Source organism: Cibotium barometz, chromosome 34, assembly GCF_041138505.1.
Source record: "Cibotium barometz isolate CiBa-2024 chromosome 34, ASM4113850v1, whole genome shotgun sequence".
In the NCBI taxonomy this organism is placed as follows: Eukaryota; Viridiplantae; Streptophyta; class Polypodiopsida; order Cyatheales; family Cibotiaceae; genus Cibotium; species Cibotium barometz.
Genome location: NC_141079.1, coordinates 23023132 through 23095220, shown reverse-complemented (window position 1 = coordinate 23095220; position 72089 = coordinate 23023132). Strand labels below are relative to the sequence as shown.

At 42.0% G+C, this 72089-nt stretch overlaps 1 protein-coding gene across 1 annotated transcript; it reads left to right on the top strand.

Moving 5' to 3' along the window:
• The first annotated feature begins 30138 nt into the window (after nt 1-30138).
• Nucleotides 30139-70727, top strand: LOC147618799 (uncharacterized). The gene is made up of 2 exons (XM_086773867.1): nt 30139-30476; nt 69575-70727. Exons 1-2 carry the CDS (start codon nt 30213-30215, stop codon nt 70022-70024), a joined length of 714 nt encoding a protein of 237 aa, XP_086629993.1. The 5' UTR covers nt 30139-30212; the 3' UTR covers nt 70025-70727.
• The last annotated feature ends 1362 nt before the right edge of the window (nt 70728-72089 follow it).

The window sequence follows — 72089 nt, the reverse complement described above, 5'->3', positions numbered from 1 at the left end:
AGAAAATGACAACTTGTCTATCCACTGATAGAGCCAAATCTGCAAGTAGCTTTCTCAACCAAGCTACCTCACATGCTGCCATAGCAGCACCTCTGTACTCGGCCTCTGTACACTGGGGATAGAGGAAGTGTAGGCTGCTTCTTGTTGCAGCTCCAAGTCACAGCAGCACTCCCCAAAGAAAACATGAAGCCACTAGTAGATCTTCTATCTGAGATACTACCAGCCCAATCAGCATCTGTGTACCCATGTACACATATCTCTGTCCCAGTTTCATAAAATAGTTCACAATGCAAAGTAGACCTCACATATCTCAGTATGCATCTCAATGCATCCAAATGCGGCTTCCAAGGAACTTGCATAAACTGACTCACCAACCCAACAGCATAGCTCAAATCTGGCTTGGTGATCGTCATGTAGATCAAGCTTCCTACTATGCGCCTATACATAGTAGGATCCTCCAAAATCTCTCTGAATGTGCACTCAACTTGCCATTCTAATCCAATGGCACTAAGATAGGCTTACAGCCTGTCATACCATACTTGGACAACATGTCCAAGCCATATTGTCTCTGCAGTAATCCAATACCATGTGGTGATCTAATCACCTCAATGCCCAAGAAATATCTGAGCTCCCCCAGATCCTTCATCTCAAACTTCTGTCTAAGCAAGATCTTTACATCAAAGATCTCTGCATCATGGTCCCCAGTATGGATCAGGTCATCTACATAGATGACAACAAGCACAACCCCTCTATCATTGTGTCTCACATACAGCGAGAAATCTGCATTGGCTACATGAAAGCCAATAGTGACAAGATATTCAGAAATCTTGTCAGACCTTGCTCTTCGTGCTTATTTTAAGCCATACAAGGCTTTCTTCAACCTGCAAACATGCTCGGGGTGATTCACATCCTCATAACCAGGTGGCTGTAACATATACACCTCTTCCTGCAAATCCCCATGCAAGAATGCATTCTTTACATCCATCTGATGTAAAGACCATTGCTTTGATACAGCCACTGCTATCACAACTCTCACTGTTGCCATCTTGGCAACTAGGCTGAAAGTTTCCTTATAATCAATGCCATATGTCTGCGCATTTCCTTTGGCTACCAACCTAGCCTTGTACCTGCTTATGCTTCCATCACTGTTATGTTTTACTTTGTACACCCACTTGCATCCAATGGATTTCTTGCCTTCAGGCAATTGCACTAAATCCCAAGTCTCATTTCCATATAGTGCATCCATCTCCTCATCCATAGCTTTCTCCCAACACACATTTCCAATAGCCTCATGAATGCATGTGGGCTCTACAACCTGCACAACTTTTGCCATGTATGCATAGTGATGTGCCACATAACCATCATAGGTAAACCTCTGCACAGGATTCTTCACTCTCCCAGATCTTCGTAGCTTTACATTCATGGCTTCCATAGCCTTCTTTACACCAGGTGTTCTCATAGCTGGTATCCCAAGATCCTCATCAAGACTCATCTCTGAGCCACTAAACTCTCCATCAACATGAGAATGCCCTGCAGAAATGTTAGGCATACTAAGGGGCTCAACCACTTTCTCTTTGCCTTTATGTGATGTACTTATCACATTTGCAGGACTGGTATTATGACGCAGCCTGCCACTCCATGGTCTCTCAACTGAACCACTAGATGAGGACTCTCTTGGTCCACTCAAAGATTGTGATTTGCTAACTTGCATTCTGTGCAACATGACAGAATATTGTATGTAATTGAGTACTTCAATAGTTTGAACTTAGGTGGGGGTTACCGTCCTCACCGCTTGCTTCCAAAGATGAATTCTCCTATCACGGTATTCCGCAATTTGGACCCTTGGCGGGGACTTTGTAATGGTACTTTTGATATGCAAGTAATCTCACTCAAAGGTGATAAAAGCAGAAATTATTACAAGTACAAACATTGGAGATATGGTATTTATTCACAGCCAATGTTATCTATAAAGACGTATTGTAAATGACATCCAGAAGAATGTAAGTGTAATTTAGGCCCAGAAGGTAGAGAACAAGCTATTGATATAGCAGCTTACAAATGCTAGAGACTACATTCATAGATATCTTTGTATAAATCAAGTAAACATTTGGAAGGAGAACGTTTGCAAAGATGTGACACGTGCAATCTATGTTGTCTTTTAGTAAGTGTACATGCTTTCAAGTTGATTGATGTGTCTTTTAAAATGACACTTATTTTCTTGTGATGCGAAGATATGAAGTTAAACAGGAATTGGATGGCAAAATTCCTTCAATTTATCTCCCACATTGGTGCTACCATTGTCGGTAACATGCTTTTAAGTTGATTGATGTGTCTTTTAAAATGACACTTATTTTCTTGTGATGCGAAGATATGAAGTTAAACAGGAATTGGATGGCAAAATTCCTTCAATTTATCTCCCACATTGGTGCTACCATTGTCGGTAATATTGAATTGATATATATAAATATACTTACATTGTGTGGATTAAATGATTGAAATTGAGGCAAAGCCACCATGAAAATCCACAAGTATGGAGTGCCCTAGCTCTTGCTCAAGGGGTGGTTCAAATTCTTGAGATGACGGTACGGGCAAGGGGAGTTCATCTTTGTTTTCATAACATTTGGATAAGCAAATGTTTTTCTTGTGACTTGCTTTCATTTACAGCGGCATTATTAATTTTTCTTGCTCGGTTCGAAATACTTATATATATATATATGTGTGTGTGTGTGTGTGTGTGCGTGTGTGTGTGTGCGTGTGTGTGCGTGTGTGTGTGTGTATGTATGTATGTATGTATACACACACACACACACACACATATATATATGTAGAGAGAGAGAGAGAGAGAGAGAGAGTGACCTTAAAATCTTGCGTAAATGATTAGTGAAGTGTAGCATCGTGCTATCACAGGTAATATTGCTTAGGATTGATGTGGCAAGGAGATCATTTTTATTTATTTATAGTGATGGACAAGATATTGAATGAAAGATCCCTGTCCCCTCCGCGCAATGAATTTGGGGTTGCTAGCAGCGGAAGTAGCACTTCTTGCGTAGGGCAAAGCCTGCGCCAATGAATATCCGGACAAGAGACTAATCCCTCGGTTCTTCCAAAACCGAACTCGGAAGAACTTCCCTCACCCAAAAAGCACGGGTGATTCATCCATGATATTTTTATTCTAACGTAGTCTCAAGAGTCTTAACTAACCAAATTGATCCGACTAAACCCATGTCACATGGCCAGATCAGGGAAGAGACTTGCACTTGGATCATAGAAACCAACGCTTTTTTCCTCATCGAGAGGCACAGCCGTTGATTCTTTTCCATAGAACAAAGACTATCTGGGATTTACTTCATCTATCGTACCATAAAAGAATTGAGTCTCGTTTTAGGGATCCATCAGTCCAGCCTAACCCCATCCAGTCCCATGGGTTAGCTAACTGCCCAACCATTGTGGTAATAGGATCCATTTAGGGATTTGGTTATGTTTTGCCCCGGGTTCCAGGGAAAAGAGTTCCCAAGCCCCCTAGTCGGCGCTTTAAGCAAACTTCAAGATAGTCACACCACTTACACACCCAATATGAAATTTCCTGTTTCACAGATTCGGTTGTCTTTAAAACAATATTTTGATGAAACCATAGTATCACTGATCATAATCCTCCAAAATATCTAACTTCAGTTCTAATTTCCAATCATTCCTTCATCGGTGTACCTATGGCATAATTGGCAACCAGAACGCTCACCACCTGTCCACTTAGGGGCGGTGGACACTGATGACCCACCTCTGGGGATAGGCCCCACACTTACACCAATGGCATGGTTGGTGAGATCATGGGTGATATGCAGCCAGTGGGATGACAGGCTGTGTGATAGCCATTCTAGAGACTCTGGCATAATTATAGTGCCAGCTCATTTAGTTGGGTTCACACTATAGAGAACCCTAGTATATATTTGGTTGAGTACCTTTTCATATTGTGTGTACTCTTATCTTTGTATATGGTGTGTTGAGTGTTGTGTGAAGAAGAAGATTTTTAGCTTCTCACCTTGTGTGTTCTCTTTTAGGGTTTTGTGAGTGTGTGTGTGCTTGAGCGTTGTGTGAAGAAGAAGATTTTTAAATTCTCACCTTGTGTGTTCTCTTTTAGGGTTTTGTGAGTGTGTGTGTGCTTGCAAGAGCTCAAGCTCTCTTCTCCCCTGCATCTTTTCATGGTATCAGAGCCTGGTTCATGCTAAGGGCTCAGCTGCTGCAAGCAAGAGGCACACGAAGCGGTACGAGGGTAAGAGTTTCATCTACTCTTCCCTATTTGTGTTGGTGACTACACCCTTGTCGGGAACTCTGCGGGAGGCACCGACAAACGATCTCTGATTGAGGAGCTTTTTTCGCGTGTGTAATCGAGATTGACTCTTGGCTATAGAATGACAAAGACCAATGTCAGCACATCTTCTCTGCAAGCCATGAAAAAAATCATATGAAAGTTTGGTAAAGAATTTGTTCTAAAGCTATCCAGGAGATATAAGCTCACAAAAAACCAGAATAATGACAAAAAGTTGACGTGTAGTTGGAAACGTGTTTTCTAAAATGCAGCTCCTTGAAGACATATATACCACTCATCACTCTCCAACATTCCTATGGCTTCACATGCAATCTTGAAACAGGGATACAAATGTCCATTCACTGTTTGTACATCCTCAGAAGATTTGCAGTCTTTATAAATTGTGAGTAATATGCATAGATAGTATTTTTCATCTTCACTTGGGCTAACATTATACATATGTTCAATCATATTTTCCCTTTTTCTTTTAGTCCATGATCAAAGAGCTATATTCCCCACCCGCTTGCAAGGGAAATCAACATATACCAAGCTATTTGCATCTGCATGCAATTGATTAGCTCTGAACCATTCAATGAGAGTAATTATTTGGTTTTTATCATGACTAATTACATCACGTAAATCATCAGGATCTACCTCACTACCCATAGGAACTAAGTTTTGCCTTGATATATTGATCGAGCATCAGTGAGATGACCATTCTCAAATCTACATGTGGACTGGATTATAACCTTTCTCTCATTGTATGAAATGCACATGCATATGGATTGTGTTCATATATAATTGTTTGTAACCTTTCAAGCATGCTATGATTTAAAGAAAGCATTCCATGAAGTCTATTCTCCAATTCATGCTTCGTATCATACACATATAATTGGGAAAACTGAGGAGCCATCTTGTGTTCCATCAGGTAGTATTTACAGAGCCAACACAATGATATGTAGTACCATGGATTTGAAAATTAAATACACCTCCCTCCTAGTGAACTAATTATCCAAGTGAGCACCCAATGAAACGAATGCTAAGGCATTGTATTAAGAGCATATATTCTTCATGTGTTTCTTACTTGCATTATCATCACCAAGTAACAAATCAACCAATGTAGAAGAAGGATTTTCCACCAAAGGCAGTAAAGAGATGTTCCCACTTGCACACAATAGTGTTTGTCCACATATTGTCAAAGCTTTCTTAACACCTCACATTTTCAAATTAGTGCACCACAAAAATGGCACTTATAAGCAAGGGTCCCTAAAGAGTGAAGAGTACAATCTTTGGAACATAACACCATGGTTGTTGGGTGCTTAACATTATGAGGAAATGAAAACACATGCCTTATAGAATGACATTCGGATTTAATACCTTTCACATCATCAATATCATAGGAAATAGGTTGAAAATTATCAATATGACCAATCTCATCTATAGGTAGCTCAATTAAATCAAAGGAAATAGGGCCTCTTACCATATCTCTATGTGCTTGAACATTCTGATGTTCATTAATAGTTTCTTAAAGAATCGGAGCAGTAGGAGTTGCTCTGTTACCCAAATCTAAGTGGATTCTAGCATAGGATTCTGTATGCTCCTCCTCATCTTCAACCCTTCCAAATGTTTCAATTTCATTTACATTAAAGCATTCCTTTAATTTAGCATCAATTTCTTTTCAAAGGATCGTAGCAGCAGGAGTTGCTATGTGACTCGAATCTAAGTGGATTCTAGCATAGAATTCTCTATGCTCCTCCTCATCTTCAACACTTCCAAATGTTTCAATTTCATTTACATTAAAGTACTCCTTTAAATTAGCATCAATTTGTTTTCTAATGTAAGCCCTTGTTCACAAATAGTTACGACGAGATACGCGTGTTCCATCTAAAATTTGAAGCCGATAAACTTGGTTCAAACTTACTAACCATCTTCAACCTCCTTCGAAAAACAAAAAAGCAAATACTAATTTGCTTATTTTGCTTTTACAAACATTCTTAACTTCAAACTGACGACAAAATATTATCTTCTCACATTTATTCTACTTCAAGTGCCATTATCCTCACATATGATCTTGGATGCCTATATCGCAACATGTAACCCTACTCTCAAGGATAGACTCCGCATAATAGCAAACATGATGTAATTATTAAAGAAATTTATAATAGAAAAGTGTGTCTAATAAATTCAATCCATTAACATCTTGAATTTCTATGTATGACACTAATAAGTGATAACCTCTCTCCGTCTCTCACCTTTCTTTGCTAAACAAAGGCATTACTCCAAAGACACGCACAGAGAGAGAGAGAGAGAGAGAGAGAGAGAGAGAGAGAGAGAGAGAGAGAGAGAGAGAGAGAGAGAGAACTATAAAACATATTGTGAGAGAGAAAAAGAAAGAGCAAGAGAATATAATAGAAAGAGAGATATAAAGACATTGAGAAAATAGAGAATGCATAAATATCACCATGAAGAAGCCAAAGCCAGAAAGTTGCAATAAGATTTTTTCCTTGAACGAAAACATCAATTCCAAAGCTACCAAGAAAACAACATTACTTTCAGAAAATCTCTAGGCAACTACCTTGGTTTCCAACATACGGCTCATCTTTTTCATAATAGCATTGAGTCGATTAACATATATATTTAGACTCAATACCTCCAAGCCTAATGTATGTACTTGCTCTTTTAAAGAATTGGCTTGTTCTTTACTTTCTCTAGTACATCCGCCTTGACATTCCCCAATTTCAACATGCAAATTTTACATAAAGGAAATCATGTCTAGTTGGTTGGGGGACCACTACTATCAAGAACATGATGAAGATGATGTGACAACTATTAGCATATCTCCCCTTTCGGTGCCACTCCCATGTATCTTATTGTTAAAACCCTAAAATCTCTCTAGATAATTGTTATGCATAAACATGCATAAATCAGGCATAAACTCATCCACCCAACCACCCCCGAGCCCAAGGGATGCAAACATGAATTATAAATGAAATACATCATACCTCTACCTTGATGTCCCATACCATCAAGAGATATAACTCCAATCTAATAGCATGTAGCTATAGTGTGAAATGGTAGGTGAGTAGATATGGACCTTTACACAAGAGACCATTATTAAAAGACTAAGGTCATGTAAAATGGTAGGAGAAGGGTGTGTGTGTGTGAATGGACTTATGGTCCACTAGCTCACCTATTTAAAGGCAAAGCTAGAAGGCATTTGTGTGGGCAAAGGCCAAGTTGTATGCATAAGCAACTTAATAAACAAGATTTGTTCTTGTATTTTTTGGGTCTCTCTCCTTCACTCAACTTGATCTAGCATAAGCACCATGTTTTCTTAACATGGTATCTAGAGCTTGGGTAGATTAGGTCACATTTTGTGTGGTGTAGACTATGTTATCCATAACTCACTACTTGTGGAGATGAACCCCCAACTAGTGGAGGCCTTCCAGCTGCGTGCAACTTGTGGAGGCGATGTCTTGGCTTGCTTCCAACTAGGAAGATGAAGCACATCATTGGGCGCTCAGGAACGTATAGTCAATTGAAGGTTTTCTCCTCTCTCAGCCATGCCATTGTGTTCTGACCAGGGCGGCGCACAGTTCTGCAGCGCTGAAGTTCTTGTCAAGTACAAGATGATGTCCAAAGGTTTTTGGCCATTCATCTCTCCGACACTAAGGTTATTCATCGAACTAAGGCTGAAGATATTGAAGATGATAAGAGGGCACAAGCCATCATCATGCTTCATCTTGATGAGGCTCTAGCTGCAAAGGAGAAATGGGAGGAGCTTGATAAGCTCTATGGAGCTCGTGGTAAAAATTCCAAGATCTCACTTAAAATTGAAATTTTTAGCTTGGAGCTCAAAGAGGGAGACGGCATTGGAGCCTTTATCTCTCATTTGAAGGGCCTTATGGCTCAACTTGCATCAGTGAATGCGAGAATGGATGAAGATGATACAGTGGCTATTTTGTTAAAAGCAGTCAAGAAGGTGTACCACCCCACCTTAGTCACCACCCTGAAGAACATACCTAATCCCACCCTTGAAGGAGTCATTCAATCTTGTCTTTATGAAGAAAAGAGGCCAAAGGGAGGAGCTGAGTCTTCAAATGCATCGACTCCATTGAATATCGAACAAGCTTTATCACATCAAGTGAGAAAATTAAGGTGTGTCCATTGCAAAAAGGTGGGTCATTTGGCAAATAATTGTTGGATCAAATATCCCAACAAGATGAAATGTAACAAGTGTAAACAAACGGGGCATATCACTTCTAAATGTCCTAACAAAGAGTTAGAGGCTAACTTTGCATCAGCCTCTAACTCCACTGAGAAATTGTTTTAAATCTCAAATGTAACAACACTTATATTCCTAACCTTGTACGCCTAATGTTATAAAGGCAACCTATGTCCAATACCACCTATTCTAATTTTTTTCATAGTTGGTATTGAGGGGGGGTATTAAAAGACTAAGGTCATGTAAAAGGGTAGGAGAAGGGTGTGTGTGTGTGTGAATGGACTTACGGTCCACTAGCTCACCTTTTTAAAGGCAACCCTAAAAGGCATTTATGTGGGCAAAGGCCAAGTTGTATACATAAGCAACTTAATAAACAAGATTTGTTCTTGTATTTTTTGGGTCTCTCTCCTCCACTCAACTTGATCTAGCATAAGCACCATGTATTCTTAACAACCATAGCCTAAGTCTCCAAGCCCCCAAGCCTCCCTTGAGTGTGCCCCATGCCCCTATCATATAGGAGGGCCCTCAAGTGACTCTTGACTCTCTATTTTCCATGTGCGACCCTTGGATACCTGACCCTAACCTTAACCCTTAAGGTTAGTCCTAACCCATGCTCCACTAGAGCTTGTTCCCATGCTCCCATGCTCATAAGCCTAATGTGGGTTAGCCTCCTAGTATATGCACACATTATGTGCATATAACATACTTCTCCTCTCTCAAAACATTGCACTCTTGCAATGAAAAGAAGAAGAACTGCACTGAACAATATCAACCGACTCCCAAGTCAAATCCTCTATTTCCCTATCTTTCCACCTAATTTTAACCTCAAGGATTAGTCAACTAGAAAGTTTCCTTTCCCTGAATTCAAGTACCTTATTAGGTTCATGTGGAACATAGGATAAATCTTCAACTTCAACGAGTTCGTGAGGAGTAATTGTGTTATCCTCACCTCCCAGTTTTCCTTTCAATCTATTGATATGAAAGACTAGATGAACTCTAACATGTGGAGGTTGTTTTAACAAAGTCTGAAAATCTTTAGGAACTTTTAAATAATCCAATGCTCCTGATTCAAAAGACCGAGATGAGCATCCTCTATCAGCATAAAACCGTGCCCTATCTTGAGCACTCCTAATAGAATCCCGAGCTTCGGTCAGCATTTCCTGCATATCACGCAAGAAATCCCTCGATGCATCAAGCTCAATGTCCTTAAGACCAACATCGATAGGTGCCCTGGGTTAATACCTGTACGTAAGTATGCACGGACTAAAACCAATAGCCGTATATTTAAAACTGTTATAGGCAAATTCCATCCTTGGAATATATTTTTCCCAATATGATGATTTTATAGAGACATATGCACAAAGCAGATACTCTATAATCTGATCATACACTCTGTTTGCCCATCAGACTGCGAATGATTAGAGAAATTCACATTCAAAGTAACTTCCTCGTTGTAAACCATTCGGAATAAAGTAGGAAAACATGGCATTATAAACAGTAGAAACTAGGGATTCATCGGCGCCCCGACATACCCACATCTACACATGGAATAATAGATGTCCCGAGTTATCTATATCAACATAAAGAGTCATCAACATCTCGATGAGTCACATATGTTCATCCGTAAACAATCAGGTTAACTATATAAATCACCTAAAGTACGGAACTAGAGAAAGAAATGTCAACAAAGGAAGAATCCAAATTTTCTTATCCGAACACAACAAGATAAACTCGTTTGAACTCTAAAGAAAGAGATTTCAACAAGTGAAAATACTGACAAGATTACCCTCATCAAAACATGCAGGCTATAGATAAAAGAAGTTTATCTAAAGAATTTCTACAGTATAACTTCTAGTGAATTTAGAAAATGAGATTGTCTTTGAATGTTGAGGTTAACATGCTAAGTGATGCTTAAAGCAACAATCTTGAGCCCAAATTATCCCATAAGATAATATATGTGAGGGATCACTAGCGTCCCATACCACCATGATACCACCTATACATACCTTAGCAATTTGAAACTCCCTAGTATGCCGTCTAGGAAAATATGAATAAAATCTTGTATAAAAGGAATAAGATGACAACTTTCATATACTAAAACCTGTCTCTATATACCTGAGACTACATCAAGGAATAACTCTTTCTAAGTACATCATTAGAAAGGAAATTGAATTATTGGTGCCTTTCTAATGATAACTACCCAAAACACAATAAAGCTAGGGTAAAAAAATAACTCACCTAGATATATAAGCAACTAGGTATCCAAGTTGGAATATGTACAAGAGTACAGGGAATATAGTCCAAAATTATGTGCCAAAAAATGAAGGCAAACGCTACCTTCAAAGTACATCAAATTATCCAAAAGATCAAAAGATCCTTATAAATCCATGGATAAAAGCATAGAAGCTCCTCGAATCCATGAAAATCATAGTTGATCATAAAAATCAATGCATACCATCTAATGGTCATTAATCATGCCAAAAGAAGCATTAAAATTGGTGGTCAACTCATCAATATAGAGTATATGAATGTGGTGTCATTCAAACAAAACTCCAAAGTAAGTAAGTGAAACACATGTGTGTAGCACTCAATAAGAAACCCCTAGACACAAGTGATCTAGGCAGAACCTGATGAGTCCACATAAAACTTAGAAAACATCTAATAAAATCCACCAAAACAAACAGATCAACTAACCCATGATAGAATTTGTCTTAGGCTTAAGAAATTAAGCACAAACCACACTTAAATAAGTGCAAAATAAATTATCATGAAAAAGTGTCAAAGGTGAAACACACTTTGAACGTAGATTATAGCCATTAAAAGAAATTAAGGAACATGTCCAAAAAGAATGGCTAAATAATGGTAAAAAAATCATACAAACATCGTTTAGAATTAATCCAAACAGAAATATCTACTAATACGAGGTACAATCGTATTAATAATATGTGAATAAACCGCATCTATCTCATGTTAGCACGTGAACACGCACTTCAACACTAAATAACTCTCGAAAATATTAAATTCTTGAGAAAAAGAATTATCACGATTTTTTTCTAATTTTCCCTAATTTTATAGGGCCTCAAAATATGATAATTTTGAATTCCACCAAACCTATCTTATGGCATTCCAAACCTATATTTTCCCAGAAAAATTTTTAGCAATTTAATTTGCCAAAATACCATTGATATTTTAAAAATATCAAATTTTTAGGATTTCTAAAAATAATTTCTAGAATATTCCTAATTTTTCTTGAGAAAGCCATCATTCACGAAATTTTCAATTCTGCCCGACAATTCTCAAATCCAATGAAAATTTTCAATTTTAATGGATTTTTTAAATTTTTGGGTCAAAAAATATATTTTAAAAGAATTTGAATGGTCACGGGCGCCCAAATGGACACACCACATGCCAAACACCAACCCCACATTTTCTCAAAATTTAAAATAACCTGTCTAATTTTCTACTAATTTTCAGAAATTTTTTGTAAATTTTAAATTACCCCGAACGCATTTAGAATACGAACGGTCAAAAAATTTCGGAATTCCAACGGTTTTCCCGGAATACGGAAAGCCAACAGTTTCGAAAAAATGAAAAGACAAAAAAAATTGGAATATGAAAGGTCAAAAGTTTCCAAAATACGAAAGGTCAAAAGATTTCTCGGAATTCGAAAAGCCAAAAGGTTTCGGGAAAGTGGAAAGCCAAGAGGTTTCTCGGAAGATGAAAAGCCAAAAAGCTTGAAGAGAAAATTTTAGAAAAAACCAAAGATTTTTTTCCTTAAATTTTATATTTTCTTCTATTTTTTCCAAGCTTTGAAAAGGTTTTTTTTAATATATTTAAAAAAACCTCTTTTAAAAAAAACTAAAATCTAATTAAAGCTTTTAAGCTTTAATTATAAGCTTTGGATTTTTTTTTTGGGGAGGGGGGAACGTTTTTCGCAGGCGGCTGCTGCGTCCCCCCTCCCCCCGCCTGTGCGCCGAAAATGAGAGAGGAAGAGGAGTCCTCTCTCCTTTGTTAACAGAGAGGAGCCTTAATTAATCATTTGGTTAAGGTTTTTAATTAAATCTTTACTTAATCATAATTAATATTACTTATGATTAATGTTTAATTACAAAAATCCTTTTAAGAGAAATTCACACGAGAAAATCAGAATTGAGAGGCAAAGAGGGGCCCACGGACATGAGAGAGCATTTCATGCATCAACATGCTGTCCCCTACTGCATTTCAGCGCATAAAATTGACAGAAATTTGATCACATACCCGCGGGAAAACCCGTAAAAATGTATTAAAAATATATATTTTAACCATAAAAATACTCAAAAAATTCCTTAAAAATTAGGAAAAATTTCCTAAAATTTTTAGAAATCTAGGGAATCCATTCTACCAAAAATATCCACAATAAAATAACTGGTATTTTCATAAAAATTTTCATTAATGCTTATTTTAAACCACAAAAATAGGAAAAAATAGCATCAAACTCACGGAATTCCCCCGCAACGTCGATTCGTCCATTGAATAGTAGTAACACGCGTTCCAATCGCCATATCGACGATCCACGTGTAAATCATCAACACAAATCAACAAAATAATATTTTTATTAGTAAATATTACAATTTACTTAAAAAAATTAACAAGAATTAACTAGAGATTGCTATGATACCACTGTTAAAACCCTAAGATCTCCCTAGATAATTGTTATGCATAAACATGCATAAATCAGGCATAAACTCATCCACCCAACCACCCCTGAGCCTAAGGGATGTACACATGAATTATAAATGAAATACATCATACCTCTACCTTGATGTCCCATACCATTAAGAGATATAACACCAATCCAATAGCATGTAGCTATAGTGTGAAATGGTAGGTGAGTAGATATGGACCTCTACACAAGAGACCATAGCCTAAGCCTCCAAGCCCCCAAGCCTCCCTTTAATTTGCCCCATGCCCCTTTTATATAGGAGGACCCTCAAGTGACTCTTGACTCTCCGTTTCCCATTTGTGACCCTTGGATGCCTGACCCTAACCTTAACCCTTAAGGTTAGTCCTAACCCATGCTCCACTAGAGCTTGTTCCCATGCTCCCATGCTCACAAGCCTAATGTGGGTTAGCCTCCTAGTATATGCACACATTATGTGCATATACTAGTCCTAACCCATGCTGCACTAGAGCTTGTTCCCATGCTCCCATGCTCACAAGCCTAATGTGGGTTAGCCTCCTAGTATTATATGCACACATTATGTGCATATAATACTCGTCCCAAAGGAAATTTAAGTACTCCTTGCAAAGTAACTTAATTTTCTCATTGTGCTCACATATGTCATAATAGTCTATAGACGTTTAGAGCTTGGCTGTCCTGATGGAGACCTTGCACATACGCAGCCACTAAAATGACAACTAAGCTATTGTTATTATTCTGGATCTCCATTTGTTGAAATCCAAAATGAACATCTTAAGGCTCTCTAAAAATCTTTTTAAATCTTAGTCAACATATAACATAACCCTAATAACCCAACTATATACCAATACTATATACATGTAGATACCTTATAGTTGCAAAGAGGAAACAATATATACTCTTAGCGAGCGATATAATTGTCTCACTAAAAGTCTAGTATTAGCAACCATGAAGAAAGTTCTTTTAAGCATATTTCTCTACTGTTTTAAGGCTAATTATAGTCTAAGTAAAAGTATTGAAATAAATTAATGTATGTATATTCTCTTAAGCCCATATATTCTCTCTCTAGAACTCTCTCTGCACAATCAAACGCAATGGTCTAATAAATGAAGAGCTTCTAGCTTAGCTAGCATTGCATATCACTATAATAAACTCTATTTATGTGCACACACTAAAGTATTGAACACGCAAAAATCATTATTACATTCACATTTTCCATACCAATTATCAATTATAAAACATTCAATGAGACAGAAAGTATTTTAATGTGTGCTCTCTCTCTCTCTCTCTCTCTCTCTCTCTCTCTCTCTCTCTCTCTCAGCCAACCAAACGTATCAACAATCTCTTTATCTATGCATCACATATTAACTGTAAACACACAAATAGATAGAGAGAAAAAGGGTAACAATAAAACTAACCTCAAAATGAAGAGAGAATGATATTCGAAATCACCAACTTTTCTAGCTATGAACCTTGTGCCTTGCCTCTATACAATCACACACACAAACCAAAACAACAAAAAACTTATGGTCTCTCTCTTTCTCTCCCTCTCTGTCTAATTCTCTCTCACACTGTCCCTGCTACGTTTCACACCAAACACACACAAAAGGCAAGAGGAACTATTTGTGTATTAAAAGTGAGTGAGAGAGAGAGAGAGAGAGAGAGAGAGAGAGAGAGAGAGAGAGAGAGCAAGGGAGAATATGTGTGCGTGTATAATAGCTAGAGAGTGTTACACCGAAAAGACGATGAAGGGGAGATAGTGTGTGTGTAATAGCCAAAGGGAAAGCAAACTAACATATTTTCTTATTTGTATGTGTGTGAGAGAGAGAAAAGAACTAAATAGCACGTGTATGTGAGAGACAGAGAGAGGGAGAGGGATCAAGATAGAGAGAGTGACCATGTGTGCCATAAGAGAATGAGAATAATAACTCCTCATTGAAACTTGCATGTATGTTGGATGGGTGACAAACAGTCTCATAAAGAGATGTAGAGAGACAGAGAGAGAAAGAAACCCATTAATAATCTCAAAGATTATTACATCATTATCTTTATCAGCTTCCTTGTCGAAATGCACTTCAGTATTTCTCTAAAAATGTAGCACTTTTCCTTAGAGCTCCTACATCTGCTACCCACAATATAAAATCCATCTAGTAATCCTAATGCCTCTTTGATTAAGAGGAGCTTGAGATTGTCATCTAGCATATAGGGGTTTAACATTATATAAATATATTGTGGATTAGCATCATGCCATCTATAAATATATAAAATCCATCTAGTAATCCTAATGCCTCTTTGATTAAGAGGAGCTTGAGATTGTCATCTAGCATATAGGGGTTTAACATTATATAAATATATTGTGGATTAGCATCATGCCATCTATAAAATCTATGAACTTCCCATTTTGGGCTAGGTTGGTATACATGGTATCCAAGAACACTCAATTGTGGAATCTTGTTAAAAAAGAACGTATCTAACAATTTATTATTTTTGTTGATCACCTTTAAAATGTCTAATGACATATTTCTACATAAAACAACAAACTTAACAATCATGATCTTTTTTTTAAGTGTGTGTGTGTGTGTGTGTGTGAGAGAGAGAGAGAGAGAGAGAGAGAGAGAGAGAGAGTAGAAGAAAAGGAGTGAAAGACAAAGATAGTATATAGAAAAAAACATTAAAATTACAAACAATGTAGATACTTAAAAAACCTTCTAGTACCAATGGTCACAAAGCAAAGACACACCTAGATTTAATTTCTAATCAATTTATGCTTCAGAATACATTTAATAACTTCATCAAATGCCCGTCCACGCAATCCCTATCTCTAAAGACCCTATAATCTATTTCACAAAAATTTATCAAACCTAAATTTTATTTAATATACATGAGGGCTATATTTCCCTCCATTTTTTCTGGCCCCATAAATGTATAATAATTCTAGGACATCTATCATCCCATCCAATAGCTTCAACAACAACCCATTCCTTATCAAAGAAACGGTGCTCAAACTCTCTAATGAAATTCACCCCTTCCTCATAGGAAAGAGTGCTCCTCATGTGCTCAAAGAAAATGTGAGTCACCTCTTCCATTTGTGTCATGCATACATACATGTAATGTAACATGTATGACATATGACACATGTATACAACAACATATAAATAAACACATGTGATTTAAAAAAACATGAAAATTAAAAAGCAATGTATATGTTCAAAAATCTTGAGAGTCCATAATCAAGGCATACACAAATAATTTTTTCAAAGGTCCTCTTCTAACAATGAGGGGTGTAACTTGAAAAGGATAAAATTTCAAATAATCTATAGTAAAATTTTAAATATTTTCTTACCAAGTTACACCCCCCCTCTCTCTCTCTTTCATTTTTTTTGTTACATCACATTAAAATATTTAGGTGAACCATATAAATAAACACACACACATATATTTATCTTTAACGTAGACCTATTGGAAACCTATTTTTACTATGTAATGATACTTTATAGTTTGATTTGATTTTTTTTTGGGAACAATAAAGTATTTATATTAACTATTCAAAGTCAGACCAACAACATATATCACACCCACACTCGACTTTCTAACATCCTCTATTACCCCCACATCCACACTACTCTATTCCTTTTTTATCTCATTTAGAATTTTACAAAGGAAATCCCATATTTCATCTTCACATAAAAAACTAGACTAATCCCATGAAATCTGATATCCTAGCAGTAAACAAGCCTCCATCATAGCCTCAGTAGTATAGCCCCGGGGAGATTGGTTTTCCAACAGCCCTCCGTGTTTCGACCACACCTTAACAGTAGGTCTTGTGCCAAACGGGTTCTCTTTTTTCTCAATCTAGCATCTCACCTGCATCCAGCAAATCCACATTAGGGAACAATCCCTAGTATGCATGAAGCTCTACCAAGATAATGGGGACATAATTATGAAATATTTCTCTGTAAGTTTTGAATCAACACATCCAGCTCCACAGACCAGATTTTATTTACGTTACAAATAGACTAACACATGCAAATACATTTATACATCTAATCAGAATCCTGCAATCCTGTGTGCAAGTAGTCTTCAAAAACACAATTTCATTTATGTTAATCCAAATTTCCCATAAAGTGAAAGCTCTAATAATGTTTAAAACCAATCCACTGAATTCATCATTAATTGCCCATTTCCCAAGTAGCCAGTCCTCCGAAAAGGTTTGCATATTTAAGCCCTTCTGTATCCACCTAGTCATTTTACCCCAGGTGCTCCTTAGGGCAGGACAGTCCCAAAACAGATGCTTACCACTTTCCATATTTAAGTCCTTCTGTATCCACCTAGTCATTTTACCCCAGGTGCTCCTTAGGGCAGGCCAGTCCCAAAACAGATGCTTACCACTTTCCATAGAAGACCTGCATCTAGGGCATACACCACTAGCCATGTTTCTTTTCTGCAGCTTATATCCAATGGGAAGTGCCCACATACAAAGCGTCCACATAAAAACCTAGAATTTCCTGGGCATCTGACAGTTCCATATCACGTGCCACCTCTTTTTCCAACTTGCAACACTCCACTTTACATTCGATATTTTGTTACAATATATAGCATTAGCATCTCCCTTCCTCATGTGAGTACATAAATGTCTTAATACATATTACATTTAGTGCATGATATACTTTACTTCAAACTACTCATATATAAAGCTCTACTTGTGGATCATACCTTATAACTACAAATATCTATTACATTTTCACTATTGATGGAGCATATTTAGTGTACTATATGCTTTAAACCTAATAGCTTCCCTATAATTTACATATCTTAACAATTCTACCTATCCTACCCTTAATCCTTACCATTACAACTCTACTCCTTTGTACACCCTAACTACAAATATATATTACATTTTCACTATTAATGGAGTATATTTAGTGTACTATATGCTTTAAACCTAATAACTTCCCTATGTAACTTACATATCTTAATAATACTACCTATCCTACCCTTTATCCTTACTATTACAAGTATACTCCTTTGTACACCCTACCTTTTATTATATTTTCTTACTAATTAACATCTCCCTTCCCCCCCACCCTCTCTCTCTCTCTCTCTCTCTCTCTCTCTCTCTCTCTCTCTCTCTCTCTCTCTCTCTCATTTTTTTGTCATATTAATAAAAAACTAAGTTAAACCATATAAATACACACACACACATCTTCAAGGTAGGCCTATTGAGAAACTTGTTTTTATATTTAATGATACTTTATAGTTTGATTTGATATTTCTTAATATATATTATATTTTCATGATTGAGTATAACTTCTTTGTAACTTATATATCTTAACAATACTACCTATCCTACCCTTTATCCATACCATTAAAACTATACTCCTTTTTGTATACCCTACCCTTCATTGTATATATACTCCTTTCCATGCCAAAGTTATTGCACATACAAATGTAAAATATATATGCAAATTCAAATCACAACCCCTTATAACCTTATGCAACATTTAACTCCATTATATCTTTTTAAAATATACTCTCTTCAAACTCTTGCTGCAAATTTGCTCCACACACATTCAGAGGAAACAAACATGCACATACATACACATATATATTTATCTTTAAGGTAGGCCTATTGAGAAACCTATTTTTACTATGCAACAATACTTTGTACTTGATTTGATATTGCCTAGCATATATTACATTTTCATGATTGAGTATATTTAGTGTACTATAAAATTTACTTCAAACTACTCATATATAAAACTCTACTTGTGGATCATACCTTATGACTGCAAATATATATTACATAATATATATTATATTTTTAATATTGATGGAGTATATTTGGTGTACTATATACTTTAATTCAAACTACTCGTACTGTGACAATACTACCTTTCCTATCCTTCATTGTATATATACTCCTTGGTTGAAGACTCTCTCTCTAGTCTCTTTTGGTGGCTAGACTAATAGAAATGCTTTCTTATCCCTATGTTTGCGTGTTTAAATTGAAGAGAGGATTAGTTGATGTATTTGTAAGAGTAAAGGCTGTTTTTTTTAAATAGAAATGTTGGTCAAGCAACCAAATTGAACACTAGAGAATAAGCATTTATTTTATTTTACTCAAGCCTTATTCATTTATGCTTAACCGATGATATATTACAATGACATTTAGAAATCATGTAATATATTGTACCATTTTGTGACAATGAAGATCCAACACTGATGAATGATCTCTATGATGCTAAAGTTGCTCACAAACCAAAAAGCTACTCTACTTGAAACATGCCTTCTTCATTCAATAGCCCTCTCAGTAAATCTACTATTCCTTCAACTCACACCTCATTACCAAAGAAACATCAAGAGTATAGCTTCTCCAATTATGAAGGATGCAAAGTAAATGGTTCAAGACTCTCTCTCTCTCTCTCTCTCTCTCTCTCTCTCTCATTTCATGGAATTTATAATATATTACAATATTACAATCCGCAGGTGTTAATATATATAGGATGGAGAGCGAATAATAGCTGTTATCTCTTTCTTTCTCTCTCTCTCTCTCTCTATCTCTCTCTCTATCTCTCTCTCTCTCTCTCTCACACACACACACACACACACATGCACAAGCTCTCTCTCTCTCTCTCTCTCTCTCTCTCTCACACACACACACACACACACACACGCACACACACACACACGCACACACACACATATGCACAAGCTCTCTCTCTCTCTCTCTCTCTCTCTCTCTCTCTCTCTCTCACACACACACACACACACACACACACACACACATTCAGAGTAGTTCTTTTCTTAACCAACTTAGGTTTTTAAGAGATAAACGCCTATGTATTTGGATTTTCACTACTGTACTGAATATATTTGGATTTTCACTACTATATGCGATATTGCAAAAGCGAGTATGTCTTAATGCCTTTGTATATGGTATAGAGTATATTCAATTATTGATGTGAGAAGTATGTTCAATGCCTATATCCAATTGATGTTGTGAGATGTAGGTCATATGAAAATGCATGGGATACATTGATTCACTTCAACACACACATGCATGCATGTGCACGTTTACACACACACACACACACATTCCGAGTAGTTCTTATCTTAACCGACTTAGGTTTTTGAGAGATAAACACCTTATTATTAGATCTCTTTTGGTGGTACCCATACTATGGGGCATAACCACTATGGGTATTGGAGAGACGGAAAACTCTCTCACTTGTAGCAAGAGTAGTATGATCCACACTTAGCTCAATCCAATGGGATTTGCATCCCTTTCGGAGCTAGGGATTCAACCCGTACCGGTGCACAAAAGCTTATCCATTTGATGGAGAGAATGTGAAGAAAACTACTACTATTGACATAGACTCAACACACACTCAAGCTCAATCTTGCTATTACTCACTCAACTCCACATTCCATTCATCCATACATCCAAACAAGAAGAAAGCCTAGCTATTGCATACACAAGCTCAAAGCATCCTTCACTCTCAAACTCTTACTCCCTAGCATGCACACAAACCTTGAAGCTATCATCAAAGAAACATGCATACTAGAGAATAGACTTGAGAAGAGAGACAAACATCACTCATTGCATTGAATTAACAAAAGAATAGAACTTACAACAATGTAGATGGGGAGTGAGAAGAGCTTGCACCTCTATGGAAGAAGAGGGAGAGCTAGTCTCAAGAGAGCTCAAACATGAGTTTGCCCAATGTGTCCATGCTCTCAAATGAGCCACCTTTTATACAAAAATTCTAGAACTCTCAAAAGTTCCCATGTGGGATTATTGTGAAGCCCTCTCCCACATTCATCTACAAAGTGGAACTCTTTACAAGAGCCCTAAGTATCTTTTTTGTTGCTTCCTTGTATTGATCTTCATTTGCATGCAACACTCCCCCCTTCCTATTTTGCGCACGTCCTCGAGCGCGGTAGTAGCAAGAGCTGCAACAAAAAAACACTTGATACATTGAAGTCTTTTATTGAAAAAGAAAAAGAAAAGAAAAGAAAACTCAGCAATGATAATTTTCACACGTGAGCATACAAGTGCAAGGCTGATTAAAGTTTTAATGAGTACTAAAATAGGTGAGTAAAGACTAGATAAAGTGAGACTTAAGTGGTAGATAATGCTATGCAAAGGCAAGTGTGCTTTGTACACCGCCGGTTATGACCGCAGTCTCAATGTCCTACAAGTATGTAAGTTATTCCTAAGTGGCATACCTACTCCTAAATATGAGCAAAGGTGATTGGAACTCTCGTTTTTTTTTTCTTTTTCTTTTTTGATATGTGTGTAGAAGGTGATAAAGATTAAGGTTCTATCCCAAAGAGACCCAAGCAATGGCCAAGAGACCTCCGCCAAGAGAATCTAAAGACCGCTAAGTATCTCAAGGGCGACAGACCCTTTTTCTTTCTATTATGACCTAAGGAGTACCCCTTGAAGATGAAAGCATCGGTCTTGAGGGCCCATAGTGTACCCCCGAGTCCTACCAACATCTATCAAGGCGATAGATTCCTCAAAGTTCTTCTTCTGAAGTTTTTAAACATCAGTGTTCACCCCATGGAAACCAAGGCATCGGCCCCAAGGTGCTTAAGACAACCTCAGGTCCTACCAAGCATTTCACATGGCGGTAGACACTTCCTGTCTCAATTTATTTTGGATATATATTTTTTAGGGCACATTTTCGTAAATTTTTATTACTCCTAGCACCTAGCTCATATCTAAGAGGTAGCTACCACTAAGGATAACTAATATACCTTGAAAACATAAGTACTTGGCATACTCCATTGGTATATATCCTACACTGTCTTTAAATAGAAATATCTTTTACTAAGTCTTCTAAGACTCTAGAACTCACTCACCATATTTTAACAACTAATCAAAAACTCAAACCAGCCAATATTGTGTGAACATGCAAACCATATATTCGAAAGATAAGAGCACAAAAATAAGTAGAGATTAAGATTTGAATACACCTGTTGTAGTGCCCTGTTGATGTTGTTCGTTTGCATTGATGCATTGCTGATTTTGGTGCAGATTGCTCCTCCTTGATCTTTGTAGGCATAGCATGTCTCCCCCCTTCCTAATTTGTGTGCAAGGTAGGTGGACTAGTGGGGCGTGTTTGATGCTCTTGTTTTAGCGAGGATCTCTGCAAAATTTTTATTAACAAACAAGAAAAGAAAAGAAAAAAAAATAAAATTTGCTATTGGTGCCAAACACCGAATATAGCCGAGGGGAAAAACCCAATGGGAAAAAAGTGCCCTGGCTTGTCGATCTTATTGTGGAGTCGATATGCTTACCCTTGCGCTGGTGGTGGATCCGTGTCCTCGTCTGCTGGAAAGATGGTATCAATTTCCTCAGGATGCAGAGACAACCCCTCACAAAAACCTGCCGCTGGAGAAGGTGGTAGAGGAAGGAGTGCTTCCTCACTAAAGTATGGCATTGGTTCTATGGGAAGGTTAATCAGACAGTTTCGATTTTGGAACTGTGCAATGTAGGTACTCATATTGATCCAATATTGACATGTGGGGGCTTGGGGAAGGAGGGCTTGCAGGATCGGTGGTTGCAAGTCATTTAGGCTTGTATCCCTCCATTGTTGTGCTTGAACCTCCTCAGGTAATCGTCGTTGATTTGGTCCCCTCTCTGGTATTCTCACATTAAGAAGATTATGGCGTTGGGGTGTAACTCCCACAATTTGCTTCATTAAGCCCGTGCCATATCATCTAAAGTAAGAGCGGCATATCCAACAAATATGTGAAGCTTCTTCTAATACAAGCCGTGCACACTCTTGACAATGTGGAAATGGGTGATGCTGTTGATAGAATAATGTGACAAAGTGATGCCCACAGCAACTTTCACCTAAGGGAGCATAGAAGTACCTAGAATGTGTTTGAAATGGAGGAGCACTATAACCCCCGCGATGATCTGGTCGAGTACTATCGGGGTCAATGCATGGTGGACATGTATCTCGCCAAATATCCATCAGGAGTTATCTTATCCTCCTCGCCGCTTCACTGCTCCGGATTTCGCGCCGGCGCACACGTGGTCGTCTTCAACGCGCCCCCCACCGCCTTCTTTGCTCTGCTACTCCACTGCTGCCGCCTACAGCCAGCAGCCACAGCTTGATGCCGACGGCCCCCCTCCACGCAGAGCCCGATGCTAACCCCTCTGCCTTCGCTTGCCCTTCAGCACCTCGCCTCGTCTACAGGCTCAGTAGACCTTCGCCAGCCGCCTTATTAGCTATGCCTGCCGACTGCTGCCCACTCTAGACACCTTCCACGCTGCCTTCAGTTGGCCTACACTCAGCTGCCGACGCCGACCCCGACGCCTCAGTGACGACTTCCACGCTGCCTTCAGTCGGCCGACTGCTGCTTTTTTTTAAATATATTTTCTTGTTAATATATATATTTTTTAACTTGGCCGGCTTCTGCCGCCTCCACCACTTCTTCCAGCGGCGCCTTCGCACTGCTGCAGTCGACCATTCTCCACGCAGCCCGTTTCCAGCCACGCAGCCACCTCTCGTTTTCTTTACTGACCTTCGCCTTCTTCCTGCCGGACGACTCAACTGCTCCTCCACGCCACACGGCCACCTTCACTGCCACTGGCGCCTTCGCCTTAGCTCGGCCACCCAACAGCCTTGTGATTATATATATATATATATATATATATATATATATATATATATATATATTATTGCCTTAACTTCCAGCCACGCAGCCACCTCTCGATTGTATATTTATATATATATATATATATATATATATATATATATATATATATATTAAACCGCCTTCACTGCCATCTCCAACACCGTTTTACAGCCACATGTAATAGATATATATATATATATATATATATATATATATATATATCTATTTTTTTCTTTGCTATGCTTGAGGGAAACACCTCCCCACACAATAACAACACAAAACAAAAGGAAGGTCGCCTCCAACACTTCCTATCTCTCTTCTTTCTTGCTTGGGAGTCAATGGGGCTTGCATAAGCTATGGGAGAGCTTAGCAACGCACCTCTTTTCTTTTTATTTATTTATACTAATTACATGTTAACGAAAAGCATGAAAGAATGAAATGACAAAAAACAATGAAGGTAAGCATAATGAACGGTACTTGAAAAAGCATAAAAGCAATGAAACATAAAAAAAACAATGCGGGAGAAACCTCAACCGCTCAATGGTTAACCTTATCCACTCACACCGGGATCACACACCCAAACTTAACCTAATCACTCAATGGTTTTGCAACCAAAAGAGGAAATAGTGGTGGTTTCCACACACTCTCAACCGGATTTGAGTCTTCTCCCCGGCAGCGGCGCCAATGGAGAGACGGAAAACTCTCTCACTTGTAGCAAGAGTAGTATGATCCACACTTAGCTCAATCCAATGGGATTTGCATCCCTTTCGGAGCTAGGGATTCAACCCGTACCGGTGCACAAAAGCTTATCCATTTGATGGAGAGAATGTGAAGAAAACTACTACTATTGACATAGACTCAACACACACTCAAGCTCAATCTTGCTATTACTCACTCAACTCCACATTCCATTCATCCATACATCCAAACAAGAAGAAAGCCTAGCTATTGCATACACAAGCTCAAAGCATCCTTCACTCTCAAACTCTTACTCCCTAGCATGCACACAAACCTTGAAGCTATCATCAAAGAAACATGCATACTAGAGAATAGACTTGAGAAGAGAGACAAACATCACTCATTGCATTGAATTAACAAAAGAATAGAACTTACAACAATGTAGATGGGGAGTGAGAAGAGCTTGCACCTCTATGGAAGAAGAGGGAGAGCTAGTCTCAAGAGAGCTCAAACATGAGTTTGCCCAATGTGTCCATGCTCTCAAATGAGCCACCTTTTATACAAAAATTCTAGAACTCTCAAAAGTTCCCATGTGGGATTATTGTGAAGCCCTCTCCCACATTCATCTACAAAGTGGAACTCTTTACAAGAGCCCTAAGTATCTTTTTTGTTGCTTCCTTGTATTGATCTTCATTTGCATGCAACAGGTATGCCTAGCAAAACTTGATGACGGAGCTATGCACAAAAATCACCGAAGGATCCTCCTTGAACGCGTATGGCAGTGTTAGCTGGCTTCCTTGGCTCCACGGCAGGTATAAAATGGCCACCTTGCATGTGAGTTTTACATACTCACTTAGCCTGCTGTGTCTTACCGATTTTTTTAGCCATGTCGATGGTGTTGGCTTTTGCTAGGAGTTCCTCTTCTCATGTAGACTTGGTGCTTTGGGTTTGAGTCTTGATTTCTTTACTGCCCATGGTAGTCTCTACACTTTTTGGGATAGTGATCTTTCTGAATCCCATATGATGGATTCTGTTTGGATGCTAACTCCGTATGGAATCTACATGCTATAGATACTTGAGTCATTTTAAAGAGATGTTGCCATGGGGCTTTTCCCTAAATTGAATATTTATTCTAAAAAACATGTATGCATAAACTTTGTTTATCTCTTTAAATTCTGCGATTATTTGGCTTTGAAAATTGCACATGCATTTTGGACAGACGATATTTCATTTTGGACAGACGGTATTTCATTTCCGCCTCTATAAATTCTTATGAATATTTGTAGACAATTTGTGTTATATATTTCTTGATGTTGTGCTATAATTCTGAATACAGATTGGTAGGGCTCGGTATTGAATAACCCACAACAGTGTAGATTATGGGGGTTATATTGCACTATGTAGGGGCTTTTCGCTTTTTCTGATAAACTGACTGTTAGCCTTAAAAAGGTGATGGATGGGGCTATTAGAACACTAGTATTGAGTTAATCTTAAATCAGGCATGTAGTTATGAATAACTATTAGGCTTGACCTTTATTATAATTTGGCCATTACCAGTGAAATATATATTGCTAAACTTTGCATTTTGAGGGCTTTTGGATATATAGACTCTTGCAGAGCTGTTGTAGAGATAACGGTATTTAGTATATATGGCTTGTTCTTGGATTGATAGAATAAATCACTAATAATTCAAACACTATATTGTCAGTTTGACACATGAGGGTGATGTTGCTTATGGGTGACAACATGGCTGATTTTCGACCAATCACTCTGAATTATTCTTTATTTTTGGAATGCATTCTTTATCAGTGGTACATCTTGCTTTCTGTAATTGGTGGACGTTGCTGATAGGATATACTGTTGGTTGGGTCTACTTAGTGTTGCATTTGTATCTATCACTAGAGCTTGGATATATGATAGGTATTTGGTTGCTTATGGTTCTTTCCCCTTTTTATGTTTTTTTGACTGATTATTCGGGCTTTGCACTCTAAGGCCAAATATAGTAACTCACTTATCTCTTACTTCTGTGGATGATGGTAGCTAGCTTGATTTACTGACATGTGAATGCTCAGCAATAGAACAGCTTACTAGTTTGAGTAGTATGGGCATGGACATATAAGGCACATTTGTCTATCCACTATGTGGATTACTATGCATTACATTTCTTGTGGATGATTATAGGATAGGTTTACGGGTTATTTATCCGAATTTTGGGAATTGACTCTTGTTGACTAAAAAGGGACTAATTGACCCAACCTTAGCTCAAACATTGGGGTCTTTGAGTGACATCTACAACATGTAGTAGGTCTTAAGACACTTGTAATACACACACACGCTAACTATTTGTTTGTCTATGTTGGATGGATGCACGTAACAGGTTCTACCCTCTCAAATGTCTCGCAGTTTAAGATTTAAGACACATGGTTTACTATTTGAGACACTGTCTCCTGTAATTGATGACATGATTATTGTAGACAATACTTTTGTTATGTAATCATGTTTAACACTTCATTTATCAAGCCTGTCTGGGTTCTTGAATTTTTTGTTCGGCTGTGGATATGTTATTAGTATAAATCACACACACACACACACACACACACACACACACACACACACACAAAGAAAATCACAACCACACCATTGCATTTGCATAGGCAATTCAAAGAAAAAAAAAGACTGAAACAGAGCACAACGTTGTTCTTTCTCAGTGTGCCCCCCTTCTCTCCTCTCTCTATATCGCTGTTTAAAACTTGGGAAGGTGGCATGCACGCATGAGTTAGTAAGCCCCCTTGCTCTCCTCTCTCCTCCCTCCCCTCTCTCTCTCTCTCTCTCTCTCTCTCAATTGTGGGGTAGAAATGGCTAGTGGATTGGTCTCTCTAGATCAATAAAGTCGACGTTGAGTGACTCTCTCTCTCTCTCTCTCTCTCTCTCTCTCTCTCTCTCTCTCTCTCTCTCTCTCTCTCTCTCGCTCCTCGTCGCAATCACGCATGCACGCTTAGAAAGGTGGCTCTCTACGGCCTATACATAGTGCACACACACCACTTTATGATACTACGCATAGCGCATATATAGTGCACACACACCACCACGCATAGTGCCCCCTACTCTCCTCTCTCCTCCCTCCCTCCCTCTCTCTCTCTCTCTCTCTCTCTCTCTCTCTCTCACACACATACACACACACACACACACACACACACACACACAAACACACACACGCTTGGAAAGGTGGCTTTCTGTGGCCTATGCACAGTGCACACACACCACTCTATGATACTATGAATAACGCGCATACACAGTGCACACATGCCACTATGCATAGCACATACACAAAGTTCAAATACACACACATAGTATTGAGCGCATTGCAGACTTCCTAGTATGGGCCGCAGATTTCTCAGTGCACTCCCCTCCTCTCCTTCTCAGTGTGCCCCCCTCCTCTCCTCTCTCTCTCTCTCATGGGCCACAGATTTCTCAGTGCACTCCCCTCCTCTCCTTCTCAGTGTGCCCCCCTCCTCTCTCTCTCTCTCTCTCTCTCTCTCTCTCTCTCTCTCTCTCTCTCTCTCTCTCTCTCTCTCAGACTTCAAACTGTGGAAAAGTGGTATGTATGCACGCATGAGAGAGAGGGAGGGCCACAACTTACTTTGGTATTTTGGGTGGCCGTTACAAAGATTAGGGAGAGATGATGAGGTCGTCCACTTTTGGAGGTGTGGAGGGTGGTTGACTTGTAATAGCATGTGCGTAGAGGGTAGTGGGTGCTTAAAGCACCCTCCACACCCCTAGAGGGCCTTGTCAGTTGTGGTAAAAGCTAACAAGCTATCAACTTTCCATTGGCTACCCCTGTAAACTTCTGAGACTAGAGGGTTATGGGGGCGGCCTCTTAGGGGGGCGGCTATAATTGTGGATTTGGGACATTAAAAAAGGTATATGAGGCTGCTATGTTGGAAATCTAGGGATGCTACTTATCTCCCTAGTTTAGTAGTTTTTCTAATTTAGTCATTTCTAGCTTACCCTTCCAAGTTTACTAGACTATGCTGCCTAGGTCACCAATTTTCGTAGTTTACCTATTTATATGTCAGTTATCTTAGTTTACTTCTCGTCAGCTACCTTAGTTTACCATCCTTAGTGTACCAAGTTTCCTAGTTTACTAGGATCTAACAGTACAAAAATGTCGACAAGTAGCAATATCATCTTTGAGCATAGATCCTACCCTACAAGGGTTTTTAAGGCCCCGTGTGAAATAGTGATGAGGTTGGCCCACCCCTCATAAACCTAAAAATCCATGTATATATATATATATATATATATGACAATAAGAAGCATGTGTGTGGAGCATGTGACCAACCTTAAGCTAAGAGATTGCTCATATTGGTGCATGTGATTAGATTAAGTTTAATAATATCTTTGATTATTAAAGCGAGATTTAAAAAGAATCGCATTTTAATATTGTGGAGTTTCTACTTGTAATAAGAGGTGTGGAGTGGCTATTGACTTGGAAGTTGTCCCATTCACACTCCACCACACTTCTATTTGCCACATGTATGAATTAGCTTCATCCACTTCACCTTGTCTCCCATGTGTGCATAGGATGCCATGGCATATACCCATGCACTCATGATGCCTCCCTTTGCTATATTGGCCATGTTTTAGTTCTCTTCTCTAGATATGAGAGTGGAAGAGAGTCCTTGTAATAATAAATCTTTTCTTACTCTAAATGATGAAATGTAGTGGTCTACCACATCATCTCTCTTAAAGGTTAAGCCTTAGCTTCTTTCTATATATAACGTGGCTTGACCTAAGGACAAGCCCTCACGCAACCACCACCCTCCCTCCCAGATTGCGTTGCAGAGGTTGCAAAGGATTCATCGCCACCGCCCTCCCTCCCAAACTGCATTGCAAAGGTTGTCGTGTTTCCTCTAGAGATTCAACTTGATTCACATCTTCTTCGTCTTCACATTTTTATTTATTGACGTTGCTGTGCTGGTTGGTATTGTAGCTTGCTTCTGCGGGTGAGTTCTCTCTCTCTCTCTCTCTCTCTCTCTCTCTCTCTCTCTCTCTCTCTCTCTCTCGCTTGTTGTTTTGATTAATATACTTCGTGTTTGTGCAAATTATCTGCTCTCCTCTAGATTAAAATGTTTCACACTCCTTCGTCTTTAAGTTCTTCCTCGTTGACGTGCCGTTTTGCTAGGCGAGTTCTCTCTCTCTCTCTCTCTCTTGCTGTTTTGATTAATTTTTCGTGTTTGTGCAGGTTAAAGCCCTAGCTGACATTTTTGTGTTATCGAATCCTAGTAAACTAGGAAACTTGGTACACTAGGGATGGTAAACTAAGGTAGCCGACGAGAAGTAAACTAAGATTACCGACATATAAATTGGTAAAGTAGGAAAATTGGTGACATATAAATTGGTAAAGTAGGAAAATTGGTGACCTAGGCAGCATAGTCAAGTAAACTTGGAAGGAAAATTAGAAATGACTAAATTAGAAAAATTACTAAACTAGGAGCATCCTTAGATTTCCAACATGGCAGCATCATATACCTTTTTTAATGTCCCAAATCCACAATTTTAGCCGGCCCCCTAATTTACTTCTTGCCGAAAACCCTACCTACACCAAAAATGGTGGCGCGAGCGACCGGACCATTTGTGAGTGTGGATCCGTGGATCCACAGCGTCCTTCCATGCTCCACTTCTGGGCACACATCGACGAAAATTCCATCAGCAAGATGATTTCGGTGGATGCATCTTCTTCTACATCGCAGGTTCTTTGCCCGTTTCCTACTTTCTCAAAGGGGGAAGGGAGGAACTCAGCACTTGTTAAACAAGACCCCTGCAGGCTGCCAAATCAGCTTTTCTCAGTAACCACGACTCTTAAATCTGCTTCCCCGAAGAGGAAGGCCAGCGCAAATGACTACGAGCAGGACGCTGTCCAACAGGAAAATCAGGTAGGTTTGAGCTGGTATCAGGAGCTTTTTATTTATCTGAATTATTTTGTTGTCTGGAGATTTTTAGGTGTGGATGTTCTCTTCTGTGCTTGCTGGGCTTCATTATCGCTAAGTCTGCCCTTCACCAGAAACTTAGTTCGATGGTTTGTTTTACCTATGAAGATTTGTCTACTAAGGTGACATGTATTTATTCATGATCCTGCACCTCCTGTTTGGGGTTTATGATATGAATGGGGATGCCATAGCACGTAGTCTATACTATGCATGATGGAGTTGATGACTTGAAGCTTTGTGAGTAGTCCTTCATGCTATCAAGATCACAATTAGTTCAGATATCCAATGCAAGTTTTTCACTTTATGTGAAAAAGAAAGACAGAGGAATCATGATATTAGTCATTTATATAGATGACTTGATTATCACTGGTGATAGTGATTTTGATATACATGTCAGAATGCTTTTGAAGTAGGAGTTGGAGATGAAGGATTTGGGTGAGTTGCGGTATTTCTTGGGTATAGAGGTGGTGAGATCATCTTATGACATTTTGTGTTACAGAGGTGTTATGGATTGGACATGTTGTCCAAGTATGGTATGACAGACTCTAAGCCTATTTTAGTGCCATTGGAGTAGAACACAAAGCTTTCCGCAGATACGTGTGAGCTTTTGGAGGACCCAGTATGTGCATGCGCACAGTGGGTAGCTTGATCCACATGACCATTATTAGGCCAGACTTGAGCTATGTTGTTGGACTTGTGAGTTAGTTTATGCAGGCTTCCTGGAGTTTATGCAGGCTTCCAGGAAGCCACACTTCGATGTGGTTAAACGGATTCTCAGGTGCATAAAGTCTACAGTTGATTATGGACTTTTCTATGAGATTGACACATAGATACAATGTCACGTGCCATGGCTAATCTCCAGCATGAGTAGCCTAATTTCCTGTTTAATGAAGCAAATATGATAGCATTTAGAGGATCATTAGTAGTAGAATCATTACTATAAGCATCAGATCAGTATCATCAGCATCAGCTTCAGCATCACCATCATCATCATCATCATCAGCATCAACATCATCATCATCATCATTACCATGAGGGTCTGGAGGACCTATCGACAGCGAGCAGGTAGTCTAGGCAACAGTTGACTATCATCAACATGAAGGCCATAACATGGGACAACAATGAAGTGAAACACAACCAATTAAATGGGATTTAATTTCTATTATTTGTCTAGTATTTGGCTTACAGCATTTTTGTTGGCTGACCAGCATCCTTAACTCATATGTAAGCATCAAGTCATAATTTAGTTCATGAAGCAAGTCATTTTCATCATTGCCAAGTAAAAATCATCAACCATCATGTAGAAGGGGCCAGAGATCACCCCCTTTGGGACTGACCAAGGGCCTAATCATGCACACACATTCAGTAACCATGTACAGGCATTAAAGCAACCTTTTTGTACCATATTAATATAGAAAACGGTGACACCCACTACCTCTCTCTCTCTTCTTCTCTCTCCTCTGTCTTAATCATGTTAAATCAACATCTTGTTCTTAATTAGGCTTAGGGATGTGGATCAGTACAATAAGGCTTCCGTGCATGCATCATTGGTATCATAGCATTTAGGCTCAGCCACTAAGTAAGTGCCAAGGAGATGCACAGATCCAGCAGAAGAATGCAGCAGGGTAGCAGATGGACAAAGCTAGAGGAAGCATTCCTCAAGGGTATGTATGCAGAACGAGTACATCATTAAGCTTCCAGATTAGTTTCTAAGGCCTAGCAACAAGCATGATCATTTCCGGTAGGTGACCTATCACTATGTTAAGGGAACGGGATAGGAGGTGTAACTCGCGGTGGGTGCTCGGGGGACTAGGGCCTTTGACACACTTGTTGATACCGTCAATGTATATAAAAACATTTAAACATGGCCACATCCTTAACACATATCCATCATCACTTTGCATAAAACATAAAGTTGGACAAAACATCCACAAATGCTGAAAATGGAGCTTGCACGTGTGACACCGCATAGAGGCCGGAATGGGCCGACTCCCCCCTTGGAGTATTTTATTACCCAAGGAGAATAATATCATGTACAAGTTTTGAGGGCCTTACTCTCCCCACGGGAGATGCTGGATTATCCCTATACAAATGCCATAACACAGCCCAAAACAAGGCTACCAAGCCGGAACATAGGCTGTAGAAATGCGGAGCCAACAATATAATCCATATACCTCCGTGTGGGTATTGATTCTTCCCCCAAAAACCACGGGTCTTCATGCAATAGAGCTGGTACAGCAAGTACAACTCTCCATTCAGCCGGTACAGTAGGTACAATGTCTGGTATAGCAAGTACAGTGGCTGGTACAGCAGGTATAGCAAGTACAAACGTTGGTACAGTAAGTACAATGACTAGTACAGCAGGTATAGTGGTTGGTACAGCCGGTACGGTGGTTGGTACAGAGGCTGATACAGCTGGTACGGTGGCTGGTATAGCAAGTACAGCAAGTACAACTGCTGGTGCAACAAGTACAATGGCTAGAAATCATAATAAATGATTAAATTCCCTTGCCTTCAGTATTTCTTTGCGATGGAAGCCTCCAAAACAGTCCCCAACAGCCGGTATTCTTCATGGGCAGCCTTCAAGAGAGAGAGAAAGAGAGTAGCCATCATTAGGGCAGCCTTGAACGGTGGTAGAGGCTAGTGTGCAGCAAGAGAGCCTCCATTAATGAAGAGAGAGGGCTCCAATTTATAGATTTGGGCCTCCCATGAGCTAAAATGGCAAGAGAAGGCTACGATGACAAGTGGAGAGCCACACAATAGCTGAAGTGACAAGTGTGAGGCCACTTGTCTCACTTTGATCCACTTTCTAACAAGTGTCACGCCACTTGTCTCACTTTGGTCCACCTCCTTGCCACATGTCCCAATCTAATAGATGGGTTCTTCCATAAACTTTCTCTCTAAAAATATCCCAACTGGTAGACATTCTGTCATAGGCACTTTGCCAACTTTTGGTATCTGCTCAATTCCAAATGTAATGATGCGAACAGAATTTCCATCGGAGTCGGGCCAAAAATAGCAACTCTTGTTGGGTTTTATGTTGTGTATGCACCCAGAGGAGTGCTAGTGATCATCAGTAGATTACTGGGGCACTTTTTACTTCAGTTAGTGGAGGTTTTTCCCCCTAGTTTAGCTCAGTTTCACTTATATGCAGTTTATAAGTGTTTTGGTCCACCCGGCACATTTATGGCCGGACATGTGAACACTTATCTTTAGGGTCACTATCATGTGGCTATTGTACTTCACTTTTCATCAATCAAGCATACTGAAGTCGTGTTCTCTCTGCATCTTGGTTTCCACGCTTGCTTGAACTTGTGTAAACCCTAACCCTAACCCTAACCCTTCATTGCCTTCAATTGGTATCAGAGCATTGAAGCTCTGCATAGCCCTGCCCGTACACTGCCAAGCTTTTGTTGCTGCTGCCCGTACAGCATCCGTACATCCAGTCTGCGCCGCCTTCAGCTACACGAGTGCGCTAGCTGCCCGTACATCAAGATTGCGCTGCCTTCAGCTACACATCTGCGCCTGCTGCCCGTACATCCAGTCAAGCGCCGCCTACAACTTCTGTACCTGGTCGCCTTCAGTCGGGTACTGCAACAGGCGTCGCCTACAACTTCTGTACCTGGTCGCCTTCAGTCGGGTACTGCAACAGGCGTCGCCTACAACTACTGTACCTGCCCGTACAGTAAGCGCCGCCTTCAAGAGTTCTGTACCTGGTCGCCTCAACGCTGCAGCACCCTGTACAGCTTCCGTACCTGTCAGAGCCGACCAGAATCTGCCACGTCAACATTCGACTGCAGTTTAGCCTTCAGCTTCCGTACTGCTTTCGTACCTGCTTCAGTACAGCACCTCGACTATAGTTGCCGTGTACCTGCACAATACAGTCGACTGTACTACTGCTTAGCACAGAAGTGGTAAGCATTACATATTTTGAATATTGGGCATTTTTATTTTCTCTGTGAAAATATACAGGCACAACAGGCAGATTTTCTAGCAAGGAAATATACAGGTTTTTTGCACAGTTTGGGTGCAGCAAATTTGGGCATTTTTGGGGCATTTTGGCATTGTGTACGCCATTTGCTACTCTACTCAATCATTGGTGCATTGAGCTGCACATTCAGAGGATTGAGAGTGTAGGCATATTTGGGTGAACTGTATTCAGTGGAGTACAGTTGTTATCAGGGTTTCTGCTATTGGGTTTTTTGGTAAACAGGTACAACATTGTGCGTAAAGCATAATGGCAAATCAACAGCAAAGTGATGTATTCACATATTTGTCTAAGGAAGACAAATTGGATGGCACGAACTGCTCCTTGTGGAGTTTTATGCTGAAGAATGTGCTTGTGGCAAAAGGTCTTTGGGATTTTGTTAGTGGTGATGAACCACGTCCAGGTCCATTGGCTCCAGAGACTCCTCCCCAAGGGGGTGCTCGTGGACGAGGACAACAGGTACAGGCTCCAGGATAGCCATTGCTTGTTCAAAGAACAAATGCTCAAAAGACATGGGATGCCAGGGATGCACAAGCTTTGTCACTCATTGCATTGTCAGTACAGAGGTCCATTATACCTCATATTCGTTCAGCTGGCTCTTCACAGAATGCATGGGTGACTTTGGAGCAGATGTATGCTGCTCGTAATGAGGCTAGGATCTCATTTTTGAAAAGAGAGCTAGAAAATCAGAAAATGAATGAAGGAGATGATATGTCTAGCCACTTAAACAAGCTGTAGGATTTAAGAGAGCAACTCATCAATGTGTATGAGATTATTCCTGAGACACAGCTTGTGTCCACCATCTTGCACTCTTTGCCAAGATCTTACTTGGCTTTTCATACCTCTTTGAACCTCAGCATGAGGAATGCTGTTGAACCCCTCAAGTATCAGGAACTTGTTGCTCTCTTACTACAAGAGGAGCAAATGAGGAAGAATATGAATATGAACACAAATGCTGAACAAGCATTTACTACAGGTCAAAAGGGGAAAGGAAAAACTCAGCCAAAGAGTGCAAATCAAAATTAAGGTGATGGTGGTTCTTCACAGGATACCAAGAAAAGTGATGGACAGCCCAAGAAGAAGGGCAAATGTCATTACTGTAAGAAGCCAGGTCACTACATCACGGAATGTAGGAAGAGGATTGCCAAAGAGAAGGCAAAGGAAGCTGGGATGTCTGTTAATGATGCTTCTAAAGCTCCTCCAGAGACTGCTTCTTTTGTTGAGGACAGGGATTATTGTTTTTATACATGCAGCTATGATGCCTCTTGGTCTTCACAGGCACTCAGTTTGACAGAGCATGCACGTACTTGGTATTTTGATAGTGGTGCCTCAAAGCATATCACATCTCGCAGGGATTTGTTTAGTCATGTTGGCCCTGCCCCTGTTGGCAAAACTGTTCAGTGTGCCAACAATGCTTCATATCCAGTTCGTGGCATTGGGGAGATTCAGCTCACAGCCATTGATGGCTCCATTCTCCGCCTTACAGATGCCTTATATGTACCAGGGATAAAGAAGAATTTGTTGTCCATTTCTTCTTTAGCACATTGTGGTATGCAAGTCCACTTTGATGATGATAAATGCATGGTCAGAGACAAAGCTAATGCCTTGACCTTGATGCTTACTGGTACATTATGTCATGGACTTTGTCAGTTGGATGCATTTCAGCCAGTGGATCAGTCTGCTTATCATGCATTCACTCTTACTCCAGCTATGGTTGATGCGGAGTTATGGCATGCTCGCATGGGGCATGTAAATTTTGGTAGTCTTATGCTTATGCAGCGACATAATATGTTTACAGATCTACCTCTCATGGAGAAGCCTCCAGATCACATTTGTGAAGGATGTATTTTGGGAAAAATGCACAGGTTTTCCTTCCCACGTGATCAGGCTCTAAGAGCAACTGCAAAGTTGCAACTTATACACAGTGATCTTTGTGGTCCCATGCAGACAAAGTCATTAGGTGGTTGCTTCTATTTTGCAACTTATACACAGTGATCTTTGTGGTCCCATGCAGACAAAGTCATTAGGTGGTTGCTTCTATTTTGCAACATTTATTGATGACTTCTCTCATATATGCTGGGTCTATCCTTTGACACAGAAATCACAGGTATATGATGCATTTTTGGCCTTTGTAGCACTTGCTGAGACAGAGTCAGGATGCAAGGTGAAGACTCTCCGTTTTGACCGAGGGGGGGAATATATGTCACATATGCTGAATTCCTTTCTTGGGAGTAGAGGTATAAAACATCAGTATACTACTCCTTACACTCCACAGCAGAATGGGGTTGCAGAAAGGAAGAATCGGTCACTCATGGAGATGGCCAGATGTATGCTAAAGGCAAAAAGGCTACCACATATCTTTTGGGTGGAAGCAGTAATGTGTGCTTGTCATATTTTGAATCGATGTCCCACAAAGGCATTGGTTTCTATTACTCCTTTTGAGGCTTGGCATGGCCGCAAGCCTTCTGTATCGCATTTTCGTATCTTTGGGTGTCTTGCAGATGCACACATACCCAAAGAGTTGAGGAGGAAGCTGGATGATAAAGCCACAAAATGCATTTTTGTTGGGTATAGCCGTGAGAGCAAGGGCTACAGGTTATATGACCCACTATCCAGGAAGATATTCAGTAGTCGGGATGTGATTTTTGATGAAAAATCAGAAATATCCATGGCTGGTTATGAGGCAAATCAGGCTGAAAATGGTGTGTTTGAAGGTCTACTACCCATGGAGTTTCATTCCACAGTTGGTGATCCAACTCATGAGGGTATAGGACAGCCAGCAAATGATGTAGGTGGTGCAGAAATTCAGCAGCCAAATGAGCCAGAAGCTGAACCAAATATGGGGCAGCAGGCACCACAGGTCAGACATATACCTAGATGGTATTTGAGGACATTACAGGACAGCCATTTAGAGGGTCCTCTTGCTGGTCGTACTCGTAGGGAGACAAGGACCAATGAGCATGCACACATCATGGATTTGAATCTGGTTATGGCAGCCAGTTTACAGGATGATGATGAGCCTGATTCATTTGTGGATGCACGAGATAATGTGCATTGGAACAAAGCCATGCAGGATGAGCTTGATTCTATTAAAAGGAATCAAACATGGGATTTGGTTGATCTGCCCAAAGGCAAGAAAGCAATTGGTACTAAATGGGTCTATAAGTTGAAAAGACATGCAGATGGATCCATTGACAGGTACAAAGCCCGTCTAGTTGCAAAGGGCTATGCACAGAAGAAGGGCATTGATTATGAGGAGACATTTGCTCCTACATCCTGTATGTCGACACTTAGGTGTGTCATTGCATTGGCTGCACATCGTGGTTGGGTTGTTCACCAGTTGGACATAAAGACTGCATTCCTACATGGGGACCTTGAGGAGGAAGTTTATGTATTTCAGCCCATGGGATTTGCAGAACATGGTCATGAGGGAAAAGTTTGCAGGCTGAAAAAGGCCTTGTATGGTTTGAAACAAGCTCCACGAGCTTGGTATGCAAAAATAGATGCTTTTCTACTCACTCAGGGATTTGTGAACAGTCCATCAGAGGCCACTCTGTAAGTGATCACATATCACTCCAGGGGGGTTTGTTGGGTTTTATGCTGTGTATGCACCCAGAGCAGTGCTAGTGATCATTAATAGATTACTGGGGCACTTTTTACTTCAGTTAGTGGAGGTTTTTTCCCCCAGTTTAGCTCAGTTTCACTTATATGCAGTTTATAAGTGTTTTGGTCCACCCGGTACATTTATGGCCGGACATGTGAACACTTATCTTTAGGGTCACTATCATGTGGCTATTGTACTTCACTTTTCATCAATCAAGCATACTGAAGTCGTGTTCTCTCTGCATCTTGGTTTCCACGCCTGCTTGAACTTGTGTAAACCCTAACCCTAACCCTTCATTGCCTTCAACTCTCCTAAATTTTAGGAGTGTGGTCCTTTGTATTATAGGATAATCCCCCATTCCCAAAGCTTGTACTTTCCAAATATTTAAACATCCTGGAGTCCACAAGACCCCTTTCAGACTGGGAAATATCCAGGCTGGTGACATCCTCCCTAGCTTCTTAAAAGTTGTCCGCAACTTTAAGCTTCAAGCCATATATTCAAGATATACTCATGTGCCATCAAGTGGGCGAGACGAGACAGTTTCAAAAATCCAATATAACCGAAGAATCCATGTCCCAAAGAAATGGACGAGACTAAATAAGTCTCCATAATATCAATATCAAAATCATGTCCCAAGATAAATGGGTGAGACAAAAAACAGTCCCATAAGTCCAGATATCATAATCATGTCCCAAGTAAATGGGCGAGACAAATCAGTCCCATAAGTCCAGATATCATAATCCATGTCCCAAGTAAATGGGCGAGACAAAACAGTTCCATAAGTCCAGATATCATAATCCATATCCCAAGTAAATGGGCGAGACAAAATAAGTGTCCTGCCAACAAGACATCGGTCCACATGACCCTTGGCATAGACATAAGTCCCGTCATGTCCACTTTACCACTTGCACTCCATGTTGGTACTCTGACCACACACCTTGGATGAGAGGTGGGCTCAAGTAACAAGATAAAACAATCACTCGCAGGCATAGATAACCTGGTGTTCCATAAGCATTTCTGCTACACATAGTTTATAGGCATTTCGGCCACCAATAGTTTGTAGGCATTTCAGCCCCATCAACTCACACTACCCTCTCAAGTGCCCATGTTCCCTTCCATCTGCTCTCTATTGTTCCACCCACACATGGTAGAAACAATCTTCAAGAGAGCACGTAGGACAAGAGAACACTACACAGGGTATGTTGTGCTTGTTACGATCCTTTGAAGTGCCGATATTCCCTTCCATCTGCTCTCTATTGTTCCACCCTCACATGGTAGAAACAATCTTCAAGAGAGCACGTATGTCACGTGCATCCCGCACTTGGATGCCACGTAGACATTTCTGTACAGAAGGTGCAAGACCTGGGATGGTGAACTGGTCCCATGTGAGCCCAGTCCGGGACGAGTCCCAGGGATCCATCTCAGTCGTCCGAGGTCAGGTGTGCATTGTCCTGCACATGAGTCCAAGGTCAGGTGTGCACTGTCCTGCACATGAAACAGTGCCAGTCCGCGATGTGAGTCTCCCTCTAGAATGATGTCAGTGGTTCTGTGTATCTGGTTTGGTACCAGATGCCAGATCACTGAGTAGATTAGGTTTAGGACAAGGGGCCAGCCCATAGGGCTACCCCGGATCTGAGTGGGGGCACGGGAATGGTGTAGAACCACCCCCATGAGGGCCAGGAAGGCCCAGGCTGAACCCACCAGCCATGGAGGGGCTGTAGGACAGCCCTAGGGCACAGATCAGGCAATCTCCAGGAGATTACAGCCTTTATATGGCTGTAGGGCATGTATGGGGCAGCCCATACAGGCTGCCCAACCCTGGGATTGTGGACAAAAGATGTGTCCAGCCCTTCAGGATCAGGTGCCTGATGTCCAGCCAGCCAGGAAGAGATGCGCAGACATTATGGGATTTTTCCAGCATTTTTGGGGATTTAATTCAGCATTTATTGCTGAATTTACTCAGTCGTGGGAATATGATGCTGGCTGCCTGTTTATCAGCTGGCCGACTGCTCATGATGGGAAGTATAAATAGAGGAAGCCACAATCCCATAATTCATCTCAGTTTTCACCAAGTGCTCAAGCGAATCAAGGGCCAGTCAAGCCAAGGAGATCGCCAAGCAAAGGTTTGGACTTCTGAAGGTCAAGGGCAGGATTCTCCAGCCAAGAAAAGGTCAAGTTTTCTGTATTTGTTTTCAGATTTACATCATTCTAATAAAGCAAATACACCATCCGTGGTGGGGGCCCTACAGAGGGTAATTGGGACCCAATACTATGTCCTCTCCATCTCCCCCTTCTCTCTCTATTTTCTGCACATCTCCTTTCAGTTTGTGCGTTAATTCCGTCGCGAAAAGAGTGCTGATTTCTGAGTTTTGAAGTACCGATCCTTCTCCGAAGCTTCTGCACATTACAGTGGTATCAGAGCCTACTTCAAGGACAATGATTCAGCAAAGAAAACCAGAAATTTTTTTCGCTCGTGTGGTTGGTTTTTAGACGCCGGTGGACTACCCCTTTCGGAGTGACTCCTGTCCCTCGAAGGACGGTTGGTTTTTAGCCTCCGGAAGCCTCCGGAAGTCTCCCACACAGATAGTGGATGGTCAGATTGCGTTCCGGAAAGGAATTGCATTTTCCCGCTATGGCGAGTTTCGGCGACGAGAGAGAACGAGAACCATGGGACCAGAGTGCACCAGGCAGCCCAGCTAGGGCACCCGGCTTGAGTGTCACAGACATGTTCCAGCAGATGATGCGAGCAATCGCAGACCAGACAACCAAGTTGGATCAGCAGAAGGCGTGGATTTTGCCTCTGGAGGAGCGTTCTCGCTCTCCAGCGTCGTGTTTTCCATCTCCTCCTCCCTCTCCTTCCGTATCCCAGATACCAGATCCTCGTCACAGGGACCCTCTCGCGAGGTCACAGCCGCAGCCAAGCTCCTTGCTTGAGATGCAGATGCGTGCATTGGAGATTCGACAACGAGAAGACGACGCCATGCGACGAGTGGAACACGAGCGTTACCTCAGAGCTTTGGACGCCAGATTGACACTGGCGGCGCCCTCGAATCATTTTCCCGAGAAAATGAATTTCAGTAAGTATAATGGTAAACTCGATCCCACTACTCTTTATTCATGGTTACATCAATTTGAAGCTTACTTTGCCGCAGTTAGGAAAACAGATACTGAGAAAGTGATCTTAGCTAGTTGGTACTTGGAAGGTGAGGCCATTCCTTGGTGGATTCAGTGGGCTCATGCCCACACCAGAGCAGGTATGGCAGCTTATGTGTGGGACGAGTTCGTCCGCGACCTTAAGCAGCGGTTTCTACCGCCCCACTACCTTGAGCGACTCGAAGACGAGTTCAGGGGAGCGCGTTAGAACGCGCAACCAGTCCTTAGTTTGCCAATAAAATTTCGACCTTGTGTCTGCAATTAGACTTATCTGATACGGACAAGAAAGGGCAGTTTTTGTATGGCCTGGACACGCAAATCCAATGGGAGGTGCGTATGTTTAGGCCAGCCACCTTTGAGGACGCACTCTCGCTTGCGCAGAGTGCAGAAATGAAACACAATGGTGGCAAGCCCAAGACTTCCCAGTCGGCTTCTCCCAAGGCTAACGCCTCGTGGGGCAAAAGCCAGAACCAGACGGGGTCTTCCCCAGGACAGAGCCCGGGAGCCTTTGGCTCCAAGAACTCAAACAATGCGTCTAAGCTTACTCCAGACCAGAAAGCGGAGGCAGGCAAGACAGGTGGCAAGTTGAGTGCTGAGGAGCTTTCTCAGTACAAGAAGGAGGGTAGATGTTTCTTTTGTCACACAAAAGGACATACTTCTCGGGATTGTCCGAAGAAGCCTCCAAAGGCCGCCGCCTCCTCCACAGCTTCCGTGGTGAGCACAGCTCCCACACAGACCCCAGCGGCTACCCCTAGTTCTTCAACCCTCGGTGCTTCAGTTGGAGCAATTATTAGCCGGGAGCTCGAAGATAAGCAGAAGGGCCCCCATGACCAGGAGTATGAGCGCAACGAATTGCTCAAGTCCTTTGGCTACATAGGTGGCCAGAGAGTCGTCGTCTTGTTTGACAGCGGCAGCACGGAGGATGTGATCACGGAACAGGTCGCTAGGCGTGCCCGTTTCGAGCTGACTCCGGTGGACAAACAAGTTGAGGGTTTTAGCACAGGTATGACAACGAGCGTCAAGTATGAAGCTCTAGGTGCTAAGTTAGTGATTCAGGGCATAGAGTTTGTGCGTGACTTTATGGTTGCCCCTCTTGTAGGAGCAGGCATAATTTTGGGTATCCAGTGGTTTCACAAGTTTCTTCCTGATGTCAAGTGGGACAAGCACACGTTCCAGATCGATCGGAATGTGTCAAACACCCCGGTGACCATTAAGTGTGAGCCAGGTATTCCAAACTTTCCGCTCATAAGCCACTTGCAGGCTAAGCAAGCAGTCAGGAAAGGCGCACAGTGTGCGATGATTTACATCCGGACAGCCCAGACGGTGGCCAGTGTTTCCGAGAAGTACTCGGTTCTCCATGAAAAGTTCCAGAAGATTTTTCTTCGGGACAGTCTCCCTCCCCAGCTCCCCCCGTCCAGACCGGAGGATCACAAGATTGACCTCCTCCCAGGCTCGGAACCCCCGAGCAAGTTTCCATATCGCCTTTCTAAGGCAATGGAATCGGAGTTGGACCGCCAACTCCAAGAATTGTTGCAAGCTGGCTTCATCCGCCCCAGCGTGTCGCCATTTGCAGCACCGATCTTGTTTGTCAAGAAGAAAGATGGGTCTTCTCGATTGTGTGTCGATTATCGTGCACTCAACAAGCTGACTATCAAGAGCAGATTCCCGATGCCTCGAATTGACTATATTCTCGAGAGGCTGAATGGAGCTAAGGTGTTCTCCAAACTGGATTTAAAGAGTGGGTACCACCAGGTACGGATTGTAGAGGGGGATCCCCAAGACAGCCTTCCGTACAGAACGGGCCCACTATGAATTTGTGGTTATGCCATTTGGATTGACGAACGCCCCAGCTACATTTAACCGCATGATGATGCGTATTTTTCGGGAGTTGATTGGAGAGTGTGTGTTCATATTTCTGGACGACATACTCATATTTTCAGCTACAGTTGAGTAGCATGACATTGATGTGGAGAAAGTCCTTAGGTTGCTGGAAAGCAACGAGCTCTATGTCAATGAAAAGAAGTCAGAATTTTATCTGTTCCAGGTACATTACTTGGGATATATAATTAGTGCTGAAGGCATTCGACTTGATCCGGCTAAAGTGGCCGAGATTGTTAACTGGGAAGTACCTCAGACCGCTTATGACATTAGATCATTTGTGGGTATATGCCAGGCATATTCCACCCACATTGACAAGTTTTCTGATCTCTCGGCAGATCTCACCGATCTCCTAAAGGGAGTGAAAACAAGAAGGCAAAAGATTCGAATGACTCCACGAGCGTTGGAGGCATTCCAGAACCTCAAGGTGGCTTTGTCAGAAGCGCCTTGTTTAGCCCTTGCCTCGTGGGACGAACCATTTCAAGTGATCACCGATGCGAGTAACATCGCAATTGGAGGTGTATTGCAACAGAATGGTCATCCGGTAGCTTACATGTCTCGTAAGTTACTGCCCGCCGAAAAGAACTACTCGGTCTATGATCGTGAACTCCTAGCAGTTATACAGGCCTTGAAACATTGGAAACATTTCCTGTATGGCCGTGACTTCGAGGTTCGCACTGACCATCAGGCATTGCGCTGGATTCAGACGATGCCAAGTGCACAGTGGAGTGATCGACAACACCGCTGGAGTCAGATATTCCAGCAGTTTGGTGGTATGATTGAGTACCTTCCAGGAAAGGCCAATCCAGTGGCCGATGCTTTGAGCAGGAAGGGACAAGTATCTGCGATTCAGACCACTAGACTTGACCTTGTTGGTACTAGAAGACATGAAGCACACGTACGCGGATTCCGAGGAATTCGGTACACAGTGGGAACAGGCATTGGATGCCACAAGACCATGCCATTTTCTGATACGCGATGGTTGGCTTTTCTACAAAGGCCAACTATGTGTCATGAAATCATTCCGGGCAGCGCTTCTCCATGATGCCCATGATGCCATTACAGGTGGTCATAGGGGCATGAATTCGACTCTGGAGAAATTAGAACGGCAATACTATTGGCCAAAGATGAGGCGTGATGTGTTTACATATGTACAACGCTGTGACATTTGTCAAAAGGTGAAAGCTCCTCGTGGAAAGAAGATAGGGTTGTTACAGCCTTTGCCGATTCCTGAGGGTCCTTTCCAAGACATTTCGATGGACTTTGTCACAAATCTGTATCCCAGTCCGAGTAAGCGTAATACGCAGTGTTTAACTATTATTGATATGTTCAGCAAATTTGTTATGCTTATTTCTTGCAGGGCCAATGTGACCGCCGAGGATGTTGCCCAGCTATTCATTCGGCATTGGTACCCGATTGGCGAGATTCCTAGGACCATAGTGTCAGACCGAGATGCCAAGTTTACCAGTCATTTTTGGAGGGCATTGTTTGATAATTTTGGTACTAAGTTGAATTTTTCCAGTGCATTCCACCCACAGACAGATGGCCAGACAGAGATATACAACCAGTTGGCCTTTGATGTGCTGAAGTGTTATGTCCACGATCAGCAAGGTAAGTGGGAATCGTTTTTGCCTTTAGTTCAAGCTGTTTTGAATGACTCTTTTTCTTCAGCTATTGGCAGGACTCCATATGAGGCAGCGTTTGGAAGGCCTTTTCAGTCGTTGTTAACCAGGACTTCGTCTTCAATACCGGAGGCGAACAGAGTGACGGAGTCTTACCAGGAGATCCTAGAGTCCGTTAAAGACAGATTGGCTAAAGCGCAAGAGGCCTACACTCGACAGGCCAATAAAGACCGAAGGGACATGAAGTTTTCGGAAGGGGATTGGGTGTATCTTCGGATTATGAAGCAAAGATTGAAGCAGGTGGGCAAGTGATGTCCAAAGTTGTCTTTCAGGAGCTTCGGACCATTTCCCATCCGGAAAAAGATTAATGAGGTGTCTATGCAGTTAAAGCTACCTCCGAGTTGGACTATGCACGATGTATTTCATGTCAGTTGGTTAAAGCCATATGCAAGTCCACCCCCTTCAGAGGTCAAAGACGAAGCGGAACCAGACATTATTGATGAAGCAGAAGTAATGGTTCCAGAACAGATCCTTTTGCACCGTTTCAAGCATGGCTCAGGCCGAAGACTACGACAGTTTCTCACAAAGTTTCAGGACCGAGGAACTCATGAAGCGGTATGGCTCGACAAAGAATTTTTCGAAGACTATCCGGCATTATTGACGGATTATTTGGAGGCTATGTAGCTACACATGAGTCCAAGGTCAGGTGTGCACTGTCCTGCACATGAAACAGTGCCAGTCCGCGCTGTGAGTCTCCCTCTAGAATGATGTTAGTGGTTCTGTGTATCTGGTTTGGTACCAGATGCCAGATCACTGAGTAGATTAGGTTTAGGACAAGGGGCCAGCCCATAGGGCTACCCCGGATCTGAGTGGGGGCACGGGAATGGTGTAGAACCACCCCCATGAGGGCCAGGAAGGCCCAGGCTGAACCCACCAGCCATGGAGGGGCTGTAGGACAGCCCTAGGGCACAGATCAGGCAATCTCCAGGAGATTACAGCCTTTATATGGCTGTAGGGCATGTATGGGGCAGCCCATACAGGCTGCCCAACCCTGGGATTGTGGACAAAAGATGTGTCCAGCCCTTCAGAAGCAGGCGCCTGATGTCCAGCCAGCCAGGAAGAGATGCGCAGACATTATGGGATTTTTCCAGCATTTTTGGGGATTTAACTTAGCATTTATTGCTGAATTTACTCAGTCGTGGGAATATGATGCTGGCTGCCTGTTTATCAGCTGGCCGACTGCTCATGATGGGAAGTATAAATAGAGGAAGCCACAATCCCATAATTCATCTCAGTTTTCACCAAGTGCTCAAGCCAATCAAGGGCCAGTCAAGCCAAGGAGATTGCCAAGCAAAGGGGTGGACTTCTGAAGGTCAAGGGCTGGAATCTCCAGCCAAGAAAAGGTCAAGTTTTCTGTATTTGTTTTCAGATTTACATCATTCTAATAAAGCAAATACACCATCCGTGGTGGGGGCCCTACAGAGGGTAATTGGGACCCAATACTGTGTCCTCTCCATCTCCCCCTTCTCTCTCTATTTTCTGCACATCTCCTTTCAGTTTGTGCGTTAATTCCGTTGCGAAAAGAGTGCTGATTTCTGAGTTTTGAAGTACTGATCCTTCTCCGAAGCTTCCGCACATTACAACGTAGGACAAGAGAACACTACACAGGGTATGTTGTGCTTGTCACTATCCTTTGAAGTGCCGATGTTCCCTTCCATCTGCTCTCTATTGTTCCACCCTCACATGGTAGAAACAATCTTCAAGAGAGCACGTAGGACAAGAGAACACTACACAGGGTATGTGAATCATGAGTTTCATAAGTCCAATGCATCCCAAATAAAGGGAGCCAAAAAGAATAATCCATCCCAGTAAAAGGGAGCCATAAACATAATCCATAAACCTGAGGATGGATCCAAATCCCTAGAAAAGAAGTCCAAGAATCCATAGACCTGTATACCATAATCCTTGTATACCATAACTCTTACCACATACTCCGTGCTAACCACACACCTTGGAGTAGAGGTGGACTTAATCCATAAAAGCATCATATCCATGAGATATCCAAAGATTTCTTCTCTATAAACTCGGACAGATTCGTCCATAGAAATTGCTTGTGAAGCCCAATATCTATATAAATCTCGTCCAAGAAAGAAATCTCCATAGATATAATCCATCCCAATAAAGGGAGCCATGAAAAGAATTCATCCCATTAAAGGGAGCCATAAACAATGTTTCCCTGAAACCATCTCAAGGCAAACAACACCACCTTTCTCCTTGCATGGCTATACAAGGATTAGTGAACATCAAAAACACTTCATAGTAAATAGCAAAAGCACCAACTTTGCAAACTCAAAGTATACTTAGCTTTTCTTTGCCAGGTTGATCATGAAGCCAAAAGAAATATCTTGTCACCATATCCTTAAGATATCCTGAGATATATCTCCATATAGCTTGCTTGTAAGCTTGATAATATAATCCACAATATCCATATGGAAAGAGTGCTAAACGTGTGCACATAAAGCCAACTCCACATTTCCAAGATAAATTTTGTGAATTCATAAATCCTTAGACCAAGCTGTCTATTGCTCATGCTCTTGCTTCATAGGCTCTGAAGTGGCTGGCCATGCTTAATAGCAATGATGGTAAGTGTGGTCCCCACTTGAGATCTTTTCCCTTCCTTATTGATAGAAGGAAGCCTCCGCTTCCAAGAAAGCCTATGCTCTGATACCAATGTAACTCGCGGTGGGTGCCCGGGGGACTAGGGCCTTTGACACACTTGTTGATACCGTCAATGCATATTAAAACATTTAAACATGGCCACATCCTTAACACATATCCATCATCACTTTGCATAAAACATAAAGCTGGACAAAACATCCACAAATGCTGAAAATGGAGCTTGCACGTGTGACACCGCATAGAGGCCGGAATGGGCCGACCCCCCCCCCCCTTGGAGTATTTTATTACCCAAGGAGAATAATATCATGTACAAGTTTTAAGGGCCTTACTCTCCCCACGGGAGATGTAACATGCGGAAGCTCTGGGTAGTCTTCTTTCAGCCCTAAACACTCTTGGAAACCTTTTGATGCAAAAAAGCACCATCTGATGCAAAAACGCAGGTAGAGAGAGAGTAGAGAGAGAGAGAGAGAGAGAGAGAGAGAAGTGCTGGAAATTCAATATATACTATGGTACAAAAAGGGTACATATTTGTAGCCATGGGCTGCCTTCATAAAAAGGTGGTTAACACCAAAATCTGTCCCCTATGGGACCTCTAATGATCCAAACCCCTAGTGGGATTGAATGAGTTCAATTAGGAGCACTTGGGCCTTTTTATATGGGTCTTGGACCCCCTTTATGCTGGCCGACTGCTGGTCGGCCAGTCATAATTTCATTAAAGTTTATTTAACTCAGCCGACTGGTCATTAATGCTTGTTTCAATGATGCGCCTGCAGCCCCCTTCAACTTGGTTCAGCCGCCTCCACCTCTGGTACAGCCGACTCCCTTGTGGTATAGCCGACAGGCTTTTCCTCTTGCTCTCCAAGCCCTGCTCCAGTCTACACTGCCAACAGTCCTCTGTGCTCCATTTTCTGGTTCTAATGGTCCTTTTTCTGGCTGCCTTTTCTAGACTAGCTGAGGAACTTGTCCATGGGCATCTGTGCACATGACATCCCCCTCTGCTAAACTTGATGACGGGATTCCAACCTGCTCTTGGATGACTGTCATCATCCCAATCCTTTTCCCCGAGTCCCTCTGTCATCATCCATCCCTGGCAACCCTTTTTCTCTGAACATCCGGCCTGTTCTCCAAACCACTCTGTCTCTGACGAAGATCTATGCATCTGGTTCCATCAAATCCACAATCCGTTCTTGCCCCGACTCTGAACACCGTCTTGGTCTTCATTCCTGGAACTGAGTCTGGCACTCTCACATCACCCTTGGAGGATGAACCTCCCTTGGGACTGTTACCCGAGAACCTATTTGGCTCACGGAACTGCCATCCCCATCTGGCACTGTGGAACACCACCAACAAACCTCCTGGGAGTTCTTCCCGATCTGTGTTCCCGCCTTGGGCTTCGAATCCGTGTACTTTCCTGTACCTTGGACCTGTACACCATCATCTGGGACTGAATCAGTGTTTAGCTTTGCTGAGCCTGATGCTCTGATACCAATGTAACACGCGGAAGCTCTAGGTAGTCTTCTTTCAGCCCTAAACACTGTTGGAAACCTTCTGATGCAAAAACGCACCATTTGATGCAAAAACGCAGGTAGAGAGAGAGAGAGAGAGAGAGAGAGAGAGAGAGAGAGAGAGAGAGAGAGAGAAGTGCTGGAAATTCAGTATATACTATGGTACAAAAAGGGTACATATCTGCAGCCATGGGCTGCCTTCATAAAAAGGTGGTTAACACCAAAATCTGTCCCCTATGGGACCTCTAATGATCCAAACCCCTAGTGGGATTGAATGAGTTCAATGAGGAGCACTTGGGGCTTTTTATATGGGTCTTGGACCCCCTTTATGCTGGCCGACTGCTGGTCGGCCAGTCATAATTTCATTAAAGTTTATTTAACTCAGCCGACTGGTCATTAATGCTTGTTTCAATGATGCGCCTGCAGCCCCCTTCAACTTGGTTCAGCCGCCTCCACCTCTGGTACAGCCGACTCCCTTGTGGTACAGCCGACAGGCTTTTCCTCTTGCTCTCCAAGCCCTGCTCCAGTCTACACTGCCAACAGCCCTCTGTGCTCATTTTCTGGTTCTAATGTCCTTTTTCTGGCTGCCTTTTCTGGACTAGCTGAGGAACTTGTCCATGGGCATCTGTGCACATGACAGGAGATGCCGGATTATCCCTATACAAATGCCATAACATAGCCCAACGCAAGGCTACCAAGCCGGAACATAGGCTGTAGAAATGCCGAGCCAACAATATAATCCATATACCTCCGTGTGGGTACTGATTCTTCCCCCAAAAACCACGGGTCTTCATGCAATAGACCTGGTACAGCAAGTACAACTCCATTCAGCCGGTACAGTAGGTACACAGGTACAGTGGTTGGTACAGCAGGTACAGTGGCTGGTACAGCCAGTACAGCAAGTACAAATGTTGGTACAGTAGGTACAATGACTAGTACAACAGGTACAGTGGCTGGTACAGCTGGTACGGTGGCTGGTACAGCAGGTACAGAGGCTGATACAGCCGGTACGGTGGCTGGTATAGCAAGTACAGCAAGTACAAATGCTGGTGCAACAAGTACAATGGCTAGAAATCATAATAAATGATTAAATTTCCTTGCCTTCAGTATTTCTTCGTGATGGAAGCCTCCAAAACAGTCCCCAACAGCCGGTATTCTTCATGGGCAGCCTTCAAGAGAGAGAGAAAGAGAGTAGCCATCATTAGGGCAGCCTTGAACGGTGGTAGAGGCTAGTGTGCAGCAAGAGAGCCTCCATTAATGAAGAGAGAGGGCTCCAATTTATAGATTTGGGCCTCCCATGAGCTAAAATGGCAAGAGAAGGCTACGATGACAAGTGGAGAGCCACACAATAGCTGAAGTGACAAGTGTGAGGCCACTTGTCTCACTTTGATCCACTTTCTAACAAGTGTTAGGCCATTTGTCTCACTTTGGTCCACTTTCTTGCCACATGTCCTAATCTAAGAGATGGGTCCTTCCATAAACTTTCTCCCTAAAAATATCCCAACTGGTAGACATTTTGTCATAGGCAGCTTGCCAACTCTTGGTATCTCCTCAATTCCAGATGTAATGACGCGAACAGAATTTCCATCGGAGTCGGGCCAAAAATAGCAACTCTCCTAAATTTTAGGAGTGTGGTCCTTTGTATTCTAGGATAATCCCCCATTCCTAAAGCTTGTACTTTCCAAATATTTAAACATCCTGGAGTCCACTAGACCCCTTTCAGACTGGGAAATGTCCAGGCTAGTGACAACAGGCATGGGGACAACAGTGGAACAATTGTTCAGTTCTTCAGCAAGACTTGGAAGTGGAGATTATGAGTGGAAGGTGTTCAGACAAAAATATTAGTCAAAGTCAAAGTCAGAAGTAGAAGTTTAAAGTTAGTAGTTCAGGGAGGAAGGATGATAGAGTGTCCACCCCGTCATCAAGTTTAGCTGGAGGGGATGTCACGTGCACGCTAATCTCTAGCATAAACAGCCTAATTTCCTGTTTAATAAAGCAAATAGGATAGCCTTTAGAGGATCATTAGCAATAGAATCATTACCATCAGCATCGGATCATTATCATCAGCATCAACATCAGCTTCAACATTATCATTAGCATCAACATCATCATTATCACCATGCCTCTCTTTCTCTTGCACCTCTCTTTCTCTTGCAGCATAGACTATGAGCTAGCTAGCCATGCTTAATTGCACAGATGGTAAGTATGGTCCCCATTTGTGATCTTTTTATAGGGAGGACACCTTACTCTAATACCACTATCTATAACCTGGGGGACTAGGGTCTTTGACACACTTTTATGTAATCAATGTGTATTAAACATTAAACATGACCATGACTAATTTATACTAATTGCGAATACAAATACTTGAAATTAAAGAGAATGCCGGAGGGAGGGAGAGCTTAAGTTCCGTGCAAGCACACACACACACACACACACACACAAGAGAGAGATGGTCCATGGATAACTAAATTTTCTTCTATCTTCTTCTTCTCTCAATCTAACATATCATAAAGATAAGAGTACATATCATAAGGGAAAGTACTCTCCTACTAAAGCATACCATAAGGTCGGTCCATAGTGTGAACCCGACTATATGAGCTGGCGCTATAACTATGCCATACTCTAGTAATCCAAATGTGCCCGTCTCACAGAGCCTGTCATCCACTGGAGGTATATCAACTATAATCTCACCAACCATGCTAGTGACATCACCCAAGCAGGTCACCAATGTCCACAGCACTTGTCACCAGCTTGGACATTTCCCAGTCTGAAAGGAGTCTGGTGGACTCCAAGATGTTTAAATATTTGGAAAGTACAAGCTTTTGGAATGGGGGATTATCCTAGAATACAAAGGACCACACTCCTAAAATTTAGGAGAGTTGCTATTTTTGGCCGAACTCGGATGGAAATTCTGTTCGCATCATTACATTTGGAATTGAGCAGATACCAAGAGTTGGCAAAGTGCCTATGACAGAATGTCTACCAGTTGGGATATTTTTAGAGAGAAAGTTTATGGAAGAACCCATCTATTAGATTGGGACATGTGGCAAGGAGGTGGACCAAAGTGAGACAAGTGGCGTGACACTTGTTAGAAAGTGGATCAAAGTGAGACAAGTGGCCTCACACTTGTCACTTCAGCTATTGTGTGGCTCTCCACTTGTCATCGTAGCCTTCTCTTGCCATTTTAGCTCATGGGAGGCCCAAATCTATAAATTGGAGCCCTCTCTCTTCATTAATGGAGGCTCTCTTGCTCCACACTAGCCTCTACCACCGTTACAGGTTGCCCTAATGATGGCTACTCTCTTTCTCTCTCACTTGAAGGCTGCCCATGAAGAATACCGGCTGTATGGGACTGTTTTGGAGGCTTCCATCGCGAAGAAAGATTGAAGGCAAGGGTATTCAATCATTTATTATGATTTCTAGCCATTGTATGTGTTGTACCAGCATTTGTACTTGCTGTACCAGCCATCGTACCGGCTGTACCAGCCACTATACTTGTTGTACCAACTTTTGTACTTGTTGTACCTGCTGTACCAGCCACCGTACCGGCTGTACCAGCCACTGTACCTGTTGTACCAGCCATTGTACTTGTACCAGCCATTGTACTTGCTGTACCGGCTGAATGGAGAGTTGTACTTGCTGTACTAGCTCTATTGCATGAAGACCCGTGGTTTTTGGGGAAGAATCAGTACCCACACGGAGGTATATGGATTATATTGTTGGCTCGGCATTTCTACAGCCTATGTTCCGGCTTGGTTGCCTCGTGTTAGGCTGTGTTATGGCATTTGTATATGGATAATCCGGCATCTCCCGTGGGGAGAGTAAGGCCCTCAAAGCTTGTACATGATATTATTCTCCTTGGGTAATAAAATACTCCAAGGGGGGGGTCGGCCCATTCCGGCCTCTATGCGGTGTCACGTGTGCAAGCTCCATTTTCAGCATTTGTGGATGTTTTGTCCAGCTTTTATGCAAAGTGATGATGGATATGTGTTAAGGCTGTGGCCATGTTTAAATGTTTTAATATGCATTGATGGTATCAAACAAGTGTGTCAAAGGTCCTAGTCCCCTGGGCACCCGCTGCCGCGAGTTTCAGCACTAGTAGAGCTCCATATCGCAACATCCTCCCTCAAGCTTAACTACACACACTGCACTCCAAGTAAGCTCCTAAACCTGCAAAAGCTTCTCTGTACCCAATGCCTTTGTGAAGCTGTCAGCCACCTGATCCTATGTGCTAACATATACCAAATCCACATCACCTACTAGAATCTTCTCCTTCACAAAGTGATAATGCACCTCAATGTGCTTTGTCCTAGCATGATAGACTAAGTTATTGGCCAACTATATGCTACTCATGTTGTCACAATAAATGAAAACGGTCCTATCCACGCGCTCACCCATATCACCAAGTAGCTTCTCAACACAAGCTACCTCACAAGCTGCCATTGTAGCACCCTTGTACTCTGCCTCTGTGCTCAACTCAGAGCAACACTCCCAAAAGGAAACATAAATCCACTGATAGATCTCCTATCTGCAACACTACCAGCCTAATCAGCATCTATGTACCCATATAGTTGTATGTTGCATGCGTGGAAGCCTTGCTGTACTAATCCACAGTCCTAAGCCTGATTAAGAACAAGATGTTGATTTAACATGATTAAGACACAAGAGAGAAGAAGAGAGAGAGGTAGTTGGTGCCAGGGTTTTCTATATTAATATGGTACAAAAAGGTTGCTCTAATGCTTATACATGGTTTACTGAATGTATGTGCATGTAGCATGATTAGGCCCTTGGACGTGACCTCTGGCCCCTTCTACATGATGGTTGATGATTTCTAGTTGGCAATGATGAAAATGACTTGCTTCATGACCTTTGGCTCCTTCTACATGATGGTTGATGATTTCTAGTTGGCAATGATGAAAATGACTTGCTTCACGAACTGAATTATGACTTTGTGCTTATATAAGTTGAGGATACTGGTCGACCAACAACAAATGTTGTCAGGCAGCTAGACAAATAATAGGGATTAAACCTCATTTAATTGGTTGTGCTTCACTTCACTGTTGTCCCATGTTCTGGCCTTCATTCTAATGATAGCCGACTGCTGCCTAGACCACCTGCTGGCTACCGACTTTGTTGGGTTTTATGCTGTGTATGCACCCAGAGGAGTGCTAGTGATCATCAGTAGATTATTGGGACACTTTTTACTTCAGTTAGTGGAGGTTTTTTCCCCCAGTTTAGCTTAGTTTCACTTATATTCAGTTTATAGGTGTTTTGGTCCACCCGGCACATTTTATGGCGGACATGTGAACACATATCTTTAGGTCACTATTATGTGGCTATTGTACTTCACTTTTCATCAAGCATAATACACTGAAGTCGTGTTCTCTCTCTGTTGGCCTCCACGCCTGTTTGCAGCTTCTCCAAACCCTAACCCTAACACCCCTTCTGCCTTCATTTGGTATCAGAGCATTGAAGGCTTGCCATTGCTGTACATAGTCGCTTTCATACATCTGCCCGTACATCTGTGCGTCGCCTTTAGTAATCGTACAGCTGCCGTACTTGTTCGCCGCTGTCAGCAGGAGTCGTGCATTCAGTACCTGCTCCGTACAGTCAGCGTCGACTGTATTTGTCAGCGCTGGTCGTTTGTCGACTGTACTCAGTCGACTGCTGCAGCCCGTATACTGTACCTGGTCGCCTAGCTGTATTTGTCAGCGCTGGTCGTCTGTCGACTGTCAGGCGTCGCCTTCATTCCGTACCAGTCAGCACACGTCAGCGCCGCCTTGTCAGTACCTGCACAGCAGCGCCGCCTCATCAGTATCTTCACAGTACCTGCAAAGTATTAGCCTGCAGTCGCCTTCAGGCCTGTAAAGTACAAGTCGACTGTACCTGCACAGTACAGTCAACAGTACGTGTTCTTTTTGGTGGACTGTACCTGCATATGTACCACAACTTGCTCAGAAATCTGTGGTAAGCATTAAATATTCTGTTTTTGGGCAATACTATTTTCTCTGTGAAAAACTACAAGCACAACAGGCAGATTTTCTAGCAAAGAACTATATAAGTTTTTTGCACAGTTTTGCGTGCAGCAAATTTGGGCATTTTTGGGGCATTTTGGCATTGTGTACGTCGTTTGCTGCTCTACTCAGTCATTGGTGCATTGAACTGCACATTTAGAGGATTGAGAGTGCAGGCATATTTGGGTGAACTGTATTCAGTGGAGTACAGTTGTTATCAGGGTTCTTGCTATTGGGTTTTTTGATACACAGGTACAACATTGTGCGTAGGCATAATGGCAAATCAACAACAGAGTGACGTATTCACGTATTTGTCTAAAGAAGACAAATTGGACGGGACGAACTACTCCTTGTGGAGTTTTATGCTGAAAAATGTGCTTGTGGCAAAAGGTCTTTGGGATTTTGTTAGTGGTGATGAACCACGTCCAGGTCCATTGGCTCCAGAGACTCCTCCCCAAGGGGGTGCTCGTGGACGAGGAGGACAAGTACAGGCTCCCCAAGGGGGTGCTCGTGGACGAGGACAACAAGTACAGGCTCCAGGGCAGCCATTGCCTGTTCAAAGAACAAATGCTCAAAAGACATGGGATGCCAGGGATGCACAAGCTTTGTCACTCATTGCATTGTCAGTACAGAGGTCCATTATACCTCATATTCGTTCAGCTGGCTCTTCACAGAATGCATGGGTGACTTTGGAGCAGATGTATGCTGCTCGTAATGAGGCTAGGATCTCATTTTTGAAAAGAGAGCTTGAAAATCAGAAAATGAATGAAGGAGATGATATGTCTAGCCACTTAAACAAGCTGCAGGATTTGAGAGAGCAACTCATCAATGTGGATGAGATTATTCCTGAGACACAGCTTGTGTCCACCATCTTGCACTCTTTGCCAAGATCTTACTTGGCTTTTCATACCTCTTTGAACCTCAGCATGAGGAATGCTGTTGAACCCCTCAAGTATCAGGAACTTGTTGCTCTCTTACTACAAGAGGAGCAAATGAGGAAGAATATGAATATGAACACAAATGCAGAACAAGCATTTACTACAGGTCAAAAGGGGAAAGGAAAAACTCAGCCAAAGAGTTCAAATCAAAATTAAGGTGATGGTGGTTCTTCACAGGATACCAAGAAAGGTGATGGACAGCCCAAGAAGAAGGGCAAATGTCATTACTGTAAGAAGCTAGGTCACTACATCACTGAATGTAGGAAGAGGATTGCCAAAGAGAAGGCAAAGGAAGCTGGGATGTCTGTTAATGATGCTTCTAAAGCTCCTCCAGAGACTGCTTCTTTTGTAGAGGACAGGGATTACTGTTTTTATACATGCAGCTATGATGCCTCTTGGTCTTCACAGGCACTCAGTATGACAGAGCATGCACGTACTTGGTATTTTGATAGTGGTGCCTCAAAGCATATCACATCTCGCAGGGATTTGTTTAGTCATGTTGGCCCTGCCCCTGTTGGCAAAACTGTTCAGTGTGCCAACAATGCTTCATATCCAGTTCGTGGCATTGGGGAGATTCAGCTCACAGCCATTGATGGCTCCATTCTCCGCCTTACAGATGCCTTATATGTACCAGGGATAAAGAAGAATTTGTTGTCCATTTCTTCTTTAGCACATTGTGGTATGCAAGTCCACTTTGATGATGATAAATGCATGGTCAGAGACAAAGCTAATGCCTTGACCTTGATGCTTACTGGTACATTATGTCATGGACTTTGTCAGTTGGATGCATTTCAGCCAGTGGATCAGTCTGCTTATAATGCATTCACTCTTACTCCAGCGATGGTTGATGCAGAGTTATGGCATGCTCGCATGGGGCATGTAAATTTTGGTAGTCTTATGCTTATGCAGCGACATAACATGTTTACAGATCTACCTCTCATGGAGAAGCCTCCAGATCACATTTGTGAAGGATGTATTTTGGGAAAAATGCATAGGTTTTCCTTCCCACGTGATCAGGCTCTAAGAGCAACTGCAAAGTTGCAGCTTATACACAGTGATCTATGTGGTCCCATGCAGACGAAGTCATTAGGTGGTTGCTTCTATTTTGCAACATTTATTGATGACTTCTCTCGTATATGCTGGGTCTATCCTTTGACACAGAAATCACAGGTATATGATGCATTTTTGCCTTTGTAGCACTTGCTGAGACAGAGTCAGGATGCAAGGTCAAGACTCTCCGTTCTGACCGAGGGGGGGAATATATGTCACATATGCTGAATTCTTTTCTTGGAAGTAGAGGTATAAAACATCAGTATACTACTCCTTACACTCCACAGCAGAATGGGGTTGCAGAAAGGAAGAATCGGTCACTCATGGAGAAGGCCAGATGTATGCTAAAGGCAAAGAGGCTACCACATATCTTTTGGGTGGAAGCTGTCATGTGTGCTTGTCATATTTTGAATCGATGTCCCACAAAGGCATTGGTTTCCATTACTCCTTTTGAGGCTTGGCATGGCCGCAAGCCTTCTGTATCGCATTTTCGTATCTTTGGGTGTCTTGCATATGCACACATACCCAAAGAGTTGAGGAGGAACCTGGATGATAAAGCCACAAAATGCATTTTTGTTGGGTATAGCCGTGAGAGCAAGGGCTACCGGTTATATGACCCACTATCCAGGAAGATATTCAGTAGTCGGGATGTGATTTTTGATGAAAAATCAGAAATATCCATGGCTAGTTATGAGGCAAATCAGGCTGAAAATGATGTGTTTGAAGGTCTACTACCTATGGAGTTTCATTCCACAGTTGGTTATCCAACTCATGAGGGTACAGGACAGCCAGCAAATGATGTAGGTGGTGCAGAAATTCAGGAGCAAAATGAGCCAGAAGCTGAACCAAATTTGGGGCAGCAGGCACCACAGGTCAGACACATACCTAGATGGTATTTGAGGACATTACAGGACAGCCATTTAGAGAGTCCTCTTGCTGGTCGTACTCGTAGGGAGACACGGACCAATGAGCATGCACACATCATGGATTTGAATCTGGTTATGGCAGCCAGTTTACAGGATGATGATGAGCCTGATTCATTTGTGGATGCACGAGATAATGTGCATTGGAACAAAGCCATGCAGGATGAGCTTGATTCTATTAAAAGGAATCAAACATGGGATTTGGTTGATCTGCCCAAAGGCAAGAAAGCAATTGGTACTAAATGGGTCTATAAGTTGAAAAGACATGCAGATGGATCCATTGACAGGTACAAAGCCCGTCTAGTTGCAAAGGGCTATGCACAGAAGAAGGGCATTGATTATGAGGAGACATTTGCTCCTACATCCCGTATGTCGACACTTAGGTGTGTCATTGCAGTGGCTGCACATCGTGGTTGGGTTGTTCACCAGTTGGACATAAAGACTGCATTCCTACATGGGGACCTCGAGGAGGAAGTTTATGTATTTCAGCCCATGGGATTTGCAGAACATGGTCATGAGGGGAAAGTATGCAGGCTGAAAAAGGCCTTGTATGGTTTGAAACAAGCTCCACGAGCTTGGTATGCAAAAATAGATGCTTTCCTACTCACTCAGGGATTTGTGAACAGTCCATCAGAAGCCACTCTGTATGTAAAGAAAGAAGAGACTGATCTGCTGGTCATCAGTCTTTATGTGGATGATCTCTTGCTCATGGGATCAAATGATGGGATCAAATGATGCCACTCTGTATGTAAAGAAAGAAGAGACAGATCTGCTGGTCATCAGTCTTTATGTGGATGATCTCTTGCTCATGGGATCAAATGATGACAAAATTGCAGCTTTTAAAGAGATACTATAACAGACATTTGACATGTCTGACTTGGGGCTTCTACACTACTATTTGGGCATACAGTTTGTGCAGGATAACAGAGGCATTGGGTTGTTGCAATCACGGTATGTTGCTAAACTTCTGGAGAAGTTTAAATTTCAGGATTGCAAGCCTATTAGTACTCTTATGGAGCCTGGGATGAAACTGTCACTACAAGATGACAGTACTTCCTTTGATGCCACTACATATGCTCAGGCTGTTGGGTGCCTTATTTACTTGTGTAATACAAGGCCAGATATTCAGTATGCAGTCTCTCAGTTGAGCAGATTTATGCACAGCCCGCGGTTGTCACATTGGCAAGCTGTGAAGCGTGTATTCCGTTATTTGCAGGGTACCTTGTCTCTTGGATTGCTTTATCCTGAGGGGGGTGACATGCAGTTATACGCTTACAATGATTCAGATTGGGCTGGTGATTTTGATACCAGACATTCCACTAGTGGAAATTGTTTCTTTCTTGGCTCTTCATGCATTTCTTGGCTAAGCAAGAAACAGACCACAGTGGCCACTTCGTCTTGTGAGGCAGAGTACAAAGCAGCCTACACTACTACTGTTGAGTGTGTTTGGCTGCGTCGTCTCATGACTGATATGGATATTTCAGTGGAGGAGCCTACACCTATCTATACTGATAGTCAGAGTGCCATTGCTATGGCCAGGAATCCTGTGTTTCATGCTCGCACGAAACACATTGAGATTCACTATCATTTTGTTCGGGAGAGACTTTAGGCAGGAGATATCAGTCTGATCTACTGTCCTGCAGATCAGAATGTGGCAGACATCTTCACCAAGGCATTACCACGTCCGAAATTTGAAGCATTCCGCAGTGCTTTGAATTTGTTTCCTTTTGGTGGATGATGTACAGTGATCACATATCACTCCAGGGGGGTTTGTTGGGTTTTATGCTGTGTATGCACCCAGAGGAGTGCTAGTGATCATCAGTAGATTACTGGGGCACTTTTTACTTCAGTTAGTGGAGGTTTTTTCCCCCAGTTTAGCTTAGTTTCACTTATATTGAGTTTATAGGTGTTTTGGTCCACCCGACACATTTTATGGCCGGACATGTGAACACATATCTTTAGGTCACTATTATGTGGCTATTGTACTTCACTTTTCATCAAGCATAATACACTGAAGTCTTGTTCTCTCTCTGTTGGTCTCCACGCCTGTTTGCAGCTTCTCCAAACCCTAACCCTAACACCCCTTCTGCCTTCAGACTCATCCTCCATACCCTGACAACTGCCATGCAAGGGCATATTATGGATGGAGCAACCCTCGGGCAATTTGAGGTTGAGAAGCATCTCTTGACAAGTCAAATCTTGCATGGATTTCAAAGCATAATAATATTTATATTGCTGGAGTGGACCTTAGGTTAATTTAACAAAAACAAAGCTAACTTTTTAGTGTATATTTGGGTTAATATTTACTAGAATAAGAAAGTAGAATATAAGGCTAACCCTTGTATGCCCAAACAAGGAGAAGTTTTCTTTGAGTTTTGTTCGAGGAAAAGAATTAAGATTTATACAAATATTATGAATACTTGTAGAGCATGTTTGCTCTAGGAATTTATACATGGGAGTTTGACTATTATGATTCAGATACGTTTTCTTGGACAAGATATATTCTTATATGGCTTTATATGGATTACGTCACTTTACAAGATACATATTATGTTTATGATTTATATGACCGAACTGCCTATAAATTATGTGCAATAGAAATGCCTATGGAGTTCGAGGATATTAAGTGTGGATATGCTCTTGTGAAGATTTGTATTTTGACTTGACCCTAGCTCTCTTCCCTAGTGGTCTAGGCCAATTAGGAGTGCAATTTGTATAGTCATCTTGCTCCCTAGTACTGGATGGCCTGGCTTTGACGGCCTCCAAATCATCATGTGGATGCATGAGGGATTGATTTGTGGGGAGAAGCCGAAGAACCGGTCGGGGCTTGGAGCAAGACGATTGCAATAGTTTTGGCTCAAGGTTGGATGACCTTGGGAAGATCCCTTGTGCTCTTGGCTTGGATGAGCCTCAGGATCTAGCTCAATGAACTGGGTGAGTCTCAAAGGATATTTGTTGGTCTTATCAATATGGTTTTCTTTCATTGATATTTGATATATGATCATGGAGTTTTCGAGATATGGTTGGCTCTTGTGCTCGTACCTGGAATAGCTAGTATTGGTATATGTATGCTTTGGAGATATGGTTGGCTCTTGCGCTTATATTTAGAATATTTGTTCTTGTTATGAGTGAGTATATTGTGAGGGCAAGTGGAAATAGGATTTCGTTGGGATTAGTTGGAGCTTGTATGTGTGTAAACCATGTGTGAACAACCCCATGAAAGGTTGTTAGTGTGTTTGTGTGTAGTTGCGTGTGAACCTCCTCTTAGGATGTGGATAAGCATGTATTAAATAAAAGGTTAAATGGTTTGGAACTAGGAAAGGCCTATATATCAAAGGCTTGTACTTCATTCTCCATTTTATCAATCAATCGAATCAACTTTGAGTCGTGCAACATTCTCTCTCTTTCTCTCTCGCTAGAGTCTCTCTCTCTCTCTCTCTTCCTCCGAGATGGGAAGAGGCATCCATAGCCCCTGTAACTACTCCCTAATTTCTTGGGTTTCATATTCTTAATTCTTTATTATCCATGGACATGGGTGTTGGACACTACATGTAGCTATGGTATGTTTATGGTTAAGCTTCCCATGTATGTGTATGCGAGCTGTATCTATGAGATCTTGGCTATAAAGAAGCATGTTAGGCATTTGATGGATCTTGGAGAACCAAATGCAATACATAATGCTATGGACATTTGATGGATCTTGGAGAGCCAAATGCCATAGCCTTCGTAAATTTCAAGTACATGTAAATAGATGGGGTTTCTTCCAAAATATGTGTTTAGATGTATACGTTTGTGTGCCTGGCTTATTTTATTTGTGTCTACTGTTTTGTTTGCCTGGACAATGCTTGGATTTCATTGCATGTGAAGCTCATGGATTAGGGGACGCTTGGATTGCACCCATGGGCTAGTAAGTTGCATAATTTGTCTTCAGTTAACTTGTATTGATGGATTTGTACAGGAATAACATATATTTAAAGGCAGCCCACTCTAATGCGGGTTTTCTATCTCCGTGCATGCATGCATGGCAGTTCAGTTGTTTATGGTTGGTGATCTTCTTCTCCATAATGAGAAACCTCCATGCATGTGACATGCATGGCCAGAAACCCCCATGCATGCGACATGCATAGCTAGAAACCCCCATGCATGTGACATACAGTTTTTCTGGCTACATGCATGCAACATGCAATGCTTTATTCTCTCATGCACCTAAAAATATGGCATGCAAGCTCACTTTTCTCAAAAGTAAATCATGCAAGCTCACTTTTCTCCAAATGAAATCATGCAAGTTAGTTAACTCAAAAGTAAAGCATGCAAAGTAAGCTCTTCTACAAATTTTATCTACTTGAGTTGCTCTTTTCCATGTAGCCACTCATGTTGATCCAAAAGTCATGCACAAGTCACTTTCTACCGCAGTTTTTCATGAGCAACACTCTCCATCCCTTATCTTCTTCTAAGCGCCTCCTTCTAGGCTGATTTCAGCTATATAAATACTGATTTTCAGCCCGAGTTCAGCACCCTAATTGGCCTTTGTGCATTTCTCTATCCAGTGCACTTGTTGCAGAGTATTTTGCCAGCCATATTTTAGTGTTTTCTCTCTCCAAAAGCACTAAGAAGCTGGCTGAGTTCTGATTTTCAGAATTGAAGTTCTCCATTCAAGCTTGCAAAAGAAGAAGACTTTTCCCAAAGATTGAAGCTGTGGAAGAATCCGGTTATTGCTAATTCTACGTGGAATAACCCTTGGGAAGTGTTGGGCATTTTCCTAAGGCTGATTTTCAGCCCCTGGGTGGTTGATCTTCTTGTAGCTGGGCTTCCTTTCTCTTCGGGATTGTTGGGCATTCTTGGAGAGGGGTGCTGGGCACCATATTGCTAGCTTGTAGCTGGGCTACTTGTGGGCAAGTATAGCATTTTGTGAATTGTTTTCATGTACTTGTGAAACTCTTACTCCCTCAAGGTAATTAAAATCCTTCAAGGGTGGGGACCAGCCCATCTTCTTGTCCCTAGTGCTGTGTCATTTCTTTTAGTATTTTCAATTGCCATGTACTTTTAATAGAGAGTATGGTTGTGTATGTGAGGCATGGCAATGATCAGAGGATGGTAATTTTGTGATTTAAGTGTTAAATTCTGTATAACCACTCGCCCGTTTGTGACAACCCCTTAGGCACTGTCGCCTTCAGAGCGAAGGTGGTGTGACCCGAACGCAAAAGAAAGATACCACCGAGGTAGTAAGGCCAACAGTTTAGTCAGTCCCCTGGGATAAATGAGAAAAAGAGCCTTTTATAGCATCAAGGCTTTTGTTATCATAGGAAAGGAAAACACACACAAACATAGATACAATTAGATTTTTAGGAGACTACTCGAGGCAGAGAACCCCTATTGACTCACACATACATAAAGGCAGCTAGAAAGTCCACTTATCGTCTACCTCATCGAGGGAGACTTGGGCCGTTGTTGCAAATATCTTCTCCTCTTCAACAAGCTCCTCTTCATCTTCAGCAGCAAGATTTGCATGGTGTTTCTCTTGCCCTTTCTCCAGCTTTTTGAAGTAGTTGGCCTCATTATGCCCCATTCTCTTGCAGTACTTGCAGTGAATCTTCTTGTTGGTCCTCCACTTCTGTTCTCCTACAAAAGCTTTGTCATAGTCCACACTACTGCTTGCTTGACTTTCCTTGTTTCTTTTGTCTTTTTCAAGTAGCAAGGCTGAAATCGGGAAACAACTTGCATACTTTGTATGAGAACTTTCACCTGGTCTTCATCATCAGGCTAACACTTAAGGCTAGTGAGCTATTGAATTAGTGAATAGAACTTGGCAAGATGATCACTTAATTCTTCATTATCTAGCATTTTCAAATCATATGTCACCAATTGGCCGACCATTTGGTCCATCTCCAGTTTTTGTGTCTCATTCACTTGAGGCCAGGCCAGTGTCTCATGTGAAGAGGCCAATATTTTTGCTGACATGGACGGGAGCCAGACTGGTGCCACCCGTGTGTTAGCAGGAGGGTGTCGTATGGACGGGAGCCAGACTGGTGCCACCCGTGTATGACCTGGACTGAGCTCTATCCATGGGATTGTCACGCCATGGAAGAGCTAGTATTCGTGCTGTGTTTTGCCTATGGGACTGTCACTCCATAGGGAGGCTCGTGCTTGGAACTGTGTCTTACCTATGGGATTGTCACTCCATAGGAAGACCAGGATTTATGTTTTACGTCGTGTCATTTTTGTGCCGACAGATATTTTGTACTTGTTCCATGAACGGGAGATATGTCCATGATACTATTTGCACATGCACTCATGTTCTGCATGTTTGAAACTGTTTTCGCATGACTTGTATTTTTGTGTTTGCTTGCTTGATGTGTTACTTACTGAGCGGGGACGCTTGCCAGTGAGTCGTGAAGTTTGCTCTGTCTTCTGATGAGTTTTGGTGCAAATCAAAGGGACAACTGTCTCGAGGAAAGATAGTCATGCTTGAACAAGAGCCTGATGCAATGAGGGCTGAAATGGAACATATGAGAAAACTTTTGCAGGCACAAGAGCAAGAGTTAAAATTTCTGCATGAAGATCCCCATGTGCAAAGTGCCATTGAAGCAAGGAAAGCTGAGGCAATGGTAGATGTAACTTTTGAGTCCATGGCACGGGAAGTGGGCAAGAAGCCAAGGGAGTTGGCACTTGCCTACCTCCTCCGCAAAGGTGACATCAAAGAGGGGGACGACGGAGAGCTGAAATTTAGCAATCCACCTCCTTTAGACACTGCCTTATGCAGGTAAGTCACATGCATCTGAGTTTCAAGTTCATGGAGCACATGCCACCGTGCCTCATGAAACTTCTACGACGGCCCATGGAGCCCATGCAGATAGGGCTGCTCCGTTGGATAAGGGGAAAAGAAAAAGAGAAGACCATGAGCCTCATGCCAGAGGACTTCACTGAGAAGTCAAAAGTACGCCATGCTAGCATGTTTTTGAAAGGAATCACTGCTCATTGGTGGATCACTGAAAAGATCACCAAGGATCCCATTTGCACCTGGAAGGAATTTAAGGACAGATTTTATGCTCAGTTTTTGCCACCAAATGCGGAGCAAACTCTCACTCAAAAGTGGGACAGGCTGGAGCAAAGAGATAAAGAAAGCGTGCAACAGTATGTTAACAAGTTTTGGAAAGTGTTGCTGGAAGTAACTCCCTTTATGCAAATCACTGAGGATGAAAGAAAGAGGAAGTTTCGCTCTGGACTGCAACCAGCATATCGTTCGGGCATTGAATTGCACCCCAAACATACTTTGCAATAGTTCACAGCTTCTGCTCTTGCTACAGAGCAATTGGTGCTCAAAATTAAGCAGGATCAGGGCGGTTCAAAGGGGAAAGACAAGGCTGTCCCAAATCTGCAAAAGGGTGGACAGCCACCTAAAAAGAACTTCCGGGAGACCCACAAGGGTGGTAAAGCTGAAAATACCACATCTAAAGATTAGGGCCCAAAGAAGAACAAATTCGGCTTAACCCCGGAGCAAAGAGAGCAATATGCCAAGGAGGGAAAATGTTTTTCTTGTGGTAGCAAAGACCACATGTTTCGACAGTGCCCTGACCGCAAACCAAAGCACGAGGACAAGCAGACCAAGGCTAATGTACATGCAGTTCTTGATGTGCAAGGAAATACAAGTCATGATGCAAAAGAGCGAATGGTATGTAAGGCTTGGGGGCAAATCAGGGATCAGCCCGCCTTATTCATGTTTGATGACTGTGCAACCGATAACTTCATCTCTATGCAAACGGCAGTTGCATTGGGTATTGAGGTTGAGAACATGGGACCTCAGATTGAAGCCGAAGCTGCATTTATTGGAAAAGAGGTGCAGGTTACCCCATTGATAGGAAAGTTGCGCATACATATCTAGGGCTACCTTGATAATGAACATTTCCTAGTTGCTCCACTAAATGGATGTGATGTATTGTTGGGCAAGCCATGGCATCATAGGCTTGAGCCCCGCAAAGAGTAAGACCAATATGATTTCTTTTATGCATAAAGGTCGCATGCATTTTATTGATGTTGGCAAAGAAGGGGATTCCATCCCACTTGTATCACACATCCAAATTAATAAAGCAATCAAAAAGAGTCTTTTTGCGTACTTGGTTTTTGTTCGTGATAGCCTTGTGCCAAATCATCAAAATGTGGATGCTATGACTAATGATAGGCTGAATTTTCTTCATGCATTCAACGACTGTTTTGCTGATACTTTGCCAGGAGAATTACCTCCCCAAAGGCCCGAAGATCATCGCATAGATCTTGTGCCAGGTAGTTCTCCACCTAACAAACCCGCATACCGAGTGAGTGCTGCACAACAAGAAGAGATCATGAAGCAGGTAAATGAGCTTTTACATAAAGGTTTGGTTCAGCCCAGTTCCTCACCTTATTGCTCTCCTGTGCTTCTTGTTCAAAAGAAGGATGGCTCATTCCGTATGTGTGTGGACTATAGAGCTTTAAACAAGCTTACCATCAAGAACAAATTCCCAATTCCGCGAATTGATGATATTTTGGATAAGCTTGATGGTTCGGCTTGTTTTAGCTGACTTGATTTGAAGAGTGGTTATCACCAAATACGAGTGGTGCCACAAGATGTCCATAAAATTGCATTCAGGACAGCCTTTGGATTATATGAATTTTTGGTAATGCCTTTGGTCTCACCAATGCTCCTGCTACGTTTAATCGTATGATGGATAGGATATTCCGACCCCATCGCAAATTCACAGGAGTATTCTTTGATGATATCTTGGTTTCCTCCAAGAATGAGCAGGAACACAGAACTCATCTGGTCACAGTGTTCGAAGAGTTGCGGAAGCATAAACTTTTCATTAATGCCAAGAAAAGTGAGTTCTTCCTTTCAGAGATTCATTATTTGGGACACATTGTATCCAAGGATGGAGTTACAATGGATCCTGCAAAGATAGAGACCATTCGGAATTGGCCCGAATTGCAAAACGTACATCAAGTACGTAGGTTTTTGGGATTATGTTCGTATTACAGGCGTTTCATAAGGCATTTCGCCATGATAGCCACTCCTTTACATGCTCTCACAAAGAAGAAAACCACTTTCAAATGGACTTCAAAAGAACAAGATGCTTTCTTGCAGCTCAAGCATGCTATCATATGCGGTCCAGTATTGATTGTTCCTGACTTGCACAAGTCATTCGTAGTTGAATGTGATCCTTGTGGTGATTGTATAGGAGCTGTCCTAAATCAAGAAGGGCATGCAGTTGTATACGAGAGTCGTCGTTTGCATGATGCTGAGCTTCATATGGATATCTATGAGAAAGAGCTCTTGGCTGTAATTCATGCTTTAAAGATATAGAAAAATTATCTTCTTGGGGCTGAATTTGTAGTCAGGACAGATCATCAAAGCTTGAGATACTTTCTATCTCAAACAAAGCTTTCAGAGAAGCAAATGAGAATGACAAACTTTCTTTCCATGTTTCATTTTCAGATTGTGCATACTCCAGGAAAGAAAAATGTGGTGGCCGATGCATTATCCAGGAGGCCTCATGTAGCTGTAGTCTCAGTGGCCTCTCATGGAGACTTATCTGCTATGCGAGATTTTTACCATTTGGATGCTGATTTTTGCCATATATGGACTGATTTGATGGCTGGTCATTCACATGCTTCTTATGTTATCAACGAGGGTTATCTTATCAAGGATAATTGCCTATGTGTGGTGAAGGATGTGAAGTTTACTCTGTCTTCTGACGAGTTTTGGTGCATGTGAACAGGTGGTAAGTATATTGCATATGTTAGTTTAATAATTTATTTTCTAACCTTTTGTTTTATAAGGTTATTTGTTCACACTCACTTAAAAGTCGGCACCCCCTTTGGGCACCCACTTAGAGGCCAAGGTGGGGAGCCACACTTAAGTTGTGTGTGTGTGGGGGTGGGTGCATGGTCACCTACCCACACCCCCATGGAACTGGCCGCCCACATGCAAATGTGGGGAGCCAGTCAAATCTATTTGTTTACTTGTCATGTGCGTTAGCAATGCCATGGACAGTCTGAGAGCTAAATCCAGAATAGGCAGGCAGATAAAGAGTAGAACCAGGATGATAGAGCACTCTTGGCAGTGTAGACTGAAGCAAGGACCAAAGGAAGCTGTCGGCTGCCAGAAAGGACTGTCGGCTACATGAAGGCTGATGTCAGCAGTACCAGAAGGGTGTGTCGGCTGAAGGCGCTGAAGTGTGTGGACTGGAGTACAGTCGGCCAACGTGTACAGCAGTCGGGCAGCATTGATGGTTGTGGAACTGGCCGACTAGCAGTCGGCCAGTTTCCCACATACTCCAAGGGCTATAAATAGGGCTCCTTGCTCCTTGTTTAATTCATTCAATCCCACTAGGGGTTTGGATCCTTAGAGGTCCCATAGGGGACAGATTTTAGGGTTAACCACCTTTTTATGAAGGCAGCAAGATATGTACCTTTTTGTACCATAGTATATACTGAAATTCCAGCACTTCTCACTCTCTCTCTCTACTCTCTCTCTACCTGCGTTTTTGCATCAGATGGTGCGTTTTTGCATTAGAAGGTTTTCAAGAGTGTTTAGGGCTGAAAGAAGACTACCCAGAGCTTCCGCGTGTTACATTGGTATCAGAGCATCAGGCTCAGCAAAGCTAAACATTGATTCAGTCCCAGATGGTGGTGTACAGGTCCAAGGTACAGGAAAGTACACGGATTCGAAGCCCAAGGCGGGAACATAGATCGGGAAGAACTCCCAGGAGGTTTGTTGGTGGTGTTCCACAGTGCCAGATGGGGATGGCAGTTCCGTGAACCAGATAGGTTCTCAGGTTACGGTCCCAAGGGAGGTTGATCTTCCAAGGGTGATGTGAGAGTGCCAGACTCAGTTCTAGGAATGAAGACCAAGACGGTGTTCAGAGTCAGGGCAGGAATGGATTGTGGACTAGAGGAAGACCAGATGCATAGATCTTCATCAGAGTGGTTTGGAGAACAGGCCGGGTTTTCAAAGAAAAAGGTTTGCCAGGGATGGATGATGACAGAGGGACTTCGGGACAGGATTGGGATGTGTACCAGAACCCGTACCAGCCCTATTGACTATGGGACAGTCCTGCATGGGCTGTTTACAAGGAAATCTACATGTGCAATTCTACAGTTGAGTTTTTCTTTGAGTATTTTAGATAATTAAAAGGACTATGATTTGGGGAAGATTAGTAGAAGTGCCTGGATCAGCAATTTAGAGCCATAGCACAACAGTTTCCAGCCCTGCACAGCTTTGGAGCATGGGCAACCTGTTGATTCATGCTTGTAGCATTGACACACAGTAAGAAGCAGTCAGATCTATCATACATCTGCATGTTTTCCATTGTATATACTCATTCATGCCATATACAGTAGGTCTATTTGCCTTGTCTTTTGTGTAATTGCAATAAACATTAATCAGTGACACACACGCGCACACATTTAATAATTAGGTAGGTTTTTTACAGACATATATGTATGCACACGCGTACACGAGAGAGAGAGAGAGAGAGAGAGAGAGAGAGAGAGAGAGAGAGAGAGGCAAGCGCACGCACGCACGTGTGATATATATGGGTGTTAATTTTGGAACCGTTGTTTTGTGCTGCAGTATATTTGACGATTTTCTTTAGTTAGCTCAAATTATTGCCATTATTGTATTAACTGTTTTTGCATTGCAATTGTTGTGTTAAAAGCAAAATGCAGGGCAAAAGCCATTAGCCAGAAAGCCCAACATTATGTACAGACCCCCAACCCCTTCAGTACCTCAAAGGACACCTAGTTTAGAAGCAAGGATGCGCATCAAAGCTTACAGAAGAGAAGCGCTAGTGCAAAGGAGGTCTGCAGAATTGGAAGAGGAAGCGAAAAGGATTGACCTAGACCCTGCCAAGTTGCTGAAGAAAGGTGACCCATCAACTGTACAAGCGGTCATCAAGGACATCATCCCTGTGGGTTATTTTTTAGCCATGCCAACTGGCAAGGAGGGATTCCTTCCATCAACAGATTTTGGATTTTCTGGTGGTGTAGTCATTCTACAGCGGTTGTTTAAGGTGGGGCAGGTGCTTACTGTTCGGGTGGTACGTGTTGGGAGTGGGGGTCGCGAGATAGTATCCATGAAAAAAGAATTGCCATCAGAGGCAGGTTGACATCTATTTCAGAAGTTACTCCAAAGAAGTGGTTGTCAAAGACAAGTCTATCAATGCATACAAGCAAATCAATTCACATAGTAACATTTCTAGAAGAAACTTGTTCTGACTCTCCAAAAGACACCAGCTTATCTTGAAAAAAGAGGCCGCTTACATGATGAAACATGTCGTGAATTATTCTAGATCCGTACTCACATTATCCAAGGTCCAGGGTATGACATCAATGGTCCATCTAGGCTTTGGCAGAAGTCTTGAAGAGGAGTTTCATCAAACGACAAAAAGTGGTGTATCCTATAAGAAGAGTTTTGCGATGTAGAATTAAGGCCCCGTTAATGAGTGCCACCACTGAAAAGGGAAAATTTTGTTTGTTTCTACGAGGAGGGTGGAAGAATAGGAGGTTTTACTCGGTAAGGTGTATGTAACATAGGTAAAATCTTGAGAAGGATTGTTAAGGTCTGAAGGTAGTCAAATTGCCATACGTGAGAGTGCATATTCATGTAGTATACATACAGACATGCACACACAAATGCATACATGAGTGAGCCTCATATTGAGGTCTAGCTTGCAAGGCTATGTATGACTTAACACCTCTTATACACTTGATAAAAAATGCGTTGGCTCTCTAGATAGCCCACCATCCTAAAATTTGTGTAATGGATATGCCCCTCAAAAGTAGCTTTCTTAACGGTGGACCCTTGTCTTTCTCCTGCCTTCTCATGTTTCAAGGTTTGCTAGTGATGTTTATTTCATTTGGCATTTGTTGGGCCCCCTCCCCCTTGGAGGACTCCTTGGCTTGTCCTTTTTTGGATGTGGACGTCTAGCTCTTATTGTCTGTTGTTGTTTATATTTGGAGGCTACCGCCCTGATCTATAGGTTATCGGTAGCAAAACTGCTCAAGAGTTCAAGCGGCCTAACTCCTCTTGAGTTTGATTTGGTTGCTCTTGTGGATAGATTACTACAATTGAGCCTAGTGTGCATGTGTATTTCATTGGATGGCACAATGGCTCACCCCAGGCTTTAACTCGTAGGCTTTCCAAGGAAAGTCGACTTCTTGGGTTGGGCTCTCCTAGCAACATATTAGACAATCAATTGAGACATCTTGATCCGTGATGAAGCATGTGTTGCATGAATCTTGTCATGTTGGTCATACCCCAACTAGAGAGCCTCCCTCAAGCACCTATCATTTCCTTGCTTAGATGTATCCCACTTTCTATAGCGGATGGAGTTCTATAGGCCTATCTAGTCATTGTTTAGTGATGCTAAATGGGACACATCGCATGGTTTGGCATGAGCATGCAAGAGCATCTTGGCATCTCCTCCCTCTTCCCACCTTCCCTCTCAACAACCATAGGAGGGAGGTGAAACCGCGTCCTCTCTATACTCAAATCATTAACAATAGCCCCCTTGAGCAATGTTGGTACTTTCTCGACCATCGCCAAAAGTAGAGGTAACATCAACATGGGTGAGGCTCCCAATGTGTGGAGCGAGGCACCAATCCCCTTGTAGAATTGTTATGATCATTTATCATAGGTTTTTCTTCATAGATCTTGAAAATCCGACAGCTTTGCCAGTTGCCCAAACAATCTATCACCGGTCCGCATTATTGGATATCAATCCACTACCCTCATATTGAAATGTTGACATCGCCTAGCTCATGTTTGCATGGCCTCTATTAAGAGTAGAACCATGGTTAACAGCTCGGATGCCAGACATTCTTGTGTTCACACATGGTGGTGGCTTAGGAAAGATGAGATAGTGTAGAGGTGATTTAGATAAGATTTGCCACCTTACCAAATAGGCTACATGGTAGAATGGACCATTATTCCATAATGGTCTACCTATAGAGAGTAGGTAGACTTTATTCTTGGACACTCTATCCAAAACTGTGGGCTCAAAGAGGGACCCAAGAATCGACTATGCTATGGACCAACATGATCTAGTCATGGCCCTCTTGTGTAACTATGTTCTTATAAAGAAATTTTATTTAGAAATTACCATTCCTTTGCCTTACACTTCACTAGTCATCATTGTTAGTTTACTTGAGAGCTTATATTAGCATAGATCT

Excerpts from the sequence above, each read along its gene's own strand:
- LOC147618799 (XM_086773867.1), top strand. The coding sequence starts at position 30,213 with ATGCTCCACTTCTGGGCACACATCGACGAAAATTCCATCAGCAAGATG. Across the intron at positions 30,477-69,574 it reads CTGTCCAACAGGAAAATCAG|CAAAATGCAGGGCAAAAGCC; the intron begins GTAGGTTTGAGC and ends TTGTGTTAAAAG.